General features: G+C 40.9%; 2 long non-coding RNA genes across 2 annotated transcripts; both read left to right on the top strand.

Annotated features, from left to right (window-relative positions):
* The first annotated feature begins 3,106 nt into the window (after positions 1-3,106).
* Positions 3,107-33,567, top strand: LOC119475906. The gene is made up of 3 exons (XR_005203908.1): positions 3,107-3,140; positions 20,294-20,298; positions 33,471-33,567. It is a non-coding gene; the product is annotated as an uncharacterized LOC119475906 (long non-coding RNA).
* Positions 33,568-47,251: 13,684 nt separating this feature from the next.
* On the top strand, positions 47,252-57,054 carry LOC119475955. Its single transcript, XR_005203929.1, has 3 exons — positions 47,252-47,263; positions 53,368-53,374; positions 56,715-57,054. It is a non-coding gene; the product is annotated as an uncharacterized LOC119475955 (long non-coding RNA).
* Positions 57,055-72,089: the final 15,035 nt, after the last annotated feature.

A 72,089-nucleotide genomic window follows, 5' to 3' on the forward strand; every position in this document is an offset into this window, starting at 1 on the left:
GTTTACAATATCATAACCTTCGTTTAAACCATACTGACCTCTAAACAGAACACATCGTAAACACTGTCAAAAGGGAACACTTTTCTGACAAGCTATCCCTTGCGTCAGGGTCTTAATAAGCCTTTCTAGATGCAGAAACAGACAAGTTGCACCCAACATCTGTCAGGTTGCACCATTAGCATCTGAATGTCTAGTTTGATTCCAGCATAATACTAACTACCGCTAGCAGACTTACGGTCCATTTTTTGGAAGAGGGAAATATTTCACCTGTTAAAGAAAAGGGTAAGAGAATTATCTCAATTAAAGATCAGCCTGCCTGGGAACTTTTACTCAGAATATAATAATAAATACACTGAAAAGGAACTGATTTAAAGCCCATATTAATGCACACCAATGTTCCATCTCGGTTTATGTCGCACAATACACTCTTTAATTATCTATCTGTTGCTCCACTGCAGCTTATCGCTTCCCGTAGTCATTTTAAGATTTGACAAATGAAATAGTGCAGGTCTGAGGTACTGACACTTCAGCTGCTGTAATTTTCGAGAAGTCCCATAGCTTAATCTCCTGCTTACAATTTGCATTCACAGCTGGGAAAACTACTTCAGTACAGATACAGCTCTCTGGTGGTTGTCAGCGTCAAAGAGCTTTTGATTTAATAGCGGAGAAGATTTCAACGACTCCTTTGCTTCCGAGAGCTCAGTGAGAAGCTCTTGAAGGGCTCTGGTGTTAACTGATCTGTAGCACTCTGATTTCCTCGCTTCTTTTATCAAGCTGTGACCTGGAATATTAAATAACCTGAAGTGTCCTGGGAGACAAAATAATGAATACGGCGCCAAACAGGAAGAGATGGGCAACGGTCCAACATTCGTTTGTTCCTTTCTCGCTGCAAATTCTCATTGGAAAGTTTTCTGTTTATAATTTGGTTTTGGAGAGATCACATTTTTCTGTCAGTTAAATATGAATGGCTCTAAATACTACAATACCCACGAGCCTCAGCCATCATTACTATAAAGAAGAAGCCTGTCCTCAGCAAGGAGTTGTAGCTGTAGCAAATTCAGAAAGCTTTGTCATTGCAAATGGGAACATTGTGCAATAGCTGCTGCATTGCTCTAACATCGACTTTGAAAATGAACTGAATGTTTGACCAGATTTCTACCAAGTGTGGCATGATGATTTAACATAACTGAGACATTTTGTCTTGTTAAGATCCTCCTGCTGATCCACTGGGCATATCTCCCGTTTCCAATGCAACATTTAGATGTTTAACTATAGGGGGGAAATGAATACAATTGTCATGTATTTTAATAAGAATTCTCCCTCCTCAGGCACCCGGCCTCTGGATAATCTTTAATTTGCCTCGCCTTCAGCTATCGTATCGCCTACGGCACAAATCTGTTGCAGCCTCGGTCCATATGTTACGTGAAGCCAGTAATAAAAGAAGTAGATGATGGAGAGGTTTCTACCCAGGCCACCTCAACACCTTTTAAGGGACATCAAATTGCTATTGATTGATATCTGTCAATCCAAAACAGCTTTATAAAAGATGCTTTCAAAGAAATATCTATGATAGCAAAGGACTGCAAGACAGACTTCATCTGAGGTCTGCAGTGATAATGGAAACTTGCCACTCCCTCTGTCACTCCCCTTCACCTGACCTCCCCCGCCTACCTCCACACCTGTTCCCACTTCCCCATCAGCCCTGTAATAGGTTATATATACCGGCACACCTCTCCATCCATCCATCCATTCATTCCCTGCCAGATTGTCTGTTCTGCCTTTGTGGTCCACCTTGAAATACTTCCCTGTCTAATATTGCCAAAATTAAAAAGTTCTATGAATTTTTCTTTCCTTGTTTGGTGCCGTGTTGTGAGGTAACAGCTTGTGGGAAGGACAAAAGAGGAAAAAAATGGGCATAATTTAAGGGAAAGAAGCATTAATTTAATTAGTAATATAAAATATGTCTGAAATACACAAACAAACAACAGCATGAGGGTGAAAGTCGGAGTAATCAGTGTTGATTGCGGTGCACGTGGGGAGTGTGCTGTGATTTGTGAACACAGAAGAGAATAAACATCATGTTGTTTTCCTGCAAATGTTATCGTGACTACATCATTGCTTTAATTAAAAAAAAAAACAGAATCATCTAATTGTGCTACCAATTTACCCGGGTCACTTCATATTTTCCCCCTCACCATCAACATAAGGAAAATAAGTAAATCCATATTTTGGATCGATTGGGTCTGGCTTCTGTGTTTGACGGATAGATGACGTTGCCATATTAGATTTTACATTAGATTTCTTTTGGCCAACATCATGGTCATTTGTTCGATATTGCCGTTCAGTTGATGCCAGTTCAGTTCATAAGGATTTAAGGTGATGGTGACAGTAATGTTCTTGCAAAAAAAAAAAATATGTGTATATATTTGTTTAAATATGGAAGCCAAAAAGAGACATAATTATTTGGATTTTAACAGCCACTGAAATCTTTATATTGGAATTTTAAACACCACAAAGCATTGAAATATTTTACTTTTAAAACCATGTATCTGAATTTATTCGTTCCCAATTCACCTCTTTGAATTAAAATTTCATTTCATTTGAATATATATATATATATATTTTCAATGTTCACAAAGTACTCAGGTTGCTCAAATTCGATTGGTCAAATTCAGTTCCAAAAATGCAAGTTGAAAAATGTCAAATAGCAACATCAGGGCTACTCAAGATAGGCAATCACGCCTGAGACTTCTGGCCTATCAGAGCACAGCCCGGTCGCACTAAATGACATATGTATGACACGGTAATTTGTAAGTCATTCTGCGTGCAATAAGAACGCCGTTCATGCTTTTGGTGTGTCATTTGTACGCCACGTAGTCTTTACGGACTGCACGGTAAATGCATCCGCGTAAATATGCTACGCTCAGAGCTAGTGATGTAAAATAAAAAGGGAGAAAGACAGCTTATGGGGTCCAACAAACACAGGTCTTTCAACCAGGAGACCGGTGTTAGTGTTGTTGAGTTATTTGTAAGCATTTTTCTGTGACTTTTGTGACGTGTCTTCTATTTATTTTACTTAGTTGACGTACTTATTTTTGGAAGTTTAAACCTAATTAAGTGGATTTGTTGCCTAGACCTAAGTGTGTGGCTTTGTTGCATGACAAGTTGCTAGTTTTATATAACAAGCAGATACAGGTTTTCTTTATTTGCAATAATCACCACATGTTAATCATGAAACTTTGTCAAAGGCCGATGCCGTGCTCCTTTTTCTCCCTTGTGTTTCCTTCTACTCTTGGTGTTTTCCGTGTCCCCGGTTTGTATCTCTGGCAGGACGGAAACGACACACACCTGGACCCTGCCTACCAGCACAACTGCCTGCAATCAGCTCATCAGCTCTCCCTGTTCACCACACACCTGGCTACGATCAGCTCATCACCTCTCCCTGTTCACCACACACCTGGCTACCATCAGCTCATCACCTCTCCTGCACATCAACCCGGCTCCTCTCCCACTCATCGTCTGATCTTTGTCTCAGCTACAGATACCTTTCAGGCCTCTTTGAAAAGTCTAGTTAACCTGTGATCTTCATTTATGTTTTCCAGCCTGGCTCACATAGTTTTTTCACCACAGTGAATGTTTTTTTTCTCAAAGAAACCATTTGACAAGCCGGCTAATGGACACGGGCATCTTTGTTGATTGGTAGTTGTAAGCGGCCCCTGCTAAACCTCAGTGTGTTGTGCTCTCTGTAGTGGCTGTGGCATTGACAGCATTGGCCAGGCTCGGTTGTAAGCGCCCCTGCTAAATGTCAGTGTGTTTGTGCTCTCTGAAGTGGCATTGATGGCATTGGCTGGGCTCTTTTTGGAAAAGTCTGAACAAAAGTTGAAAGCACTGAACCTCAGTAGCACTAAGTCAATAGAAAATTATTTCTATCAAATAAATGTTGTAAAATGTGAAACTAATCTAAAAGGGTCAACACAAAGTCTGTCTGCTTTCAGCCATTACCTTGAAACATTAAGCTGCCAGTAATCTCAATAAACGGCAGGCAGAATCTGAAGGCAACGGAAACGTTCTGGTCTCTGTTTGTAGTCCAAGTATTGATCACACTGGAGCAGGCTTTGGTTGAATGCAGGTAAACAGTCTGTATGGAGAACAAAAGAGGCTAAATGCATTGGCTTCTATTAAAAAAAAGGAGGAATGAAAGTTAGATTTTGAATCAATTGACATTTTTTCATGAGTAAATGCAAACTGTGGGCCGATGAATTTGTCCTAGCTGTGTAACGTGTTCATCTCCGCAGTTTGAAAGAATTATATAAGTTTGACATTGTTCTCATTTGAAATTCCATTTCTAAAACCACCAAAGTCCCTGCCTCCATTATTTAACAAGTCTGTGAATTGTGACCAATTATCTTTCTTCATTTATGAATATCAGACAGCAAATGAAAAGAATAAAAGCCTGAAATGAAACATGATCAGAAAACACATTGCCATTATTCTGCTATTGGCATTTATCGGAAAATAATCAGCCGACGTGAAATTGAAATGAAATACCAGAGTTCACTTATAAAAACCTTTTATAGAAGAAAAGGCAATGCACATGTTAACATGATATACAATTATAAAAGGCATGTGCTCTGTCGATGAAGGCAGGTCTGTATTGACTTCACCTTTTAAATCCATTTCATCCTTGAGAGGTTAACGAACCTGAGAGGGAAGAAAGAGCCTCAACAAGAGAAATCCGTAGACATGGATTATTAAAAAGAAGTGTATTGTAGTCCAATGTTGCCCACACTCCTCCTGGCTTGTGATTGGCTCAGTACTTCCCGCCTTCCTACGCGGTGTTTGCGTGTCATATCAAGAGCACCAATAACCTTGTTTCTGATGTCCTGACTTGCTTCCTTTCAGTACATTACACAACACGTTCCACTCATCCATGCCCTCCATACGGCACTGATGTAACTAACAAACTTTACCTTTATTTATTTTATATTTAATTTTTAATATTTATCTAAAACTCACATGTGGTTTTCTCCCATCTTATCAGAAAGTTGGATACCTCGCGGTTCTTTTTTAACTGTGTGAAATCCATCAAGAGGTAATTCACAGAGTTAATGTGCTGTTATGCTCTGGTTGTTATCTGTTGTACATAGTATCTTCTGATGTTCTCAAAGACAAATTTCACACCACAGTAGATAAGCTAACAAGATTCTGCCTTTGTTGTCGTTTCACTCGCGGCCACAGCTGTCTAATCCCCGCTCGGGGAGAGAGTGAGCTTGCAGCGTCGGTCTCCTCTCGCACGTTTCATGTTTTTATCTGTGAGGTGTGACACAGTTTTGTCCCAAAAATCTATCTTTGGAGTGTGAACATGCATCCTCCCTGTAGGCTTGAAAAGTGGCTGTAGAGTTTTGGTAGTTTTTGTCCTTTAATAGAGATTGGAGGCGGTGTTCCGAATCATGTTGTTGACAAGTTTTCACTGTAGGGAAAAAAAAACATCAAAACTTTGCAGAAAATACTCAAGAAGCATGATCCACTTCTCAGGTGTCTATCCATATGCTCGGTATGTGCAAAAAAAGCCCAAATCTCAATCCTCTTGCATTGTACTGTCAAGTTATTGGGAGACATGTCCATGACAACGAAGTCTGAAATAAAACTTCTGTTCTATGGGAAGCAGCAGTCTGCATATGTATCGCAGTGCTCTGGAAAAATACTGAAAAAAAAGAAACAAGTACCTTTTTTATTTTATTAAAAGAGTATCTCTGAACATTGTCCACCATTACTTGTATTTTAGAGCAGATTCACACTTAAAATTCCACTTCCATGTTTTCATTTATTGAAGTAAATGTAGGACTGTACAGCCTCCGGGTAAGAATGATTTGTAGTAACATTCTTTCTGACACATCCTCGCTAGCACTTTGTCCGATCAACACACAACAAATGAAACAATACCTCCAGACATAACGGTGGTACAAGTACTACTTCCTGTCACTGCACAACAACGGTAATGGAATAGTTGAGTAAATAGAAGAGGTGATCATGAGGTGGTTTCTTTATTGGTTTGTATATATCTCCTCTTATGCCACACACACTGGGCAGCTCCTTGGTGCATACGTGTAGATGAAAGGTTTTGTAAGAATGACATGAGGAATAAAGTGAGCACATGGGCTTTGTGTAAAATGCATAAAATAATAGCATTAAATCAGAGCACTGGTTTGGACACTTGATTGAACCAACTCTAATAGGATTATTTCATCCCCTTGAGCCATGAATCATTTGTGCGCGTCACACAGCATCAGCGTTGTTCGTCATCATGGGAAATAACAGAGGCTGGATTTGAAGATGAAAGCAAAGTGCACTTTCCTACATTTCCATCTTTCCTTTCCTCCTTCATTCTTTCCTTCCTTCCTGCCCTCCGTGCACCACAGCAACCCTGACCTCCAGAGGGGCATCAAAGCACATGCACGCTCCCCCTGAAGACCGGCAGAGATGGACACCAGAGCAGGTGAGCTGTTTTTTAGAGGCTAAAAGAAAGTCTCTCTTTGTTCTCTCTGCACCCAGAGATGGACACGCGTGTCTTCTAGTCCACATATAGTGTTCTCAAGTGTACCATCTGGGCAAAGTGTCCCTCTTAGTGAAGGATGAAGGAGGTTGCTGTGACGTCACTAAAATCATTCAGCAATAAGAGCTGAGATGAGAGCACCAATCCAGTATCTCCACAGTGTCCTCTTTGTTTTACTTTTGTCTTTAAAATTTAACCAGGAAGTCCCTTAAAATATCTGGGGGGAGTTGTGAAACTTGGCGAAATGAGCACATTATGTTCTGATTTTTGTCATCTGTGTTTAGGTACAAAAGAACAGTTTTTCAGATCTGAAGTCATTATTCAGTTCCATAAAAGGGTATCAGCATAACATCATTCCATTAACTGCATTCCTTTAGTTTCACAGCCTTTCAGGACACAATGAGCGGAAAATTCCAGAGACGTGAATGTTGCTTGAGATGTTTCATAAACACTAAACATTTAGACTGTAATTATTTTTCCATTGTGTAATTTCTATGGTGTCATGCTTCAGTTGAAAAAACTGAGCAACTTGAAAATTGTTGGTGCATTCAAGGACATTTAGAGCTTTCGTAAAAGTGGCTACTGAAGTGCTGCACTAAACAAGGTGCAGTATGTTTTTTGTGTGCATTCATTCTTGTTTTGTTTTTTTTGTGCATTCATTCTTGTGTTTTTTTTGCTGTACTTTTTCATATCACATCGAGGATAGAAACGAGTGACTGCTTTGAAAAGATAATGGATGTGTCTGAAATGACTCTTTAGTTCAGTAGGTTATGAATCACTACTTAATGAATCTCTACATAATGAACTGCATTTCAGGCAGTGATGAGATAACTCTTTAAAAAAAAAAAAAAAACACTGGGGCGCTGATGAGTCAGAGAGCTGTGACACAACTCCAAGGCAGCTCATGATAATTATGTGACATCAGCAACGTAACTCCCTGCAGGGGCCGTATGCTAATCGCTCATCGTAAAGGTAGAATATGCATTAACACTTTTTCAATCTTTCTGTTTTATACATCCCAGTTTGTACATGTGTGCAAGTCTGATTTCCATTCCAGCAATTCCTGAAGAAAATGCATGTGAATGTCGTGCACATCGATACTGATTTGAATTATTTTTTTACTGACTTTAAATCATATAAAAACACATTGACCTTACCTATTGAAGTGAGTCTTTAAAACGCCTTCACATTAGGTCTTTTCATGTCATCCTAATCACAGCTTTATTCTGCACTTAAGTCTATTTAAAAAACAACTCTCTACCTCAGTTCTTATCCCGCATTATATTCCATATTTGACATTTCTTAATCCCCCTGGTCTCTACTGTATATCTCTTATATGTTATTATCCAGCACTATATCTGGAACTAATAATCCTGTATCGCAGTTGTAACACTGCACTTCAGTTTTCTTCATCTCCTGGTATTTTTATATCTGTCTTTTTTTTTTATGTATATACTTTGTACTACTTACTTGTGTCTTTTTAATAATATGTTTGCACTATGTGATGCTGGAAACTTGAATTTCCCTCGGGATCAATACAGTTTCTATCTATCTATCTATCTATCTATCTATCTATGGGTTATAATAGTAATCCATAAACACAAACTGAGCTTGTGTTTAATACTGAGCATTATGAAATGTCAGTGTATCTTTATATTCTTCGTTGTATACACTGACTTTTACAAAAGTCATATTTTATTTAAATTTTAATAACTCAAAATATGAAACTGTTATGATGAGAATGAGAAAGGTCATACCAGCCGTCTGCCAAGAATTGAGCACAATTTGAGTTTCAGTTAAGTTGGCATCAAAACTGTAGCAGGAGATTCAAATTAAAAGTGATTAAAAAATCTCATTAAAATCTTATTTAAAGAAAAGTCCAGTCTTGCATCTTTGCCTTTTAAGGAAATGTCAATATAAGTTTGATTAAAAAAAGTAATGCATGATTTATCCCTTGCAAGTTGGATATTTCTGCAAGTAAAAGCAACTCTTGAAATAAAAGTTTTAAAACATACAGTACAAAACCAGCGGCATGATCTTTTCACCATTAGCTAATCTGTTCAGTTCGCTTCACTGTCAGAAAATGTTTCAGTTGGAGGCAAAAGATAACGTCAACAACAGATAATTTGCATTCCAGACTCAGTTCTCATTTCACAAAGTGCTCTGTGGTAAAATATGACAACAAGAGGCAGGTGTGGGAGGAAACATCACCCTGGGAAGTTCGAATGGAACTTGGCAAGGACACGCCGATCATTTCAACTGTCACAACCGCTTTGTTTAGTCATTTAGTTTGTGAGCTGAAAACAAACACTGTGCATCCAGTCACTCAGGTTATCCAAGGAAAAGCTCATGCAAAGCAATGAGTTTGAGAACGCACACACACATGCATTTCGTACTGTGGATCTGTGCACCCAAACCCAGTCATTGTGACATATACATGATATCATTTCATCCAGGTCTGGGTTGTATTTAGTCTAGCTTTAAAGAGACAGGTAGCAAAGAGGAGGTGTTTCTGTCCTCAGCTTCTATTCAGCTCTACGGCTTGATGTATTTAAGACGTATAAATGTATTCAAAGCTCCAGTGATGCTGAGAGCTCACCTCATTTTCCCAAGATCCTTCAGTGTCCCTCAAGGAGCTGCTGTGGATGGTTATACTTTTTCACGTTGATTAAGCAGCACCCATGGGTGTGTTGGTCTTAAAATGAGGTATGGTCAGGCACATTGTTGGTGCATTGCTGTATTGGGGCAGCAGAAAGTGATTGCACCATTGACCGAAAGAAAACTGGTCTAAAGTCAATGGTGCAGTATTTTCTTGCTATTTAAAGGGCACATTATTTTGATGGTAAGATGTACTTAAAGCTGAGGTAGGCGAGATTGTAGCAAATATGATTAAAAAAAGTTATTTGTATAAAACCGGCACACTGCATAATTTTCAGGGTCAAACATCCAAAGCTATGAAACAAAACTGTTTTTACAAACCTCTTTGTCATTTCAAACTGTTGAGAACAAAAAATACAGAAAAGACCAAACTGACACTTTGGTTAGTTTTGTTTTTCAGTGTTTCATATTCTCTAACTCTCTTCTCCTCCCACCTTTTTCTTTACTTGTTCTCTCGCTCCGAATTTCTTCCTTTGTTCCATCATCTTACATTTTTCTTCTCCTATTCTCTTACCTCATTCCCCCTCTCATCCTCTCCGCTGTCCTCCCTTTTCTTCTTCTCCCCTCCTTTTGTCTTTCACATCACTTCTTCTTTCCTCTCCTAAGCGACAACAGACGTCCCTCCACTGCACCACGGCTCCAGTCTCGGCTGAAAGATGAGGAACATCCTGCCGTATATCATCTCAGCGGGGTTCACTTGAGGTGTTTTGTAATCTTACGGTTTATGCATTTCAAAGCCGCTGCCCAGACACAGCAGGTTTAGTTCAAGTTTATAGTGACGCCCACTGTTAGAATTCTTAAGCACCATGAAACCTGAAATAAAAACGCATTACGTCAAACAACTGTAATTAGGATGTGTTAGCAGCTAAATCAAAGGGAAAAAACAAGCTAAAATAACAAATGTGCACGTCCCTTATAATTAGAAATTTTAATTGGTAAGACTTAACTAACCAGGTTCGAAAGTATGCATGATTGATGGTGCTAATTTGCTGATTGTTGAAATTGGCTGGAACAATTTTAATCAGACCAATTCAAATCAGGATTTTTAATTTGGTGCAAAGAGTATGTCATTGTACAGATACAAGCACAGACAGCAAGAAGTTAATACCATGTGACCAGAAGGGCTTAATTAGCATAGAGAAAGATGAACGTTGTGTTTGTCGGATAAAGCCGTTGCAGCTTATCGTACAATAATCTGTTTAAATGATGGGCTGGCATGATTCTCTATTTTCGTATTGACAATTTCACAGACCGGGGGAAAACAAGCAGTAAGAGCTGATCTGAGGTCTGCTGTCCAGCTGCTGTCTATAAAAGCCAGCTGTCAATCACTTGCAAACTCTGACCAAACGATCAAACTAGGCAGCGCTGATCAAATATGAATCAATTTACAGAGCTGGGTAAAGTATGACTTTTTTCTTCTCTCTTTTTTTTTATTAATTTATTTTTTTATCAAAGCCATTTGTGTAAAGGTCGAACACAGCCTGCCATTCTGCTTAAAACACCCACCTGTACTCCTGTTCACTCTGTGAATTATAAAATGGCAATCAACGATGAGTGTTTAATGCAGGTAGGTTCTTTAACATCTGCATTATAACAAGTGCATTAAGGCAAATGATGTATAATGAAATACTGTGAAAGCAATGAAAGCCCAGGGTTGGGAATTTTAGCAGAGCAGCGTTTATTGCCTTCACCTTGTGACATTAGAAATGAATACTAGTTTATCATGCATACCTTTACTTTAAGTCTTTAATGTCTGAAAACATAAAACAAATATATCCTCAAAAAAAGCTCACCAGGGTCTCCTCTCCTGCAGTAAAGTTGCCATGGAGATGATGAGTGCTGTTCAGTTTGCTTTGTGGATGAGGTTAGAAAATATATTTCAAGAGCTTTGCATTTAAAAGGTGTGTCAGAAGCGGCTTCGCAGAGTAGACGAAATGACAAAAACAATTCAGCTCGCAACATTCAGAAAACAACTGGCAGGAGGTGATTTACAGCTGACAAATAACACGTCCGATTAAATAATATTCCTAACAAAATGACATGGCCTGGTAATCATCATCTTACACAAAGCCAGAGTACTTACAAACTGCAACTTTACCTACGTCAGGTGACGTACTATAAAGAGCGACAAAGTCCGCATGCAGAGGAGGTCGGGGTGGATGGATGGGTCCAACAAACGCAGGACTTTTCCACCCAGGAGTGAATCCTGTATGAAACCAAAAGTCAACGTTAACTTGTTTTAAAGGTCCCATATCGTAAAAAGTGCGATTTTCAGGTCTTTTACATTATAAAGCAGGTTTAATTCCTATATAAATACTGTTAAACTGTCAAAACGCTCAATATATGGAGAAATACGCACAGCCCGTATTCAGAAATTGTGCATTTGAAACAAGCCGTTGGGATTTCAGTCCATTTGTGATGTCACAAATATACAATATATAGATCAGTACACGATTTTAAACGTAAACATTCTAAATGTGTCCCAGTTTATTTCCTGTTGCAGAGTATGTAAATAACATCAGCTGACAGGAAGTAAACATGGATCTAAGCTGTTGCCTAGCAACGCAATTCCGTTGCAATTCCATTGTAATGTATTAAAACAAAGCGTTTCAGACAGAGGGTAAATATAGGTATAGTCAGACAGACAGTATGAGGAAAATAATGTGTTTTTTGAACATTACAGCATGTAAACATGTTCTAGTAGAAACACAAAATATAAGTATGAACCTGAAAATGAGCACGATATGGGACCTTTAAGTTATGTAAGTATGTTACGTTAACTTAAGTCAAGTTAAGTACTTAACTAGCCTGTAATAAATACTTAATTTAACTCAATCCACAATCCTTTATTAGATCTAACCAAGTAGTTTTGTTGCCTAAACAGAAGTGAAGCCAAGGCGTACCTAGTGCATTAAAAGGTGACGCCAATGGGTCTTGACCAAGCGACCGTACAGTATGTGGCGAGTTGGGAATGAGAGCGGGTTGGTTATTAGTGACTTTTCAGGGGCTGTCTCTTGCATTTTTACCAACAAATAAATTGGTTTGAATTATCTGGACAAACCAATTAGTTTCAGGTTCATTGTGTGGCAAGACATCCACAAGGAAGGCACGTTTTCAAATGTGCATTGCTGTATTTTTTATAATGTAACATTACATATTTAATGGATTTTTTATGCCACACAAATGAGGGTGTGAGATGAGGGATGAGGGTGTTGTGTTTCCTCTTTAAAATTTAATCTGGATATCCTGTTGGTTTATTTACAACTTGATCGTATGACTGCTCGAGTTTCTTCACCCGTCTGACTTCGCTGTAGCGATGTTGGCGTGTTCTCAAATCGTCGGTGAGCACAGCATAACAAAATACTAATTGACTTGTGTTATTTTTACCTCTATGTTTCTTGGATCATATCATCTTATTTTCTTTAAGGAAGATGGAAAGTGTGATCTTTAAAGTGCAGGAATTCTTTCTGTAATAAACACATACTGTATGTTTGAGTAGAAAATCTCCTCTGCTCAGCCAATAAGTTCTCACTCCCAACTAGTCAAATACTGCCGCTTGGTCAGTGGCCCTATGCTTCAAACTATGACCCTGTTCAGACCTGGTATTAACATGCTTCCTCAGTGAATCGGATCACAAGTGGACAGCTTTAAGTACATCTGTTCACACCTGGCATTAGAATGTGTCTCCACATGCGTCTTCAGTGGCCACTTCTGATACGATCTCACTTCCCCGCCCCATATGCAAATAAACACGTAGTAAACACACGGCTAAGACAGCAGCCGTTGTGACGTAATATTACATAAATGTCAGTAGTAATATCCTACATATTTTTGAATTCTGGTAAGTTGTATTAACATAAAAATAAAAGGTTATTGTACCAGGGCACCTCCGCACCACCAACACCGCTGCTTTTGCCAGAAAACAGTGTGGTACAGAGCACCAGAGAGCCGGGGAGGACAGAGACCAGGCGGGCGGTCGGGTGTCAGTGTCGGTGATCCCACGGATCCCAGCTGGACATCAGATGAGTAGGCGTTCTTTAATGTGGCCAGGACGCGTTCACTACACACTGCTAAAAGAATGTGGTCATACATGGCCCAGACCTCCTCTGAATGTAGTCTGAAAGATCCGATCTCAATGCGTCCTCAATGCGTCTTGAGTGTGTTCACACCTGTGCTTAAAGCTGTCTACTTGTGATCGGATCACTGAGGATGCATGTTAATACCACGTCTGAACAGGGCCTGTGACACTCTAGGTATCCCTCTGGCGTCAGTTTTGGACGTGTCAAGGACGGCCTGTCAGTTTCAGGTCATTACATGCAAACAGTCTCTTCTCAAACTCATTTTCCAACATTAGGTTCCTTGGTTAGGTTTATGAAAAAGATTGTGGTTTGGGTTAAAATAAGTATGTTTGTATAAGACCTGTGTTCTTTATACTACATCAGTTGCTCTAAGCATCTAATAATGACGCGGATAGGTTTTTACATTGGAGTTATTTGAAAGCCTGGTGCATCTCATACAGACACTAAAGGGTGCCTTGCTAATTTCAATGGAAAACATTAAGGGGTTTGTCCCCAGCCGTCATGTTCAAGCTTCAGTCTGTTTGCTGTTTGCTAATTATTTGTCAGAACACTGGGAAATGACAGTACACCAGGACATATCTCGTGTTGATCTTCTATATAGACTGTGTACCAGATCATATCACAGACGGCGGATTATTGATTTAATTATTTCTAGCATTAACAGAGATAAAACCCCTCGTTGGCTGGGCTGTGAGGAGCGGCAGCTTTGCTCTGTTTGTTTAGAACAAACAAAATGTTATTTGATTTCGAGGGGAAAGGGCTGGAAAAAAAAATCTCAGTGCTCAGTTTCAGAGAACTGAGTCAATACAGCACAATGGGTGACGACTATATCTGAGGAGCTGCAGAAATACAGACAGACAGAATGACTGAATCTGATTTAGCTGGTACTTTTTGCCAAATTTCTGCAGACAAATGAGTGACTGGTGTGCATCCAGGGCTTCTGGTGGCTCTGTGTTCCTGACCTGCTGCTGTTCAATGACGCTCGATACATCATGTAGGACACAAAACGCCTCTGGACTTTGTAAAGAAAGTGTCTTGCTCTGACCCCTCCACGGGATGAATGCATAGACTCATCGGACACTGGACCTTTCTACACACAAAGCATCAATAAAGAAGAGATGAGATTCTTCAGCTGTATTGACTGGTCAACCAATGCACCAGCTACAACAAGTGGGCCAATGCCAACAGCGCTCCCAAAGTTAGAAACCTCTAAATTAGGAATTACATTTCCAAATGTTACCTGTGGATACTTACATTGCAATGATAAATAAAAATGTAAACAAAAACAGTTATTCATTTCCATTTTTAAAAATCCACAGGGATGGGATGGGCCAAAGAGCCGCAGGTTGCAGACCTCTGTAGAGGAACGTATTTGCTAAAAACTGTATATACAACAGTGACAAACAACAATGAAGCATGTTAAACACAGTGCATGTTTTCAGACAAAATATTCAGCCCGGCACTTCTGTGCCATTATGAGTAAATACACAGAAGCGTCTGATGCATAATCCCAAAATCAAATTAGGAGTAATTTCCGTCTCTTAAAATGAATGAGCTCTCATTTAAGAGAGATTTTATTTGATCATTTCAAGCACCATTAGGGGCCTGTGAAGAGGATCAAAAGTTACCCTGACTTCTTGCAAATCCACTTGCTGAGTGCACTCAAGATTCATGCAAATGTATTCAGAGTCAGCGTAAAGGGAATTATCCATTAATGTGATATTACTATGGGTGTTCTGTCTCACAGGTGGTGAAAATGGAGCCTGAACATTTGTCTCTAATCACTGCATCAGTTCAACGCAGAACCTAATGGAAGGCGTTGTCAAACTTAATGGCAGAAGGTGCATTCTGTGATAAAACAGGGTAATTCCACTTCACAATAATCACAGGGGTCCTATCAAGTCGATAACTGCATTTACAGCAAATGTCTCTCAGCACAGACGGCGCAATTTTCTCTCCTGCAATCGCCGGAAACCCATTTTACTCAGGGAGAGGAGGGAATTGGTGGGTGCTGAAAGTGAAATTTCCCAGGAGGGCCGGGACATATTGTGAAAATCGCCCGTGTATTGGAATGTATCCAACGGATTGTCACTCAGAGGAGGGTGAATCTGGGAACAATATTGTGTGCACCCTCAGGAACAAATGTGCCCCAAGGTTGAAAGGGGCAGACATGTCAACTCTGTGGTAGTTTTTGAAAGAATCTGTTTGACTGAGGTTAGAGATGGTATTAGTTTAAGCTGCCACATGGTTTCATGTTCAAACATGTGCGGTGATGAGAAGACTAAAGGTTTGAATGCTCCGATTTGGCAGCAAACTCTTCACTTCATGAGTGCTTTGAGCTCATGGTTTACACATACTGACATTAACTTTTTTCTGTTTAACAAACCAAATAAATAAATCCATTGACCTGACAGATTTGGTATCTTTACACACAGTTGATTACCACAGAGTGAGCAATCCTGTCAACAGGTAGGTTAGTCTTTATATGAAGAAATGAAGGACAAACAGGTGAAACTCTGAAACCTTAGAAACAAAAGTAACCACGGCAAAAGCCAAAGATCGGTGATCAATGATCTCTGCGGCTGTGGTTCCTCAGATAAACCTGATGGGTCACAAAATGATCAACAAGTTAGAGAGAAAGAAGCTGAATAAAACTAAATAAAAGGAAGATTTTTTTATCCTTACTTGTTAATACCAGGTAGTTTTACATCTTCAGGACTCTAAAAATATCACAATCATTTTAAGTAATTATTGTATTTATTACAATCTGAGAAGGTAAGAATAATGCTGCTTGAAATGTCGATAGTGCATAGAAATATGCACACTCCAATGAGCGGTCGTGGGTTGACTTTCATTGGTTTTAAAAGGTCACAAGCCAAAAGGTTTGGGAACCACTGCTCTACTGAATGGCTCTCTAAGAGAGTCAACAAAATACTGAGACAGGCTGACATTAAGGCCACGTTAAAGCCACCATTTTGCCATATTGCCTTAAATTCTTTATTGACTTTGGGAAGAATAGTTTGACTGAAAAAGTTAATGCAACCCTGTTTTCACATGACCGAAGTTCTATACTACAGTTCTTACAAGATGAAAAGTGAGTAAACATGACACCTGAGATTCATTCAAACTCTGTTTGCCGATGATGACATTGAGGTCTAGAAAAAGCTAGAAAGTGGTTCTTAAAATGATTCTGTTTGGGAAACCAGACCAAAGCTGTGGTCTCACCCAACCACCCAACCGTAGCGTGACATTGCATGTCATTATTCATGCAACCATAAGAGTTTGCTTGTGTTAACAACCAGCCAATGCTGTTATTTTTCTGGAGGGCACAGTCTTTTAAGAATAAAGTAGTTTGGATCAGACATAAACAGCGACCCTGAGGGCATCTTTATTAACAAAAACATGTCTGTGTAATCATTCACATCATTCAGCAGATAATTATTCATTATTTCATCCCTGGCTGGCCCCTTCCCACTGGAGACCCAAACCAAACATTTTACAGTTTAACTGGATATGCAGAATTTCTTTCTTGATATGACAAATCACGACATTGACAGGCAGGGTAATTTAAATGATAAGCATTCTCTCCAGTAAAATTAATTTTGATATGTATCTAGCAAGCGTAGCCATGCTATCGCAGCGTGGCAGCTGGCCTCGAGCCAAGGTACAGCACTCATTATTTTCCAATTAAACTCAATGGTATCTATCCAATTCAGTTAATGTAAATGGCAATGGCAAGCACACAGGTTCCAAGTTCTTTAGATAAGTTTAGGTGTGGAATTTTAGTGTGTGGAATTTTAGTGTTTATTTAATTTTTTAAAAAGCTCAGTATTTTCCCAAATGACAGTTTTTAACAGGAATACTAGTTGTCAATAAGAAAAATATAGAACATCATAAAAAAGGATAGCTTTTAATCTATAGTTGGTGTCAAAACTAGTGGAAGATGTGGCACACTGGTGGAAGAACAAGGAGAAAAGTGACTTCATGTTTTCAAGGTCTCAATGTTGGTGTTACTTTTCAATTTTTGCTTTTAAGTTTCACAACATTTTTCTGAGATATTTTACATTTGACACAAGAATTGTTATAATATTTGCAGCAGTAATATTGGTTCCCCATACAGTTTCATTCCCTGTACTCTCCCCATTCATTGTTGTCGGCCTGTTATCATGTTGGTCATGTTGGTTTACATGTTTTCCCTTGCTTCAATTAAACAAATGCGCGCACTAACATTAGCATGAATAAAATATAAGTAGATACATATTGTACATATTTATGTGGTCCCTGTGTAATGTATGGTACTCTCACTGCTACTGTTTGCATCGTGATTCACAGAAGCCACTAATGGAATCACTAATCAAATGTCACTTTCAATGAAAATGTCACCATCAGATGGTTTGTGAATGAACAAATGACAAATACAAAAAAGCATGCTGGATAAACATAGATGGATAGATAGTGGTTATTGTCCCATATGTGCATATCACACATAAAACAATATGCAAATACATGCCGTACACACAATATACACTTGGACACATATGCACATAAACAGGCATGCCTCTACTGGTATCCCAACATACACATGTACACACACAGATTTAGGCCATACATCTATACATACAGTGCTGAATTAGGCATTGACACTGTATCCCGAAGGATGTTTTCAGGCAAAATATGAAAAGCTGTCAGAGGATGGAATGAGTAATTTATAAGGAATGATACTTGAAATGTTAACCTTTGCTCCATTTCTTTTTTTCCCCTACTTATATGCAAGCTTAGAAACCCAAGCAATCTGGATCTAGTGATATAGAATCATGACCTTTTCAAAAAATATGAAGGGAGAAAAGGCTGAATTCTTTCAGCAGAAAGTAGAATAAAACTTGAATATCGCGTATCTACTATGAAATGCTACCGAAGACACAAATCCCACATGGTTATCAGTCAGCACAGCAGCTCATCTACTCAATGGCATAGATGGATGTCTGTCAAGAGAATACACAATTATGACATTTATCTGTCGATCTTCCTGTCATGTCAAACGGAGTCCGGCACAGTGCTCACTCACTCCACAAAAAAACTCAACGGGGCTACATTACATCGCTTACACCAAACTTCACAGAGAACAATGAGGGCAAAATTAATTTGTTAATGTGTCGTCCATCAATGTTATCTTCACTTCCCTTGTATAACTGACTTTAGCACTTTAGATAAAAGACACTCGACTGTCCTGCTGTTATTACAGACATGTGAACTAACCACATAGACTATAAGAAGCGGACGTAGTCACCCTGACGTCACCCATTGGTTTGTGGATGGCAGTTTTGAAGCCTTGAATTCGACATTTTGGCCGTTGCCATCTTGGATTTTTGCGTCCAGAAGTGACACAAGAGGGCTGAATAGGACATTTTCAGGCAACCAAAAAGTTTATAATCAACTTTCAGGAACTGAAAACTTACTGTGAAAGAGTTAACGTTCTACGAGGAAATCGCAGACAACTCCCAGCCCAGAAAACGCCATGGTACTGACCTGTCAAACACAAGGTAGCCACGCCCTAAAGCATCTCCTGCTTTATGGTCTATTTGACTCTAAATTGGACCATAATTTACTAAATGAACATCATGCTGTATTGAAGAAGACTTGAAACTAGCGATTGAGACCATAAAGTTAAAATAAAAAAATAAAGAATTCAATTGAAAAGTAGGCTCATTTTCTCATAGACTTCTATACAATCAAACTTCTTTTAGCAACCAGAGGAGTCGCCCCCTGCTGGCTATTAGAAATAATGCAAGTTGAAGGCACTTCAGCTTCACTTTAAAACAGGAGGTAGCCCGCTCACTAATCACAGACACTTGCCCCGTTCATGGACTCATGGTGGTGCGCCGCTGCAGAATGAATACAGGGGAAGTAAATGCTTGGCATTATGTTTGGCTTTATGGGGGTTCACGTATGATTATTGGTAGGGATGCACCGATACCACTTTTTCAGACCAAGTACAAGTACTTACATTTGGGGACTCGCCGATACCAAGTACTGATACGAGTACTTCTCTGTGCCAAAAGACCCTCGTTAACAGCCAGCTGGAGGGTGTGAGCGACACACGGCAGGCTGGGGAGTCCCGCATACGAGGCGGTGCGCCGCGACCGGCTCTAGGTCGGCTTGGAAAGGCTCGGGGCAAAGGTGGCTCGCGACTGCAGCTTTACAGCGCTCCCGTCCGCCCGTTGTGACTGTCGACCTGGGCACACTATCCTCAGTGTGCCCAAACAGCGTCATGCCGCCAAATCGGGGCTCGGCCCACGTAAAAGGCGGCATGTTTTATCAATTAATTCATGATTCAAATGCTATTTTGTACAGTCACTCGCTTTACCCTTTTTCATCGATGCTTTTAGCGACAGAAAGTGATTCTCAATTATCTCATCGAAGCAATCTCAGTAGAGGAAGCGTGTGTGTGTGTGTGTGTGTGTGTCCCTGTGTCAGGGCCAAAGCAGATTAGCTGTCAGTAACAGACACATTAGAAAGGCATCCTCATCCTTCTATCATTGATCTCCTGCTTTTAACAAATAGCTCTGACTCAGAGTGTGTTATGGTGAACAAATGAAACAAAAAGCCGAGGACACTAGTTTCCTCACCGCCTGCTTTAATGCTGCTGGTGTCGTCCTCTCACCAGTTTGTCTTTGTGGATGACCAACTGCTTTTTTTACTTCTGTTTAGCGCTGCTTCTTGGTGGAATACATTGTGATTTATCAGTGTCTGACGTGGTAAAAGCCCTGCTGCAATATTTAGGCTGGTATTGAGAGTATACATACACCCACATTCCATCGACTTTCATGTTATTTATGCAGAGATTTGATATTAAATCAGCCAAGGCCGAGAGGCTGCCATGCATCATTGTTCAGCTGCTGTCACATGATGTTGCTCTGTATTCTCTGGGCGATACTGTAATGACTGTAGTTGTGACGCTCTGGAGGTAATGATGTCATTTATTTGAATTATGATGAGAGACAAGATGAGGTGCTGCTCGCTGTCAGGTGACAGAGGCAGCCTGTCAAATGTATTTCATCCGTTGGTTTACACAGTTTGATTCGGCGGAAGGTGATTTATGAAGCTCGGCTCTACGCGCGTTCGCTCTGACGCGTCGGACAGAAAACACACACACAATTTACGACTGTTTTCCCGAGAGTGCAGGTGGAACTGTGATTGGTTTGTTGGGAAACGACAAGGGTGGAGATTTGGTGGAGTTAAGGTAGGGGAGGATCTGAGCGCCTGTCAACGCCCAGACTGAATTATTACTCTGAAGCTACAGATTCAAAAGCCTGCACTAACTGCCTCTTCTGCCGTAGCCTGAAGATTAGACACATATTCATCAGAGCGAAAACAATTGGTCTTTCATTAATTACATTGATGGTTTTATTCATTAACCTGGAGGCTCTGTTGTACGCTTTAGAAATAACTGCTGATGGATTTGAGGGTTCCTATCTGAAGGGGCTGAAGATTACAATAGCAGCATAATCAGAGTTCTTTTCCATACAACTTGAAAGAGTTGTGGGCCTTCAACTAAAACGTTAACACATATTTACAGTTGGCTACCTCCAGATCTGAAAAGTGAAGCCAATGCTGAAGTGCCTTAAACTTGCATTATTTCTAACAGCCAGCAGGGGGCGACTCCTCTGGTTGCTAAAAGAAGTCAGATTGTATAGAAGTCTATGAGAAAATGAGCCTACTTCTCACTTGATTTATTACCTCAGTAAACATTGTAAACATGAGTTTATGGTCTCAATCTCTAGTTTCAAGTCTTCTTCAATACAGCATGATGTTCATTTAGTAAATTATGTTCCCATTTAGAGTCAAATAGACCATAAAGCAGGGGATGCTTTAGGACTTGGCTACCTTGTGATTGACAGGTCGCTACCACGGCGTTATCCGGTCTGGGAGTTGTCCGTGTTTCCATCTTACAACTTTAACCCTTTCGAAGTGTGTTTTCATTTTATGAAAGTTCATTGTAACATTTTGATCACCTATTCAGCATTTGGTTGTACTTAACTACACCCTCTCTTGTCACTTCTGGTTGCAACCAACATGGTGACGGCCAAAGGCCAAATACAAAAATGTCAGTCCACAAACCAATGGGTTGGCATCACAGCGACTACATCCACTTTCCATATACAGTTTATTCATATTTATTGCATGATCTTGGATGCAAACATGTAGGAGACATGCTTAAAATTACCTTATGTTTTCCTGACAAAGGAATCTACCGCATAAATATCCATGGATCATATCTCCTAAAATGTACACCAGCAGAAATACAAATAAAATCGCAAATTTCTTAGCCTTAGTTGCTAAAACTCTTGTGCTTCTTGTCAGCAACTTAATTTAATCATGAAATGGGATTTTGGTTTTGAAAACTAAAAGGTCAAATGAAAGTTTCGTGTTTTTTTTTAAATTATTGAAGCCCCGGAGCGGCAGCGGCCATCTGGCTACCGAAACAGTCCACAGGCCGTTGTCTGGATGAGAACCATGACTCAGCAGGAAGGAGTTGAGCGGAGGTCAGTAGAGCTCCAGGCAAGGTCACCTGCAGGACCGGACGAGCTGGCACGACTCTTCAACCAGAGAACACTCACACACACACACACACAAACAGATGGCTAAAAGGTCCCCTGAAGCTTCTGTCGATCCATCTGCGGATTATTCTTATCATTTCCAAAAAGGTGATGATATTGATTTTCCTGGTTTTGGCTTGAGAGTGTTTGTGTGTTTGACTGATGCTTATCTCAGTATGCAGCACATCACCTGTCTGTCAATGTCGGACTGCAGAACCAGCCGGTGTCCTGCACCAGCTTATAAATAAAAGATTTCATATTTATGACTTCACTTAATGTACTTTTCGTGAGCTTTACTTTTGCAGAAAACAACAAGAATTTAACAGAAAACTTGAATAAAGGGTCTTGTTACTTTGCTTCTTTGATTTGTCAGCTGTAAAAGTGCAGTTTGACATCAAAGCAGCTAACAGAGCTGATCACCTGTGTCTGTGCTTCAGGTGCACTGGTCAAAAAAATATTACTGTGAAGGGAAACAGCCTGGAAAATCACCGCAACATCTGCCAAACAGATAAAAGCAAAAGAACGGAAAAGAGAACCAGCAGTTACAGTTTGGAAACTAACCCAGCTGGCAAATTCTGTTACCCGGCATGCAACCAAATATGACCAACCTCGGAATGATTGCAGTGATTTAGCTCAATTTCACACTGCCATTTTTTTTGGTGCAAATCTGGGAGTTTTCATGTGAAAGCTTTTTTCCTGAACCAAGAAACTACCATGCATGAAAGCACACGGCAGCCTGTACTACAAAGATTTGTTTAACTTCCTTTTCACTCCTGGAAACTGGCAGCTGGGACCACAGAAGAGTCTCTTTGTACCCAAACCTCTCCATATTCCACCTCCAACTGTTGAGTTTCAAATGGCTGTTTTTTTTGCGCTGATCTGCGTTTCCTTCTTCTGCTGCTGTCTGCACGGTGCCAACATTTCCTTCAGCTTCAGGCCGTGTGCTTAGTTTTTTTCTGATCAAAAGATGCTTTTTGAAACTGGTGTGCGATGGATAGAGTCACACTGGGAGTCAGAGGCTCCCATGAAGCACCTACAGTGTCCCACAGGGGTTTAGATGTTTCATTCAGCACTGCTAGTATTTGACAAAGCACTCCGAAAAAAATATATGAACAGGGTGAAATATAATGGAAGATCTTTGGAGGCTTTTGACATTTCTTCATTTTTTTTTTTTTTATTTCACAGGCATTTCATGAATGAAGACCTGCTGACCCATCATGAACAGATATTTGGTTTTCTGCTGAACGCGAGGAGCAAATAAAGCCAGAGTAAGCTACAAGATCATACCCTGATACGTAGCACCTACATGGTTTAAAGGCACCTGTTGTAAGTTGCTTTGGACAAAAGTGTTTGCCAAATTAATGTTCTGTAAAAGAAAAAGGACAGCTTTGAAAGTGACAAAAACCTCCACCTGCTCTAGGAATTATGATGCTTGTCTGTCTGATGCAAAGTGAGACGTAGCGTCACTAATTCCAGGAGGTTGGGTTGGGATGGATGGATGGCTCAACAAAATGTAAGAGTGTGATTCATGGCACTGCTGTTTGTTTTGTGTTTCCTACCAATCAAGAAATGCTGTATTTTTTAATTTTACAACCTTAATCAAGATCTTTTAACAATAAGCACAGTGGCACAGTGGTCCCCTATCCTTAATGAAGCACTAATTTTAACCCAAAACAGAAAACAATTTATTTTTTCAAGGGTAATTTTGAGGCATTAAGGTCATCCTGCTGGGGAGTCAGATAAGAAAACACTTTTACATGTTGTTCTGGAGGGCAATTATACAGGACACATTTTGCCTCATTAAAGGGTTTAGTTGCACTTTTTAATGCAGAGAATATATAACTAACATGTAGATCTTATTATATGACTCAGCAGTGTACATGTTATGTTATTGGTCCACCGATATAACCCCTGATCAATCAACACATTCTCGCCCCTTCTTGGCGTCACGCCCCTTTTTGGCGTCACTTAAGGATTAGGCAACACATTCACTGTAGTTAAGTTTTGGAAAGAACTACATGCTTGGGCTTAAAACTTCATCTCTAAAGTGAAAATGAAACTGAACATTGTGAGCACAGGATACAAATGAACAGCTGATTGTAATGTGACACACAGGATACGAAAAACTCCTGTATGAAAGCCTTGTGTTTGTTGGTTTGTTCGCTCTTTGAACTACGTAACCACACTCCTGGGACACTTTCTTGGAGTGTTTACTTTTGGTTTACATTGTAGTTAATGGAACACCCGGTGTGTTTCATACCGGCGGTACCGAACGCCAAAAGCCGTGACAAAGCCTCGGTATTTGACACCCTGGGAATGAGAACGGGCCGGATCATTGGTCAGCATTTAGAGCAAAAGTGGTCAAAAGTTGAGAAGTTTTCCACAATAATCTCTTTGCAAGCTTGTGTGTTTGTGGGAATGTCCTAGACGGAGTATCATGTGTTGGTTTAGTTGATGCATTTTCAGAAGCTTTTCTGATGGAGTTTTATAGAAAACAAGGCATCCACTGAACGACGCTGTTACTCCGCAACAAAAAGAACAGTAAAAGAGGTATTTCATAGCGGAGGTGCAAGCCTGGAAATGTGAGATACTGAGTTACGACTGACTTGTAATATTAAATATTCAGCAAGTCCCTTGTTCTGTCTCACACTTCCCTCTCTGTTCGCACACGTCTTTGTTAATCATTTGTATTTAATTAGCGCCCTAATTTTCTGTTTCATTTTAATGTCAAACGTATCTACGAGCGTTCCAGACCTTTCTTCTGTGTGTTTTCTGGGTTTGGCTCGGACTCTCGTCCTATAAACAGTCCTTGCCAGACAGCCAAGACTGTCTGGTTTAGTGGAGAGATGTATTTGGTGCAGCAGTAAAGTAGTGAACTGTGTGAAGTTGGTGTCACAGTGAGACGGGAGGCGCTATAGTTAACCTGCCATGATGCCATTTGTCCAGCAGCAGACTGTGAAGCTCGACTGGAGTTTAGCTCCTGGAAGGAGGGAGGGAGGGAGGGAAAAAATAAAAACTCCTCCAGACAGCACTAAACAGAGTAGAAGGTCAGATTTATTTCAAGCATACATCACTATTACTATCACCCAACAAAAAGAGAGGCGCTCAAACAGCCCTCAGCCTTTCGGTGGTGAAAGGATTTCCACAAATTACAGCACATAGTTCACCGTGTACCCAATAAATGAGTAATTTATGGAGAACAGAATTAGGATAATGCACTTGGTTGTTTTTTTTAATGCTGCAGTAGACCTTCTTGTTTAATAGATAGCAAAGAAGGGAAACAAAATGCTGCAGGACATAGTGGTAGTTTAGTGTATGTGTATTATGCAGATGGGGATTACTAGATAAGCTGAGTGAGCCGAGTGATTTTCTGAAGGTCTCAGTAATGTCCCCTTTTTTGGTAACATTTCTGCAGACCACTGTGAGCTTCAGGAGACAGAGGTCTGGCCATACATGTGTGATTGTTAAATCCAACTATCATTAATAATCCAAGTGACAAGATGATGCGTCTAAATAGGTAATGTATGAGTATGGTTTGTAAATTAGATTTTTATGGGTTCTTTTTTCTAATTTCTTGTCAAAATCTCATTTAGTCTGCACAACTATTTATTAAAGGTGTTAGTGTCCAGGTGCCGCGTTCTGCGGAAGGATAATATATCTCAAATGAGTCGGGAAGAAGCTGACATGGTTAGAGTATTACTTCATATCTTTACTTGGGTGCACTGATGCGAGGGAGATGGTGAAAAATAATGAGAAAAAAACATTCAGTTCAGTTCAGCATCTCTAAAGGCCGCTGTGGGGTAATGGATTCTCTCATTGGAAATGAATGTGCTCGTGTATGTGGAGAGCAGCATATGTATAACATATTAGCATGATCAAGGGGTCATCGTGTCACGCTGCTTCTATTTCTATAAAGTGAATACACAGCGGGGAGGTCGGGGAGGGAAATAGATCCCTTCTTGGACTTACTGCAGTTGAGTTAGAAGCTGGCCTGAGGACAAGCCAGTGTGCAGGTGCAGCTAATAAACCATGTTGAAACCAATCTCTTCACTCGCGGTACAAGTACAGCACAGCTTGTTTCATTTGACCTCCTTCATCAGCGTGATTGATTTGCCCCACAAAGCTTGTTACTTCGGGCAGAGAGGATAAATACTCAACTTCTCCTTAGCGGCGCGCCGTGTACGCTCCGAGCCCTGAAAGAACCCCAAAACATCTTTTATAGACTCATATTATTGCTCTAGTTCCCAAATGGTTTTATGACCCTGTGACCCCTTTAAAGTAAAGTGATGCCTACTTGCATACTTGTCTTTGATTGTAAGTAGTTCAATCAAAGGGTAATAATCCCATCTCAGACTGGACTGGTTCTGTTGAATGTGTTTTAGAGACTTGGAGAGGTAAAACTCTGCAGGATTTCACCAGAGAAAGACAAAGATTTGAGAAAAGTCTGACATATATATGTATCCAAAAATGTAGTACACACTCTAATAAAATATAGTATGTGCTAGATATGCAATCCCCCCAAAAAATTACCAAATAAAAAAAATAGCGGTATCAAAAATGGCATTTTTTCCAACTCTCCTGTAGATCTAGACCGGGGTGCCCAAACTTTTTCCATTGGAGGGCCATAACTGAAACTTAATGATGGACCACGAGCCAAAAGCAAAAACCTATTGTGATTTATTGTATTGTTAAGATGCAAAATATTACAAGTATCCCAAGTTTCCTTAATTGAAATGCAATTTTTCCGTGTGTTCCATTTTTTTCTTACCTCACTTGCATCACTCTTAAAATAAAAAAAATATTAATAATTAGGGATCCTACATGTTAGAGCACTTTTACCTCACAAAAAATAAAACTGCATAAATGAGTGATTTATATTTGAATTATTTTATTATTATTATGTTGCTAGAAACATTTGGCGGGCCAAATCGAACCTTATGGCGGGCCAACTTTGGCCCTGCGAGCCCTACTTTGGACAGCCCTGATTGAGACCAATGCTATGCTAAAGTGTCAAAGTTTAGCGAAGCCAACAGTGACTTAGAAAAAAAAAAACTTCATTGAAAAAGTTCCTGAGCATAATGGAGAGAAGCTTTGTGTACTTTGTAGTGAATTTCAGCACCATGGAGAGAGATGCCGTTTACCGGCTACCAGCAGAAGTGGTCACAATGTGAGATTCATGGAACTGAAATCATACCCTTTTCTTACATACAGTATGTGTTTCAAACTTGCTGTGAAAAGGCCTTTATTCTGGGCATTTCATGCAGCTCAGCCACACATTACTGATGTGCGTGATTGGTGTGATTTAAAGGGGGTTTCTTTTGTGCGACGTGTCTGTGTAACGAACGATTTATACATTATATGATGCTTTTCAAAGTGATGCTGGAACACATTTTTCTCCTGGAATTGGACAATAAATAGAGGCAATTGATTGGACGATAATGACTGGGTTTGTGTATCATTACTGCATGGTTTCACAGACTTTAATGGGGAACAATATAAAATAAAATACCCCATATGAGCCACACTTTTTTTTTTCTTTTTTCAGACACACTCATGAGAAGATTAGGTGAAATAGATCCATGAAGACAAACGACAAACAAATCTATGTGAGCATTTCCCCCCTTCCACGTCTGCATGCATAACACCCACAGCGAATAACCCAACGGTAACAAATTAGAAAAAAAAAATGTTTGGACACTCCAGGGACAAATACACATTTCCTGGGTGACAATTTGTCATTTAATTAGCGAGCGGTACAATACCAGCAGGACAGTCACCCGCCTTGGCTGCGCCATCCATCATGAAAATATGCCACCAGTATTGTATATCCATAATCATTCTCTGCAGACAGAGAATGGGAAAAACAATAAGCCACCTTGCCTTTCTCCCTCTCTCTCCCCGCACCCAAGGCGAGGTAAAGGTTGGCCTGCTGTTTCCGGTTGCCATTTAGAGGACATCTATTATGGAGATGTCACGGCGCTGAGGTGTTGGGCTCCCACCAAGAACCTCCAGCAGGCAGACACGACTGAACTTTGTTGCGACGCTTCTTTCCATCCTCCCCCTGTCACACTCCACCTTCTTAGCTAATAAAGTAGAGCTGACGTGAAAAACAACCTTTAATAACAGAAGTGACCTTTTTAGCACGGAAGGGTGTGTGTATGTGCGTGAGAGATGGTGGCTGTAAGTTGTCGGGATCACAAGCTCAAGTGGCACCTCCATTTGCCTGAAAATACAAGGCTCTATAGACAGACATGCTGGAGGTGAAGAGATAAATCTGAAAACACTACGTTTTTTTTCTCTGCAGTTTGGCGTTTTTTTCCACACTGAGCTGGCTGTACTCAGACAGACAGTCTTTGAAAAATGTTTTTTGAACATTTAAGCATGTAACCATGTTCTGGTAGAAACCCAAAATACAAGTATGAACCTGGAAATGAGCATGATATGTTCCCTTTAAATAGATTTTTGACCACAAAGGTGTGAGAGAAGACACACTGCCCTGATGTGTTAGCAAATAACTGTCTACTTGTAGATCCAGGAGACACGGAGCAACATTAGCATCCCACTGGAGTCACGTTTCTGTCCAGCCTACATATTCTCATCCCAACTCGTCACATACTGACGCTTTTTTCAGAATCCTCAGCGTCACTTTTCGGTCGCAGTAAACACATGCTTAACGTTGTGAATTGCACAAAAATACTTGTTTAGGTTTAGGCAACAAAACCACTTAGTAGTTTTAAGCCCAACCATGTTGTTTTTTTCCCAAAACCTGACTAAGATTTTACATTGCAAATGTGACTGGACATTGTGAGCACGGTACAGGAAGGATCAGCTGATTGCAAAGTGAAAGTGAAACGTAACGCACGAGACACAAACAGCGGTCTCCTGGATGGAAAGCCTTGGGTTTGTTGGGCCCATCCACCTCCCCTCCTAGCCGCCCTGTTTGTCTCTTTCTCTCTTTAAACTATAAGTCACCACAACCCTTTCACCGTGGGGTTTACTGCTGCCTTGGATGGGTTTACATTGTAGTTAATGGAAAGCCCGGTGCATCTAATCGAACGCAGACGGCAGTGACAAAGCATCAGTACTGTACTTGACGCCCTGGGAATGAGAACGGGCTGCAACACCTGATGAGTGGACGTCCAATATTCCCTCTCCTTTTTGCTCTGTTTTGGTCCACCAACTCCTTCAAAAAAAAAATATCTGTCTCATTAGCTGCTAGGCGTTCCACTTTCTTCACCTGGTCGACACTAATATTATCTGTCGTGATGGTTAAGTAATGTACCGCGTGGGTTTATCAGAGCTCGTTTCCTTGAAAACAGCTGCCTGCTGCTGCTGGAAACGAGGCTGATGAGAGTGCTGAGAATAAACCTCCCAGTAAATGTGCTAATAAAGGCCAGGCAAGTTTATTTCAACAACAACAAAGCAATTCAAAGAGCTTTACAGTACATAACACAGAAAGGCATTAAGACAAGATATTAAAGAAACACAAGACAACATTAAAAAGACTGAGGATTTTAAAACGTGTAGAAAGAAATAGAAGATAAAATACAAGACGACAATGAAAATCACACTGCAGCTAACAGTATATAATGAATAGTCCCACATTTAACTTAATAAAATGCAGTGGCAAAGAGAAAAAGTTTAAAGAACTCGAGCAGCTCTCATGTTTTCTGTTCCAGAGACGTGGTGCATGAAAAACAAATGCCGCTACTCCATGTGTAGTTTTTACTATGGGCAGACCTGTTCCAGACCTCTCAGACAGTCTGAACCATTCAGTGCTTTATAAATGCACCAAAACAATGAGCTATGAGAGGCTAAAAGGCTCCGTCGGGCTGCAGAGCTGCAGAGATATCTCTGAGTTCACCGCCTTTTAACACAGAGTCATTTGATTCAATGTATGAAAAATATTGATTACTGTTATTATTGCAGGCATTACATTACGGGGGCAGCACTTCATGGCAATTATGTGGTTTAAATTGGACAGGCGCAAAAAAAAAAAAGCAATTGCAAAAGGTCTAAACACAAAACACAGCGAGCGGGGAAAACAATCAAATCTACACTAATGGAAATAAAGGAGGGGAAATAAATTCCTTTGTCTCACTGCCTCCCACTTTAGCAGCATGCGTATTCACCACTTTTGTTTACGGAATTGGTCTGATTGTGTTATTGCCCTCACTTCGGGGTGCTGTTACATGCATCTCTGGCTTTGATGAAGTGATTAGCAACATGCTGTTACCTCCAATGACCGACCTCAAGGAGAGAAGGAATGAACATTACGGAGCGATACTGCAGGCTGGAGACAAGAGGAGGGAAAATAACATTCACTTCAGCTGCTGGAGGAAAAAACTGTATGAAAGAAATGTGGAAAGAAAAGTTAATGCGGGGGTTGTACTTTTATATTGGGATTCATCAGTTAATTAGAACATTTTTTGGAACACGTAATGAAATTGCATCGCCTTGTGTTCCTGTTTCACCAGCAGCCTTTCAGCGCCACCAATGACATGTTTTTGCCGCCCTCGCTTCAGGCGGCCGTTAAATGCTGCGAATGCTTTGATGGGAGTGATTAGCAGCATGCTGACTGAAAGACAAAGACAGCAAGGAGATGCAGACTGTGGTGAGGAGAGAAGGTCAAATGTTCAGATGTCTCAAATCAGCGTGTACTGTTTGCTGTCTGCTGGGCTCATTTTTTATATGAGTCAGCCTCTAACATTGTCCAGACTGCAGCAAACTGGTTAAAAGATGCCCTGTGGACTTTTCTTGTAAACACATTCAGTGTTTTGTGTCCTTAAGGTGTAACAAACATGTTGAATGCATTCCTCGCATCATTTGTAACGCCAATTTTTGGGAATATTTCAAAACTTGCATTGTTTACTTCCATGTTCGATAGCTTGCTTGCCTTTTGCTCATGCAACTATGTTTCTTGGTAATTTAACACCACTAATTATCCAGTGGAAGCTCAGAGTAGAGCCGCTGCTCCTTCGCATCGAAGGGGACCAGCTGATGTGGTTCAGGCATCTGATCAGGACGCCTCCCTTTGGAGGTTTTCCTTGCACGTCCAACTGGTAAGAGGCCTCGGGGTAGACCAAGAACGCGCTGGAGAGATTGGATATCTCGGCTGGCCTGGTAACGCCTTGGGATCCCCCAGGAAGAGCTGGAAAACGTTGCTGGGGAGAGGGATGTTTGGAATTCCCTGCTAAAGCTTCAGACGCACCAGAAACGTCAGGAGCGTGTGGCGGCTGCGTGGCGTGGTGGCTGCGTGATTCACGCGCTGGGCGTTCACACCAGCTGCTTTTCAGCTGCGTGTCGGCTGCGTTTCTGCTGCTGCAGCTGCTGTCATCCCTTTCTTTCTACATAGAGTTTGCCTTTTAATGGCCATTTCATTTCATTATAAATATCATTTATATTTATTTTAGACAGAGAAAGGTTAAGAAACGTGAGGTAATTTGTAAATAATAGTAATAATCCACAATTAAACCTCCGTACTAAATTCATTCATTCATTTAAAAATAAGTCTTTACTTTTTTTTTCATCTCCGTAACATATTCTACAGATAGACATCGAAACTGTAGTAATCTTGCTGGTATGATGTTAATATACAGTCAATACATCACGTTCACTGTCCGTGACATATTCTACAAATGTCTAGACATCAAAACTGTAGTAATCTTGCTGGTATAATGTCAATATACAGTCAATAGATCACTTTCACTGTCTGTTGTTGCTGTGAGATGCGCGCGGCACGCTTCAAAAATAGGCAAGACCTCTATTCTCTAGAAGAGACGCAGCTGAGACGTGCGTCTCACACTGGGCAGTGTGGCTGCTCTAACATGTTAACACGGACGCCGAAATAAAAAAACAACAGGTAACGCAGCCGGCCCTGGATAAGCGGAACTTAATGGAGGGATAGATGGATGGATGGATTTGTCAAGAATAGACTTTTTACTTTCAAAATTTAGTTTCAAGCACCTTTATCTTGAATTTCTGAAGTTTCATAACCTATATTACGTCTTTTCTTTGTTTATGATTTTAAGGTCATGGGGAGGTTTGCATTGCATTTCTCTGATTTTCCTGCAAGTTTCAAAGAACAATGTTTGTTTTTTTATTTGCAAATTTCTCTAGATTACAGAAAGTTTGCTTGTATGCACAAGTAGATACTCATTAATGTTAAAAAGGACAGACAGAGGATGAATACAGGTATATACCAGACAGAAAGTATGAGAAAAATGAACATTGAAGCATCAAGCAATGAGCACGATATGTCCCCTTTAATATATGGACACGGACAGGTTTTGACTTTTCATAAAGATTGATGAAAGAAACTCTCCATGAGAAAGCACACTGAGTTACAGGAGCTAGTGGAACAGAGGCTACAGCTAGGGGAGGGGGCGGGACTGTAAGGGTCCATAACTTAAGAGTGATGGGCGACTGTGTTTGCCTGTAAAAAGGTTGATTTGTTGAAGACAGTGTGTGTGTCATTAGAGAGAGTTGGCCTGAGAAATGCCTGCGGAGAGAGGGACTTTAAATCTACAGTAAATCTTCCTCTCTGGCAGCAGCTACCTCTGATGGAGTAAATATGAGACAGTAAATGAATCACTGCGGAAGGAGAAACTGTGGGGAAAGTCTTGTTGAATCAGAGAGCCCGAGCAGCCTGCGATCGTCTAGAACAATATGTAAATCACATGCAGAAGTAAACATATGACAGGACAGATAACAGTGAGGAAGCGAGGGGGAGGAGGGCTGCTTGGAAATGTCATTCTGGTGAAGGCGATGGTTCAGCTCCCCTGCTTGGTTAAGTGCCATATCTGGAATAGAAAGTGACAGCAGAGGCTGGAGGAAAGGCGACTGCTTCACTCTGCTAGAATCTGCAAGCATAACGCAAACATAATGGCTCGGCTGGTTTGTGCTGTTCCCTGCAGCCTAATGGCTCAGCGTAATGACTCTGATGTAAAGAAACTGCCGACCACCCACCAAAAGTAATGAGTCAAATGTGCTGCCGTCCCATCAAAGTTCATTCTCTTCAAATAAGGGGATCCATTACTGCTGCAATCTTAGCATGCAAATGATTTACTCTGCAAGGATTTCTTTAGGCTCCTACAAGCTGAGTTGGTTTGCATCAGGATTGAATCCATTGACTTGGTAAAAAAACAGGTTGTTCTCATACTGCGTTCATAGCTATACCTATAAAGCTACGCACTTTAATTTTCGCATAAATACCCTGCCCAGTCTCAAGGCAAAGCTTGTAATTGACCTGCCTGTTCACCGGAAGAAAGCGTGTCAGTGTCACGTTTTTCGCCGCCGAGGCGTGAATATTACGTGCCGGCATGAAGGTGCAGTGTTTTGACGAAAGTCTACTTTAAGAGCTAGTTATGTAGCATATAAAGGGAGAAACAAACAAGCACAGGAGTTTCAAGTTTTGCAAGTTACATTAGTGACGTTTGTCACGTGTTTTCCATACTGACGTTACGTTGTTTCTGTACATGTTTTACTTCGTTGACGTACTTATTTTAAGCCCAACCATGATGTTTTCCCTTAACCAAACTAAATGGCTTTCTTGCCTGATCCTAAGTCAGTGACCATTGTCAGTGTCTTTGTTGCCCCCTTCTGGTACTGCATGTTAATACAAGCGTGTAATATTCATGTCTCTGTGAGGCAAAACGTGACACTGACACGCTGTCCTCTGTGTGAAACTAGATGTCAACATTGATTTATTTGTCACGTAACTTCCGTACTTAGGTAACGACACTTCCACAGTCATTTTAACTCAAACCATGATCTTTTCCTAAACCTAAATAAGTAGTTTTGTTGCCTAAACCTAACCAAGTTATTTCCTGTGACGACAGAAGTTCACTTTTGAAAAGTCTGTGTGAATGTAACAAGCAGAAATTGACTCTGTTTCCATTATCCTCCAGGAGTGTGATATGTTTAGCATCACAGGTGAAGCTGGTGACTTCATTCTGCGGTGAAAAATGAGTCCAGCTGGATGAACTCTTTATCTTGACAAGATGAAGCGCCTACAAGCGTAAACAAAGCTATTAATTAAAGCAATTAAAACCACCATTTGCTGTTGTTTTGCAGGTTGCTGTGGAAACAACATACCTCCACCAGGAGGTGAATTCCTATAAATAAACCTGACCTTACCGCAAAGCCATGCTTCTGCGTCAAACATAAATGTGGATGATTCATTTAGCTCTTGATCTGTCTGAGGGAGGTCTTTGTCGAGTCAAACTATGGAAAGTTGGTTAACAAAATGTAAAAAAAACTGAGCTAAATGAGTGATTGCTTTTTTATCTGATGTGTTTTATATTTTTAATGAAACATTTAAAATCCTCTGAACTCTCTTGGAACCCCAAACGTCAGTGTTTGCAAACTTACCGGCTGGCATGAAGGCAACATAATATGATGGTTCAAACACAACATGCTTGTATATCTTATTACTATTACTCTAAAAATATTTTGGATCATGTTTGCTATCAGTCACGATTGTTTTATTTTAACCACAAGGGTGATGTTTCTTTAACCTTATACCCATCTTTAGATCTAATATACGACGGAGGGAAAATCACCCCAAAATAATGTGGGGTTAGCTCATTGTCCTTTAGATATGAGGAGTTGTTGGAGGTTAAAGCTGAAGTAGGCGAGATTGGAGCAAATATGATTAAATGGTAAATGATATGGTCGCTATATCCTGACAGTAGTACATCAAACAGGTAACCTGAAAAAAAAATCATGTGTCTCTGTGTCCTCCGGTGCTCCTAACGGCATCTGCAAGATTTCACAGACCGGAGGAAAACAAGCAGTAAGAGCTGATCTGAGGTCTGCTGTCCAGATGCCGTCTATGAGAGCCAGCTGTCAATCACTCGCTGACTCCGACCAAACGGTCAAACTAGGCAGCGCTGATCAAATATGAATCAGTATTATGTTACGTTAACGCCAAGTTCTGCTCACCGGAGCATAGCCAATAGGAACGCTCTCTCTCTGAAATGACCTGTGATTGGTCAAAGTCTCCCGTCATGGGCTAGATTTTCTAAAGCCTGAAAACAGAGCCACTTGATTTAAAATATGCTGAAAGGTTATTATGGAATTGTTGCTCAATGATGCCAAAAATATACTGACTACTGCCACTTTAAGGCTATTGTGAAGTTTAAATAGATTAATATAATCCTGCATACAGGATTTGTATGTTTTTTTAAAAAGAATTAAGAAAGTTTTTAGATAGACCATCATGTACCGTTGAATTTACGTGATTGAGACATCAACTTGAAAGTAATCCTTGCAGGATTTTTCTCAAGCTTCACTTGGAACATTTCATTCTTCGACGTTTAACTGTTTAATAGCAGCCACAAAAGAATACAATCACCCCAGCAGTCAATCCACATCTCCGCTCTGTGAGAAGAATAAAAAGAGAAACAGCCGGCCGGAGGGTGATCCAAAAGAGTATTAAGTGCTCATGAATAACTGTCTGTGCCAACGGGCAGAGATTACCAGATAATGTTTTCATGTAGCGGCAGGGAGACGCTCGCTTTCACTGAGCGCAGGGCTCTGCCTCGACAAAGTGCCTCCGCTTTAGCTGTGAGGCGAAATTTCACCCAGCTCTGCTGGAAAACTCTGTTTTTAGCTGTTCAACAGAGATTAGCAGACAAGTAACCCTCCACTTTCTGCTTCTGTTGCTGAGAAACAGAAACAAACGAAGGAGAGAGAAGGGGACAAAACAAGATGCATACTGACAGCAGAAAACAGTCTCCTACACAAAGGTTTAATAATAGAAACTTCAATAAAAGGAAGAAAAAACGTTTCCCAGTGTAACAAGCTCTTACTGAAGCAGAGACAGAACATACTGCATAGTTAGATATCAGATCAGTACGTTCTTCTTTGAGAGTTCTTCAATTTTGAGACTCTCCATTTAAGAAAATGGCAGATATCCCATGCCTGAATATTGAAACATGAAAGAAACCAAGAAATAGAAAATCCAAAAAAGGAGACAGACGGACAAGGTGGAACTGCGAAATACTGACTGACCTACCAGTTGCTCCTGTGAGTGTTTTGCAAAAGCTGCCAATTTCAACGTGATTTCTACTAGTCATATTTCGCCACTTGGGGCAGAAGCACCTTGATGTAGAGAGTTTCATTCAATTCAATCTCAATTCAATTTATTGTTATATAGCGTCAAATCATAACAGAAGTTACCTCGAGACGCTTTTTATATAGAGCAGGTCTTAGACCGTACTCTATAAAGAAATCAAGTTAGTAACAATGATTGAATGGGACATGAATATATACAGAAGGAGAAAGGAGCTCAGTGTGTCATAGGAAGTCCCCCGGCAGTCTATAGGCCTATAGCAGCATAACTACATGTGGTTAACGCTGTGGAACGGTGGGGGTTAGGTTTAGTCAACAAAACTACTTGGTTAGGGTCAGAAAAAACATCATGATCTGGCTTAAAATGAGTATGCTTGTTACGTAACTTACACTATGGACGTGACATGACGTTCGTGACGTGGGACACGAACGCCAGTCCCCTGGGTGAATGCCCTGTGTTTGTTTGACCCATCCACCACCCCTCCTTACTGCCCTTATCAGACTTTCTCTGAATGTCTTATAATGTTTACATAGGAGTTGGTTGCGTCTCATAGAGATGCTAAAGGGCGACTTGTGCGTCGGTATCAAGATGCCGAGGGCTATTGCCTCTGCGTCGGTATTTGAACCCCTGGGAGTGAGAAAAATAATGTGTTTGTTTGAACATTAAAGCGTGTAAATATGTTCTAGTAGACACCCAAAATGCACGTATGAACCTGGAAATGAGCATGATATGTTCCCTTTATAGATCTATCATTTGAAAAATCCATAAGCGACTGCAGAGCATTATTAATTCATTATGAAGCTTTGGTGTACTGTGAATAAAAGAGCACCCTACTAATGTTGGAAGGTCATATGTTCACATCTCAATGGGTGAATAGACTGAAAAACCCTCGTTAGGCCGTCACCTCTCCTTGAGCTTCACCAACCCTTCATCACTGAAGTGTCTTCATCAATATCCAGCTTTTCTTTTCCTTTCCTTTTATCCACCAAACTCCAAACCATACATGTTTATTCACTGGTATTTTGCACAAATGTAAATGCACTCAGTCTGAATTTATTATATTCATTATTTATTTATACATTTTGACAGTAAAGAAACCAAGAATATGAGCAAAATGTTAATGTAACCTTAGCCAAAATAACTGACATTTACATTAAAATAATCATTCATTAGAGTTGTAATTAATCTTCATCCACTGAAATGTGAAATAACGCTGTCAGAAACTCTGTATTATGGCAGTCAGTTGCACTAAAATGTATGCAAACTGGATTCAGCTGTAGTCCCATGAGGCCGTGCGCATGATGAGCACGGCCACAAACTCCTAGAAATGTAACGAAAAATGGGGCCACCGTTTTTTATTTATTTATTATTGTTTAAAGAAATACAAAATATATCATGACGATACAAAGAGAGTCACCAGATGTGTGTTATGGACATTTAGGTTATCATATATGCAAATAGGAAACTTCTGAAAATGGTCATTTTGAATATGATTATTATGGGAAGTCTTTCTACACACAGGCTAAAGACATTATTTCAAATGAACCAAACCATATGAGAGTGATAATCATCACCATTCTGCTCATATTCAATATCCCAGTCATCATCGGCTTTTTTTTTGACACCTAAACTGCACTGTAGTCGGCCAGTTTGGCTGCTCAGTAATCACACTCTCAAATCTGCTCCCTCAGACTCTCTTCGGTCTCCGGGGATTAACGCTGACAGCTCAACAGGGAGTGGAGTAGATAAAGCAGCGTGGTCCGGCTCATACAGTGACTGCTGTTACATGCAGGGGGCTGCAGTGCTGCAATTAATCATCACTCGGGGCTGTGGGAATTTTGTCAAAGTCTTTTTTTATCCATCATTCATTCTCAGCTTTGTTGATATGGAGTATAGATCTACACTACCTATTAAAGCCTGGTCAAAACCAATTCATGCTGTGATTGGTGGGTTTGCTCCTTGGGGGGTGAAATAAATCCACACACATGTTTGAACTATGATCCACAATTTCGTGCCGATAGCCACCTGTCTTGGTGGCGCTGACCTTTGAGGGAGCCAGAAAGTTCAAAAAGGATGCAGCTGTCGTAGCTTTTTAGCTGTTTTGCACCAGCATTCACTTTTATTTACTGGAACGTCTGTCGGAGTATAAACTGATCCACGAAAGTGGAATGGTTTGCAGACTGTTGAGTCTACGGTACTGTACAAATACACACTTCATATGTAAAGCTAAATGCTGTTGAAAGCTCTTGAAAAAGCTATAAGTGGATCTTCAGTTAAAGATAGGGTCGACGATGTTGGAAAAGTAGCATAATGTGAAAGTAACATCTCCTCAGGAGCTCCGTCTACACACATGCACGAGCACCGCCGCATCGTAACTACTTCACAGACACAGAGCAGAGAGAGGACCTCAACTCAACAACGCTACCTCATGACAAGTAACCGCGGCAGTGCTACTGCAGGGCTGAGTTTTCTCTTCCATTCTCATGGAAACGTGCGACGGCGACCCGCTTTGAGTTCAGGCTGGTGCACGCCAAGGTTAGAGTATAATAAGAATAAACATCTCATGTGATATTAAAGCGGACATATCATGAAAAACTCACTTTTCAATGCTTGTGCACATACATGTGGGTATCTGGAGATCCTACTAACCCTACAAACTGTGAAATAAGACAACCCAGTCAGTTTTTTTGTGATTCAACGAGCCATTCAGATTTGGCTCCCCTTCCTATGTATGTCACATACAGGCTCATTGGAATATACCAAAGTGTAAAGGTGGAGTCAGTGTGCAGGTGTATATATTTTTTTGTAATTTGGGTGAACAAAGACTTCAGTGGTGGAACTATAATCTGAAAAATCCCATAAATCCATCACGTCATCTACTGTGCGTCGGTTACCCTGGTAAAGGCTCGTCTGGTAAATCACACACAGAGAAAAGAGGCCCATCCTTGTCTGAACTCTCGACTTAATTCAAGTTAACTTAATTATTCTTGAGGAGAGGTCCCAATTTTCTGACAGACTTACTTTGTGCGGGAAATAAATGCAGTAGAGTGTGTGTGGCTTAAAATCCCTGAGCAGCGGATGAATACTACCCACCTAGAATCACTTAACCTTGTGGATGCTAATGTGTCGGCGTGAAGCTGTGACACAAAAGACCAATTATACAGTAGAGCCAAACCGCATGTGCTTATAAGGCAAACTCTCTAAGCACAATTGACTGATGAACAAATTGGACGTATCACACTGTAGAAGTTAACAGCTAATGTGTTATCTCTCTTCCTCGACATCAATGACTCGGCTCTTTTATCGATAATCAGATCTTTTATCTTCATCGGAGCCAAAAAATACCCCCAAAAACTCATCTCTTTTTCGATATGGCGTCTTTTACTTTCTGTGTGTTTTTGGCTGATAACGCCGCTGTGCTGTGTTCACCATGACTTGTGCTTTTAATCAGACGCACCTTCCAGCGAATGCAGCTCCCTCATTAGCATTCCCTGCATTCACCTCGGTGCACTGCTGGCCGCTCTCGTTCCCACTCGCAGCGCTGTCTTCTTCACTGTAGGATATGATACATAATGCATGTGCTCCAATGACTCCCCTCTCGCTCCCTCTGTTTCCTTTTTCTATCTCCCCATCCATGTGGTCCGATGAGAATAATGGGCTAAAGGATGCAATATGAACAGAAAGAGAGCGATTCATTCCCCTGCAAATCCAGCCTACTGAACCAAACAAGCCCTTCTATGAGCAGCAAGCATATTAGGAAATATATTCATTACCTTTACCTTTCAGCAAATGTTGTTTATGTCAACATAAGACTCTCTGTGACCTGCAGAGGATGAAGTGATAAAACATAATAATTGGTAAAAAAAAACATCAGGTTAGTTGAAGATGGATAAAATCATGTTTTTTACTACAGAACGAGCAAACAATGCCGAGACGAACACAAAGAGATCACAGGAAGAAGCACTGAGGGAAATAAAAGAGCAAGTTGGTGTAAAAGATACTTTAAAGGACCAAGAAATAGCAGAAATAGAATAATAAGTATGTATTATTTAGTGTATAATCACCTGATAATAAGAATCATTGTGTTTTTGTTACCTAAGAATGAGCCGTGTATGGGAGCGGGTCCTCTTCATGGAGCTGGCCACCATGTTTCTACGGTAGCCTAGAACGGACAAACCAAACATAACTTTTCTTTCTTGGGCCGGAGTTGATAACGTTACTCGCTCCCGTCGCCGCTGCTCTCTCTCTCTTGCTTCACCACTCACTTCCCATGTACACACACACTCTACGCACTGGCTTTTCTCCAAATGATCTACACTACTCTGACAACAACTGGCTCTACTGTAGAGAGGGCCATTCACAATCTGCTCACCTCACCTCACCGCTAGATAAATCTCACTTTCAGGTATTTTGCTCACGTTTGCAGGATTAACCAGTTTCTTTATTAAACAACTTATGCTTCACTTTCTTAGATTTGGCCATCATTTCATGAGGCAAACTTATCTGGAAGAAGAATCAGGGATTATTGTGGACATTTTTGTACACAGTTTTGGTTTTAATATGCCTGCCTTGACCTTTCTTGTTTGTCTGTTTGTCTGATGTCTGATGTCTGATGTTTGCTTCCCCATCTTAGTCGTAGTGATGTCCTTGTGTTCTCAGATCTCAGTAATTAACTTGGCGAGTATGTTATCAGCTGTTAGCAGTGGTCAAAAAAATAAAACAGGACCCAATTGCTCCGGATTTATTCTCTGTTATTATGGGAAATAGTAAATATCAATGTTATAATGGTTTAATCATAATGGGAAAATGAGACTGTGAGGTCCTCAAGTTGGTGTATCAAATGGCAGAGAAAGTTAACAATTCGACTCCAACACCCAGATATCCTACAGTAAGCAGTGTGCCGTCAACTAAACACTTCCGTTTATCTTCATGGTGAATGTCCTCCGGCATTGAAATAGCTTGCAAAAACTTTCCTCCTCTCCGTTTATTCGAACGAGCACAGATGTGGAAATGTTATCAGCTTCATCCAAACGGGAGTCCGATAGCTGACAGCTGCTTGGTGTGCATTTTGATTGACAAACAAAACATCCCAGATCCAGATTGAGCCGGTTCCTCCTCAGCAAAAAAGAGAGAAACTGATGTTCACCATCTGCAGGTCCCCAATTATCTATGATGCAGTTTTTTGTTTGAGCAGAAGGAAGAAAGTCTCCAGAAATGTGGGGGGTGGAGGTGGACTGGAGGAAGAGGAGTCAGGCTGGATCACACATTTTTAGCAAAGTGAAGATCCTCAGTCGGCTCTATCTAGAAATACTAAGTCGATTTGTCTCGCATCTGACCTTGACGATCTTCAATGTGTGAACCAACCAACATGTATTACAATGTCAGGGACTCCTCCCAGTCGAGAGGCCTAAACAAAGCCTCTTGGATGAGTGTTTTTAAACTACATATCCAGTCTAAGTATGCCTTTCTTTATTAATTTAATAATTTTGAGGATTTTTTTTGCGCCAAACAGATGCATCATATTTATTTATCCATCATTCCTCACAGTTTTTCGATCAACACAGTGCGTATGTCTGAGCAGAAAATGGGCAGACGGTAGCTTCTTTTGTGTTAGGAAGAGAAACTAGTAAACATTTGCCCAGCTTGTTTCACCAAAACAGAATAGCAATACGAATGTGGCTTTGAGTGTTTCGTCTGAAACAGTTGCTGACTGTTTGCTTTTAGCTCGTGATTGACAATAGCTAATGTCATTATATTAGTTGCTTAGCAACAGTGAAAAGGACGCTGCCAGTGCAGATTTCTCAGAATAAAGGCAGAGCGATGCTTATCTGCATGTCTTTCCTCTCGCGTTCCTTCTTCTTCAGGAGTCAACTAATTCCCTTCAGATTAGAAAATCCATTACCACCCTTTACTTCTTCTCCCTCTTTGTCTGTCTCTGTGTTTCTCTCTCTGTGTTTCCCAGCAGCCTCCACGGTGCTTCTCTCTAAATAAACCTCATCAATCTACTGCAACAACAAAGTCTCCACAGTCTTCAGAGACGGTCCACATCATGCTCCGCTGCGCCTCAGACACACCGCTCGGCTCGGGCCCGGAGGTGAGGATCCAGACGCCGTTCGGCCCGGCAAAATGTTTCTCTGACAGATGACGGAGAGCATGTTTCAGGCCAAGAACCCTCAAGTCAAGGCCCTAACCTGCACAGAATAAACGCTCATCTTGTGCCAGATGCTGCTGCCGAGGGTTGCATTACAGTTCTCACATTGGACAAGACCAGAAAAACAAAAGTATTGGGCGTTTGGGTAAAGACTCATGTTGATGTTGTCCTGACAACTGACCTCTTCATCCCGTTGGTTTCTTTTAACCATGAACACAATCTTCCCTCCAATTTCAACCGTGTAGTTTAACTCTCCAGGTGGAGCGAAGAGAGGCAAAGAAAAATTCCAATTAAATTTCAAATTTGCACTCCTCCTCAAGTTTTATGACTCCATTTCATGAACATACAGAGACAAAAGGGAAAAAGGGAGGAACTGGAGGGAAATACAAAGTCTTAGCTGTCAGAAACTGTTGTTCGTTAAGAGAAATAGCTCCAAAGCCGCCTACAGCATATAACACAACCACATACAGGAACACAAACACTGTGTTTGAAGATGTTGCTGTGTCATTGGGACATGGCATAACATGACAGGCTATAACTTTTACAAATAGGTCTTGTCTCAAAGTTACCAAACTGCCAACTGCAAAGGATTTTATTACCAAAACTATGACTCAACGCACACTTTTTATTTCTTTGGCTGTCTGAAAATCTGATGTTTTCACGTCACAGATGATGGAAAAAGGAACAAAGGAAGTATAACGTTAATCTTAAGGATTAAGGGCCCCATTCAAACAATTTCTAGCACGTGGTCTAAAATGCATGGTACAAGTGCATTTAGGGCGTGCCCAACTACACTTTTGCAAGTTAAAAGTACATAATCTGGGCGCAAAGTAAGGCGCAAGAGACAAAGGGGTTGTATTTAGTCTCTTAATTAATCATAGGAGTGTTTTGGGCATAAAATGAATTCAACTAATCAGAGTGTCATCAGCCATTTCCTTTAAAACCCAGATGCCACATTGCTATTTAAATGGCGGGTTTGGCAAATTGCAGAAACCAGTGATTTTCTGCAAATGTTGTTTTTGAAAGGCTAAACAGCAACAAATTTGGATTGAAGCAGTGTATTTTGTTAGATAAATACATGTTGTGAATTTTGGCAATGATTAGATTTATCTTTTTCACAATATATTTTGACTTTTGGACTACTGATTAGGGGGGCACTCCGTTTACTATTCCCCACTGTCCATCGACAGTGGGTGCTGAATTCATGTTGCCGTGGCATATTGTGAAGGGAGGGAAGGGACAGGTATGAGGTCCTTGGCCGTTGGACCCTCAGCCTGGACCCCAATCCTCTGTCCCATCAACAACTCCATTTGGCTGCATGTGAGCCAATGCACTGATAACGTGTTTAACTGAGCAGGAAATCACTGCTGCGCATCCCTGTGTGTACCAATCAAAGTGTACACGTGTTGTCATCCCACCCGTGAATCTTACTATCTGAATAAGGTGCCATTTATAGACTTGCGTCACTGACTTTGGACCAGGTTTTTGTTGGTCAATGGTGCAATCGATTTCTGCTGCCTCAAGATAGCAAAGCACCAACAAAGTGCCTTACCACACCTCATTTTAAGACCAACGCGCCCATGGGCGCACAGATGTGGACGTGAAAATGTCAACTGCGTCAGTCTGAAACTAGCGATGACCATTGCGCTGCGCTGTACGTCACTTTGCATCGAGTGTAAGATATATAGGGTCCAAAATGTAAGCCTTGACATGTGGACTGTTTCATGTGGAGTTATATATGATTTTATGAGTTTATTTACAGTTGAAACTACAGCTCCTCTGAAAACCAAACATCCAATTCCTCTGATAACTGAGAAGCAATTATTCTGTGAAATAAAACAGTCATTTTCTAGTCTGTTTCCTCATTCTTATGCAAGAGTCACTGTGAATGCCACTAATGGAAGCCTCACTTCCCACTCATGGACCCTTTACTATTTGAAAATGGCTTCTGTAATACTCATTAGCATTTGTTTCACGCGGGGAAAGAAAGAGAGATAAAGAGAGAGAGGGGGAGGAAGAGAACATAAACAAAGACTGAGTAAATGGGCAGATTGGAGGCAGAATAGTTTAGCAAATGAGCTGACAATGAGAGTTTCACCCATCAGCTGAACCAGGCCCCGAGCCTCCCAGGGATCCTGCCGTCTGCGCGAAGCCGCTCAGAAGAAAAGTGCATGTCATAGTAATAATGAGCAGCACTGAAATAAAGTAAGAGGATGCTAAACTTATTAAATGTCTCTTGTCTGTTGTTTCCTCACGAACCGAAACAGCTTTCATTCAGTTACAGATAACGAAAGGCCTTATCTGACTAATGTCTTTTTATTCAGTGAGGTTTTTAAGCATTGTGTTATGAGGTTGACATGTTTATTGGGGATTTGTGTTTTAACAATATTTCCTGGGTGGGCTAGTTACATCTAGCGGGCTTTCAAGCGGAGCTTCCAGCTATCTCAGTCCACCACACATCTGGCTAGTTCGCCAGCACTCTCCAGCATCTCTCCTCAGTACGTCCATGTAGTATGTTGGTGTGGGACGTCCCCGTGATCAATGCCCGTGCGTTGGTTCCCACATCACCAGCATGCTTGCTGGGAGTTCTAGATGTCTTTGGCAGTGACCGACAAGTGTCCTTCTCCAGGCTGCCACTTTGTCGCTTAGCCTTGGTAGTCCCTAAATCCAGACTTTGTTGCTACAGAACTGAGCGTGCAGTCTATTTGAATCTGTGCTAAAAATGTGTGCCACGTTTCAAAATGCTAGCATTATTCTACTTTATTGCACAGCTGTGTTGAATACTCGATTCTGATTGGTCAATCACGGCGTTCTGCAGTCTGTAATTTCCCAAACTTTAACCAAGTATTTTCACTGTCTAACTTTAACAACACATTTAAAATACTGTGGTAGCTACATGTGCAGATATGAGAGGAATAATTAGAGGAAAAAACACTAAAACACAATCTGTCTAACACAAAACGTGGGAATTAACCGTCCCTCCAGTTAATATCCTATAGAGACCGGTACTAACAGATGAAGCTTTACATGCCTCCATACAGTTTATGTGCATGCACAGTATACACACAGACAGCCCACACAGTCGTGTCTGTATTAGATAAGGCTCTACAGTGGAGGGCTGGTCATAATTTCACTGCAGCAGACAGAGCATCTTCTGAGGTTAAAATGTCGACTGCTCAGGGCGACTTCAATCTGCCCCTGTGCTTCTGGAGCGCAGGAAGCCTCGCCTCTGCCCAATCTAATCTTCAGTGTAATCCACGGCCCGACTGCTTTCCCAGCACCACCATCTGCACCCGCCGCCTGAGCCGTTTGGCAGCAGAAAAAAAAAAAAAAAAAAAGCAGAGAAGTGGTCAAAGAGGCTAGATTTTGTCACTTAGTGCCCAGTGGAGCAATGCTTTTAAAGTCAGGCTGCCTGAAACTTTAATGGATTTGTCTCGCTTAATACCAAATCTCACTGGAGTGGGAGGCCACACACTCGTGTTTGAGGGGGAGGAGGTTAGCAAACTACTTTTTTTGGGCTCTGGTAAACACACCATAAGTTGTCATCATCTGAAATAAAAACTAAGACTTTAAAGGGGACATATCATGTATGTGCTTGTGGCTTGTCAATCGATTGAAATATTTATTTAGATTAATCGCTTGTCTATAGTTAATTGAGATTAAACACAAATTAATCACACATTTTTATCTGTTCAAACTCTGCCTTAAAGGGAGATTTGTCAAGTATTTAATACTCTTATCAACATGGGAGTTGGCAAATATGTTTGCTTTATGCAAATGTACCCTCACAGGTACTGCATTTAGCATAACAAATATGCTCAGATCATAACATGGCAAACGGCAGCCCAACAGTCAACAACAGCTGTCAGTGTGTCAGTGTGCTGACTTGACTATGACTTGCCCCAAACTGCATGTGATTATCATAAAGTGGGCATGTCTGTAAAGGGGAGACTCGTGGGTACCCATAGAACCCATTTTCATTCACGTATACTGAGGTCAGCGGTCAAGGGACCCCTTAATGCGTTATTATTGCATCAACTTTGACAGTCCTAGTTTTTTGTTAAACATTAAAGCATGTAAATATGTTCTAGAAGAAACCCAAAATACAAATATTAACCAGAAAATAAGCATGATATGTCCCCTTAAAAACCTCCAAAGAAAATTTTAAAACTTACATAAAAAAAACCTTTTATAACAAGCTGTGAAAATCAACTAGCAGAACCAGAAAGTTGAACCATCACAGTTAGTTAATTGGCTAAAGTATGTAAAATCGCCAGTATAGTTCATGCTGGACCTTCAGGCGACTCAAATCAGACACAGAATATTAATTTGATCTGTGGGAATAGTTTTATTTAACCAGAAATGTAACCTTAACTTCACTTTTAAATGAAGCATCAGATCGCTGAGGGAAGTTGAATTTGCATTCAGTGTGAAAAAGAAACAAACTGAATCTGATGCTATAACACCACACAGTCATACAAACAGTAAGGTCATCTATTATCAGCAAATTCAAGCATATAAAGGCTCAAATTCCAGGCAACAAATTATATATCTAGTACAGAGATTATAACTCATGCTGTACATTTGAGAAGTGTTGAAGAGACCTTACAGGAGCGGAGATTTAATTTGCAAATAAAACAGCTCAAGGTTTATCAGTGTGTACAGTGGTTTTAAAATGATACGCCTTGAAACTTTAATGGATTAGTCTCACTTATTATGCTGTCTACCTGCTCTACTTACCAAGATACATGTTTATCTTTGAAAAGGGGAGAAGGTTAGCAAGCTCAGGGTAAATTAGTTTTACGTTTGGCTCCGGAGCTTTATGGTGATATTCAAGGTGAGGGAAAATTGAAATTTTAATGAATTAGTTCTACATGCTGCATTATGGCGGTTTATGCACATAGATGGGTCATGCGGGGGTTATCGAGATGATGATAAATCCCGCCGTGTGAAGACATTCAAGGTGAGGGCAGAGCTGTTGTCCTCTAGGAAGAAGTAAGAGGCCCAAACTTTGCTCCTCTGATGCGCCAACACTCAGCTGTGAACACACTCCTGATGAAACATGCAACACCTGCGAGAGTGACTCAGACGCACAACGTGATTGGATATATGGACGTAAGAACGAGGCACTCTTTAGATGTGTGTTTGGTGTCGAGGTCGCAGCTCTTTGCTCGTAAGCAGAAAGCACTACAAAGTGAGGACAGGGCAACAAATGTAATCTGGGGAGAAGATGAGACTGCTTTTAAAACCCAATAATGGAGCACAACAGCACAGCGAGGCAGCTCCAGCTCCTCGGAGAGTTATGGACAGGAAGTAAACAGCAATGAGTTGTATAGCTGTCAGGGAAACTGAAGGTCAGCCGCACTTTGCTTTTATGTGTCCATCACCTAAATGCACATTTTAAAACATCAGTTAACGTCAGTCAGAAAATAGTGTGCAGTCAATTCTCTGATCCAGTGACTTGAAGGTTCATTCCATTACGGCTGCGATCCATTTTACGGTGGAATCCTTTAAAGCGATGTCTTAAGAGCGTCGGGGGTTGCAGTGAACAGTTTTACAGACTCGATCTGCTAAATGTTGAATGATGAGCTTGAAGCTGCTTTTAATCAATGATTGGCTACTAAAGTGCAAAACATCCAAACGGGACGCACAGCCACCACAAATCACTGGCTGAGAGCGTAGTTTTGGTGTTAGGAAACATTTTCTTACTTACAGTACAAATCTGGACCACGGAGCAATATTAACATTAATTTGGGGTCCTGTTTTTGTCCACCATAAGTGCAACATTCACTCTTTTTGCTCCGGTTTGGTTCCCCACCAACTCCTTATTAACAATTCGTTAATTATCAGGTCATTCCTGATTCGTTCCTCACTCGTCCCTCAGTAACTACTCACAATGTTGTGTACCGTATTGTAAACAAACATTAAACATGTCATTAGAACACATTTTAACCTTTCTGTGTTCTCTTTTCGCGTGTCACTTGTATGCCACGCAACAAAAGTAGGGTAATGAACGCAATTAGGTTGAGGCAACAAAATAGTTAGGTTTCGGAAATATGTAATAGTTCGGCTTAAAATAAGTACGAAAACTAAGTAAAATATGTTGTTCTGGTCTGAGAAAAAATAAACTTTCAGTTATTTTTTGCAGCCACTTGGTGGTGCTGATTCTTTTTGGTACAGGCTCTGTAGGTTGTCCTTTGAACCCTGTAGGCGGTCATCTTTGGGGTTTTTTTTTGCACTCCTGAGTAGGAAGCACATTGTGCGACTGTTTAGTCAGAGCATCTAAATCCACCTTCTTTTGGAATCTTTTGTAGAAGCATTGTCTGTAAGTACTTATTTTAATCAATGTTTATATTTTGTGTGGATGGTTATAGGTCAGGCCATGTTTTTATGTGTTATGCACTTTTCATTGTTCACCATGTAACCTCTCAGCTAGCTATATCAGCAGCCAGATATGTCAGATAGACTTCATGAGGCATATAATAGGCATGATGGAAAAGTATATGAATGAGGCCTATCTTACTCATTGTTTCCTTTATTCTCTTTCCTCATTTGTTTTACTCCACTCTCATACTGTCCGACTACAGTGTCTTGAAGGAGTTACCTATCTGTCTAGTTAATGAAGGGGACTCTTTCATGAGGGCAGATCATACGTATGGAAACAACGTAACAGAAGTATGGAAAAACGCGTAATAAACGTCCGTAAATTAACCTCAAATAACTCAACAACACTTTGGGACACGAACACCAGTCTTGAACACCGGTCTCCTGGTTGAAGGTCCTGTGTTTGTTGGATCCATCCCACCTCCCATCCCACCAACCATAAGCAGTCTTTCTCACTTTTTTTTATTTTACACAGATGCAAATGACATGCCAAAAGCAAGAACGGCATTCTTATTGCACTCGAAAAATACCTGCAAATTACAGTGTCATTCATGCGCCTTTTAGTGCTGCAATAAATAGTAGCTGTCTGTTCTGCTCCAAGTGAATTTCCCTTACTTAAACTGCCCTCTGTCAATGAAATGAATCACATTCTGTTCAGCTGCATATTCTGTGGTAATCGTTTTGTCCATTTTCAGGGACACTGTGAAGTGGGAAACCTGTTAAGATTCTTTGTGATACCAAGAAAAGGTGTCCTATGGGGAAGAATAAATTCATGACAGGGGAATTTCAACAGTGGATATCATTGTACGCAGCGCTTCAGCAGGTTAGGCGAACAATGAAAGCATGGAGGCATTAAACTGTGATGCCGACAATAGCTGCTGCTACTGAATACACCTAAAAATGTGGGATAGTTTTGCATGTCAGGAAAAATAACATAAAAAAACAAAGTTTTGAGAACCGAAGATCTGCATGTGCATCATCGCAAACTGATAAAATTGTAAATATGGATGTGAATCAGGTAATATCATAAAAGTGTAAGATGTAGATGAAGGTAACTGTGATTTACATACTTGCATCTTCTCCAAAATGAGCTTAATAAAGACCACTAGATGGTGTTTTATGGGATGTGTTTAACAATAAGAAAAGTACAGAATATCACCAGACTTATTAAAAGCTAAAGGTACTGATTTCAAAAGTTATGGTTTCATTAAGGCTTTAAAAGATTTAGTACACACCTCCCAGAAACATCTCTGAACCTTAAAGGTAGTGAGTATTTCATATTCAAAAGATATATTTTCAGTTAAGTATCCTTCTAAACCAGTTCTTGAATTTGGTTGGTACTCGCCAGCTCTGATTTTTGACTACATGAGTACCCTGCATATAACACCACTTACCGGAGAACGCCAGTATGCACAGGTCTTTGACAAAAAAAAAATCACTCTGAGGCTACATGTGGTACCTCTGGTGGTAACAGCAAGCCATACAGCTGCTGCTTCCAAATACTGTCATCTTTTTTGTTCCTATTCAACTCCTTTAAAGAGCAGATTATGCTTATTTTCAGGTGCATACTTGTACTTTGGGTTTCTACTAGAGCTTATTTACATGATTGGTCAGCTGGCCCTCTGTTGTGATTGGTCAACCAAAACAAACTCTTTGGACTTCGCACCAGCTCCGCTCTAACTTAATTTGAGGACGTGCCAAACTAGCCGTTATGCAAACATGTTACTTGGTGACATCGCCGCGTTACAGAAGAAAAAGCAGGAATTCAAGCGAGGCGTTTCAGGCCGTTCAGGAGCAGTGTTTCTGTGTTGGAGACTTGTAACTTTGCAGAGCTTTGTACTACATAACACTCTTAAGGAAAGAGAAAAGGCAACAAAAGGCATAATAGGTACTCTTTAAACTAAACTCAACAAGTCTCAAAAAACATTTTTTAATCAGAGGGAGTTGAGTATTCACTTGTTTTTTTAATTTGTTCAATCTATTTTTTATCAAATAGTCTTGCTATTGATTTTTTTTTTTTTTTTCAAAGAAAGTAAGTGTTTTTTAAAAACACTTACTTTTCTTCTAACTTCAAATCAGGCAGCGCAGAACAATCTTCTCCACAACAACACTTAGAGCTCATAGAGGAAATACAGCAGCACAATTAAGCCCTTGTTTTCTTAAACAATTACAGTTACATGGTTTTATATCAGTGCAGGACTGAAGTGTGTTTCCAATACCCTACCAAGAAGAACAACAACAACAAACACATTTCTTCAGAGCACTCTGAGACTGATCTGTGCCGCCTCACTCCTCTCTTCCCTCTTTTCCCCTCTTTTCATTCCTTCTCTCTCTCTGCAGTTACAGCGGGTTGTGATGTGTCTCTCTGTGCTCTCGGAGCCTCTCTGGCTCGCGGTTATCAGTCATTTATTCTCTAATCTCTCCATCCAGCAGCAGCCTTGGTCTGGCTCCATATGGCAGAGAGCTGAGGTGGCAGCTGGCCTTTTATCACAGCACAGAACCCGGCCAGGTTACACACCAACACACACCCAAAACACACACAGTGAAAATACCATCATGCTGGAGGTTGAACAAACAGTGAGACACATTGATAGACACAAACACACACGTAAAGCATGTAACACAATTTGACAGTTCACACTCCGACCAAAAAGAATCAACAAGGCTCATGGTACCAATACACATAAAGTCAGCAGGCAGGATGGTCGAGTCGAGGACATTATGTGAACCCAGGGAGGGCTGCTTGGTCGGTTAATAGTGCTCCAAAGTCCAACCTACCACCTTGTAAATTCTGTTTCAATCTAAAGGGCTTTTACTCACCAAACCCTCACCGAAGAGACCCACATAGGCCTGTTTTCTCCTTTACAGGGAGTCTTTAGGGGGAGATAGCAGGTCAACAGTAGATGTCACATAGAGATAGTGTACATCATCTGAAAGCTGGGAACCTGAAGATTAATTTGAGATGCAGCTCAGGACTATCAAGTTGTTTTAGTCCTAAATTAACATTAATGAATTATTAAAATAAAATTCTGAAAGTGTATGAAAGCTTAGAACATTATGATGGAAGTATATGATGGTCATACCCATGCTGTATTATGTCTAATAAGTTGTTACAGCAAGTTTTGGGGTTGATACCATTTGTTACACAGATTTGGTGCTATATTTAACCATTTATTTACCACTCGAGAATTATAAAAATGATCAATAATCCCTCCAAAATACAACATTAAGACACCAAGACCTTGAGGAACACCATAGGAAAAGCCATGCTGTGATTTGGTATCAAACAATGTGGACATTTTTTGCTTATTGTCTCTATGTTTGTTGTAAAGTTCCAAGAGGCTGTGAGAGGTCATTTTATACAGTGATGTCAAGTTTCCAAAACATGTTCTCTCTACATGAAATGGCTCCTATGGGGACTAACACATGTTAATACAGTTGAGCTCATTGAATCCACAAGAGTCTCAGCTTTCCAGTGATATCCAATGTATGCATTTCCAAGACTGTTTAGGGACCCCAGTGTGCAGGTATCAATGGATTCCTTAGGTTTTCTAGTTTTTACAACCTCTCAAAGACAGCAATGTTGGTCATGGTTGACGGGTTAAACCTTGTAATCACTTAATGGCACCAATTAATTATAAATTACAAAGCAGTAATATTTTGGAAAAATCGATGACAAATCAGAAAATCTGTGATTTTCTTTTGCTCTGTATTTTGAATGAAAAGAAAGTGAAAATCTAAAAAATGTTTACCTTGAGTTCAGTTTCAAAAGACGTTATGTTGCTTTTGGCCTTAGATTTTTTTTTCTTCTATGTGAGGATGTAAAAATGTGTTTCAAACAAAGTTGATTCTGATGACAATGTGTGAATATCTGTAAAAAAAAATAATTAATAATTGTGATAATTTTGGTGATCCTCTGACTTTTCATCCATTACCAAGTCAAAAAAGTTATATATTGTCTTTTTCCATTTTCCACATTTTCTGATTCCAATGAAGCTTGAATATCATAACAAGATCTGTAGTTGAATGATTAAAATGCTTTGTCTGATGTCAAAGCCTGGAAGCCAACTTACACATTACTCACGTAAACCAGCGAATCTTTCTCAACTCTCAACAGACTTCCTGCGGTAATGAGTTTTGGCTTAAATTCAACAAGTGAAAAAAATATGCACTTTTTCCTACATGAAAAGACAAAAACTCCCTATGTGAATACACACCGTAGGCAGGACGCCCACACAACCACACTAATTCATTTCATCACTGAAATAACTTTATTTTGCGAAGCTCACAGAGAACACATCAGTAGTATATCAGTGAGGATAAACACTGCTGGATACTATTACTTTAGATTATGATCTAATTTCAGGTTTGATACAGACAACACTTGTCTGACTCATTTAATTTGCTCTTTTCTAATAGCTCTGATTCACACATAAACACACATACACACACTTTCTCTCTGGACTACCCACCATGCTCCACTGTGTAGCCAAATCCCTTCTAGTCAAGCATCAGCAGCCATTGTGTTTGAGTCCCATCGTCTGAGTGGAAGAGTGATTAAATGAGTATTACAGCAGAGAAAGGGAGAGGACCCCGGTGACAATCACCACTGTTTGTTGGTGTATGATAATAATGAGGGATAATGGACAGTCCGTCTCATCCAGCCTGCTGTTTTCAGGCCTGACTAGCAGCTGTAAGACCAAAAAACCCCCGATGGAAAACACAGAATAAATGAATGCTTGTCCCTGTTCTGGACTGCAGCTAAACCAGCTGACAGCCTGACCTGAGCCAAGGCCACTCATAAATAACAGGGGGAATGGACTGACAATACCAGCTCCCTCATCTCCACACAGTCGCATAACCAGCAGTGCATCTGTGATTAAGACATTAACAGCCCAATCTCATTACCAACTCATCACATACAGACGCTTCGTGAGGACCGTCACTTTTTAGTGTACTGGGTACCCCTCGGCGTCACTTAGGTTTAGGCAACAAAACTACTTGGTGAGGTTTAGTAAAAGGTTAGGGTTGGGGATAGGGTTAGGGTTGAATACTTATTTTAAATACTTAAAATAAGTATTTATTATGTAGGATAGTTACGCAGGCTACGTAACTTGACATGAGTAATTTAAAATAACTCAACGGTGACTTTTGGTTTCACACCAGATTCACTCCTGGGTGCAAGTCATATGTTTCTTCGACCCATTCATCCACCCCGACCTCCCTATATACGCAGATTGTGTTGCACTTTATACCACGTCACCTGACTTCCAGAGCAGTTGCTCTGTAGTTACTTGAAAGCCTGGTGCGTCTCATACAGACGCTAAAAGGTGCTTTGTGCGTCGGTATCAGACGCAGAGGGGCCGTGACAGAACGTCGGTATTTGACACCCTGAGAATGAGACATGCAGGCTGGATACAAACACACTGTGCAAGAACATGTTTGTACCCTCAAAGAAGCCAATGCAGAAGTGCCTTAACTTGCATTCTCTCTAACAGCCAGCAGGGGGCGACTCCTCTGGTTGCTAAGAGAAGTCTGATTGTATAGAAGTCTCTGAGAAAATGAGCCCACTTCTCACTTGATTTATTACCTCAGTAAACATTGTAAACATGAGTTTATGGTCTCAATCACTAGTTTCAAGTCTTCTTCAATACAGCATGATGTTGACTTAGTAAATTATGGTCCCGTTTAGAGTCAAATAGACCATAAAGCAGGGGATGCTTTAGGGCGTGGCTACCTTGTGATTGACAAGTCGCTACCACGGCGTTGTCTGGTCTGGGAGTTGTCCGTGTTTTCGTCTTACAACTTTAACCCTTTCACAGTGTTGTCAGTTCATGAAAGCTAATTAGGACCTTTTTTGGTCGCCTAAAAATGTCTTATTCAGCGTTTGGTTGATCTTAGCTCCACCCTGTCGTGTCACTTCTGGTTGCAATATCTTCTTCTGGTTCCAAGCTGGGCCAAATTGCCGAACTCGAGGCTTCAAAACAGCAGTCCACAAACCAACGGGTGACGTCACGGTGACTCCGTCCACTTCTTATATACGGTCTATGGTTGAAAACCCAAGATTGAGATATCCAGCGGAGGCACATCTAGCCAGCGTTCTGAATAAGTGAGGGATTTCACCACCGAATGCTGCACTTCAGTTTAGGTGGAAATGAGCTCCTCAAGACTCGACAGCACAGCAGTGGATTGCATCTTTGAAAATGTTACTACTTTGTGACTAAAGCGTCCCACTTTGCAAATCACTTCAATACCTCTGCCACAGAGAGTTCCATTTTCATGCCAACAATCATTTTGTTGGAACAGGCATCCCATTTTCAAACGGCGAATAGCTCACTGTGAAATGAAGCTTTTCAGAGGAAAAATTCACTTTTTGCTATGATTACACTTGAATGTCAAACAGTTACCGCAGCTATCTGATTACTGCTTCCCCCCCCCGTTCGCAGGCTGGATAGAAGCTCGTTCCCCCTCCGCTTTTTACACCTGGGTACCAAAATAAAAAGCAAAAAAAAAAAAAATAAGACATGCACATGAAAAATGTCTTATTCATGAACAGGTTTTATTTATATCGCACACACCCTGATGTTTAATACATGTTTTCATGCAAATGAGTATCATAGGTGTGAAGACAAAGCAGTAAACACAGAATGACATGGTGAGAAATTTGATTAGACTAGAATTCAAAGTTAGAATTGAGGCTTCTTCGTCTGGGTTTGAAGACTTTAACCAGGATTCATGTACTTCAACGCTCTGTTGGTTTGTACTTTCTACAAGATAGCTATTTTTTCTTAAATGTTTCCTCTGTTTATTGCTTACTTCTTTTAAGTTCAAGGTCCTATATGCTTTATTTGCTTGAACGGATTGGTGCAGAATAAAGAAAATGATAACATATTAAAAACCAAGACCACATTTGTCACAACTCCAGCCAGCAGTATTCATCTGGTCGTCTGCTCTTACTAAATCTCTTGTCATCGCAGATCCAGCCACTCCCTCCTGCCCTGTAGTAGTAGTTGTGTTGAAGTCTGAGTCTGAACAGCGTAGCCAAGCGTGAGCGCGCATGGGACACCAGTTTAGTTGTATGGGAACATTATTGTGAAGGGTTGACATCTGTATCTGAACCTGGACCTGCTTGTAATCTTTTATATCTTCACATTGTTAGCAGTATAAATCACTGAACTGTGCCTGGACTGTCTGCGTTTGGGTCCTTCCCCTGCTGCTGGATGATGTTGCACCAGCTGATCACATCTATTTAGATGCAGGTTGTTCGGTTGGTTCCTGTTAAATTTAGTATCTTAAATCCCAACTTGCTTGTGTTATTTTCCTTTGATGAATCAAAGAGAGCCTCAATTTCAAACACTTCCTCTTTGACTTTGAAAACTATATTTCACTTGTTGAAAAGACAAGCAGGTGCAGCTGAGAGGATAAAGACGTGTTCGAGTGTAACCTTCTCCTCACTCTTCTTCGTCATCTGCTCCCAAACGCGTTCACACTTGTCTTTGTATTTAACCCAGCGCACTCTTCTCTCCATCTTTGCACCTTTCTCTCATTGCCTCTTTCTCTCTCTGTGTCTCTGCACCAGGCATGATTAATCGCCCACAGACGGCTGTTTACACAGTCTGATGGTTTGAACAGAAGGAAGTGTCTCTGAGGCAAAAACTCAAAGTCCCTGCCTCAGCAGAAACACAAAGGACTCCGATAAGAAGAGATGAGAGGGAAGAGTTTAACTGTCCTGAAGGGGGAAAGTTTAATTTCACATTTTGGAATTGTCAATTGAATTTAAATTCCTCACAAATGACAAACTAAGTTGTTGTTTTTTTCAGTGAGCGTTGTGGGCCAAATTCAAGTTTCCACATCTGCCACTGCTATGAATACGGTTTGGTTAATAAGTTTAGCAACTGAAACTATTCTGCCACCAGCAGGTGGTTTCTGTTGCTAGTAGCAACCACTACAGGCTCAGCTCCATTGCAGTTTAAAGGTCTTTGCACACCAAGTCTGTATTTTTCATCCGAAATAGCCTCAAATTGTGTCAATCACGTTTACAAACCGGCTCCGAAACTTTAGTCAGTCATTAAAGTTTTCAGAACGGGTTTGATATCTGCTTTTTTTTTGCATTCGTCAAAAGGCAAAAAGGGATGTTTGACCTCTCAGAGCCACCGTCTGTGCAAATGTCATCATTCAAAATGGCATGATAAACATCATCCACTTTGTCTCCCAGCACAAAACACAAGAAATAAAAGAATATAGAGATGCAGAAATTAAAGCTAGATTGTGGCAGGTGATTGCAGAACAGCTTGGAATCGGGGATGGTTGCAAAACAATGGATCGATGTAGGAAAGATTAAACAGAAGAGATTGTGCTCTAGACAGCTAAACGATAGCTTCTTGCTAATGTCATTCATTTATTAGCCCCATTTATTGTCTAGTGTATCCACTGCACACACCTAATTAATTCAGGTTTGTCTCGTTTTGCACATTTTCCCAAGAATAGAATAATAAAACGCATCAAACTTAGCGTGCAAGGTTTCTGTGCGTATGTTTTTATCGGATGACGGATTAAAAAAAATGCATATGAACAATATAGACTTGGTGTGCAAACACCTTGACAGCTTGCAGGTCCATGTCTACTTCCTGTCAGTTTGTGTCATTCATATACACTACAACAGGAAGTAAACTGGGACACATCTGGAATGTTTATCTGATGTGATCTATAGTGTTTTGTCTGATTTTTGACCAGGCAAATATCGATATGCATATTTTATGGCAGATGTGACTGCAGTCCAATGCACCCACTGAACAGATATTGGCTGTAAGCTAGCGAGAAACAGAAGCAGTCACCGTGTCTGTGGGAGTTTGTTCAGCTCAGCCTCTGACTGAACTCCAGTTCTGGTTATTTCCCACAGGGCCGGCCGGCTCTGGCCCTTTCGGTGTCCTATAGGTGTAATTCAGATTCGGCCTATACGCCTTAAGCCGGCCCTGATTTCCCAGTCTCTTCCTATTTCCTTCTAGATTCATAAAGCCCCAGGATAGGTGAGAGATTTCCTCTTATATTGAAATCTTTTCAAAATGCAAGGACGTGTCTTTGCATCAATGTGCTTAATTTACTGCTGGGCTCGCTGTTGATGTGCATTTTACTGTTTTTACTTTTCCTCTTGTGGACTTGTGTTTCTTAGATTAGTGTTGTTCTTCCTACTGTATGACGTTCTTTAATTGGTCATACTTTGTTTCTTCCCGGCATGAAGCACAATGTAAATCATTTCAAAACGAGTTGTGAATCCATTTTTACAATACTTTTGGTCCAACTCTTGTTTATATACAATCTCATATATTTGTTTTCCTGATTTATAATCACTCATCATTGAATTTGTTGTCCAATACTGTTTTCACATTTTCATATTTTGCAAATCTTCCGACTTCAAAAGCCCCATTTGACCAAATAAAGTCTGTAAAATGGTGTTCAATTATGTTGTCTGAAAGTGTTCCTCACAGAGCCATGAAAATAATTCTGCTGGCAAAATTAATCTTTTTATTTCCATTTTGCTAAAATAAAATGAAAAAAGATTGGAATCATTTATATTTTGAGATGTTTAGCGCAAATCAAATCAAATCAGAGTTTTCCAAAACACCATGTGGAACTCAAATGTCCTCTCAAATGTGTGATTAAAAACGACCAAGGACATGTGTCTGTGTTCTCAGCTAGTCTTCTGAGCAGTGAAAACATTTTACAGCTTTTTATAAATCTTGTCAATGAGGACAAGATACCACATTTTAAATAAGTAGCAGTAAATATCTATCTATTTGGCACTTTGTCCTGGTTACAAACATTTGTTGTCCAGAGCTGTCGTCACTTCACGATATGAAATAAACCTCTAAGAAGGGCTTTTTAAAGATTCAAGACATCTAAACAATAATTTAAACCCTACCTTTTAATCTCTGTTTGTGGTTTCTCTCTGCAATGCAGCGATTATTAATGTATGATTTCTTTTCCGCGGCTCCCCCTTTTGCTCAATCCCAACCCCGGCATTAATATGCTAAGTGTTGATATGTTTGTGCTCTCTCGCTGACTTGGTCTCGAAAATTGCGCGGCATGAGAAAGAATTATTAATCAGACAGCAGTTTCTCTGACTGCTTCCTACTGTTATACATTAACTGTTGCATCACAAGCTGTTTGTGCAGCTTATTAGAGGAGGATGCCGTCTCCTCGGTGTATTGCTCCTACAAAACATCTTGCAGGAGGAGGAGACGGGAAGAAAAACACGCCATATATACCCCAAAAGGAATAACCTTTACTCCTCTTTTTAGTATTTTGCAAACTACACAGAAGTTAGATTTATTTCGCCCATGAATAAGTGATGACAATAATAACCCCAAGTCCATTTTTAGGTTGGTGTTTATTTTACTCGAGTGAAACAAGTGTAGTTTGAATCGAAAAGAAGGAGCTTCTATCCAAGAATGAGCATTTTGCATCAAGATAAAAACAAAGTAGATCTTTCACATAGATACAACACAGTGCAAAAAGCAAAACAAAAGTAGACAGGCATATGAAATATGAACAATTTAAATAGAAGGAATATTAAAAATTGGAACAATATATACAGTATTGACAATAAACAGGCTATTAACACAATTGCACAGGTGGAAATATGACATTGCACAGTGAGAATGAAATTGCACCTTAAAGTATTGCACAGTATGATTGAAGTTGCACCTGAGTAGTATTGACAGTCGGTGTACAGTATGGTGCAGTTATTGTCAGTGTTTGGTGTGTAAGTGGTCTACTGGGAGCAGCGCTGGTTGTGGAGTCTGACAGCTGCAGAAAGGAAGGACCTGCGATAGCGCTCACACACTTCACACACTTCACACACTTTGGGTGGAGCAGCCTGTCGCTGAAGCAGCTCTCCAGTGCTGAGATGGTGTCCTGCATGGGGTGGGAGTCGTTCCCATCATGGATGACAGTTTAGCCATCATCCTTCCTCTCTCCCACCACCTCCACTGGGTCCAGGGGACATCCCAGGACAGAGCTGGCCTTGCTGATCACTCTATCGATTCTCTTCCTGTCCGCAGCCAAGATGCTGCTACCCCAGCAGACCACTCCGTAAAAAATGTCTGATGCCACCAGAGTGTCATAAAAAGGTCTTCAGGAGAGCCGCCTGCACTCTCCTGAGCAGATAGAGTCTGCTCTGGCCTTTCTTTTAAAGTGCCTTTGAATTGACAGTTCGAAAGTGAAAAGGTAACACATGGGACACGAACAGCGGTCTCCTGGATAAAAGCCCTGTGTTTGTTGGACCCATCCACCTCCCCTCCCACCCTCCAGGTGTGTGTCTTTTCACTCTTTAAACTACTTTCTTGGAGCGGATGGGTTTACATTGTAGATAATGGAACGCCCGGTGTGTTTGGTGCCAAAGGGTGCCTTGGTGGTACCGAACGCTGACAGCCATGACAAAGCCTCAGTATTTGACACCCTGGGAATGAGAACAGGCTGGTGTTAGAGGAGGATTTTAAGAAAAGAGAAACTTCCTTTTCATTTTGTCTTATCACACATAATTGACCGACTTTTACATATCACTGTTGTAGACGAGCACTTTTCCTTCAGATTATTATCCTCAACCAGCTTCGAATACGTGGATCACGTTCAGATCTGTCCAGCCATGAGGATGAAAATGAAAAATATCTCATCGTCATCATCATCTGCGATCGCTCGAAGTCGAGTCGCTGTGGGTCCTTATTGTGGGTCTTCAAAGAGGCCAATTGTGGAACCATAAACTTCCCTGCAGTGTGGGCATTGATGTGAGGTGCTGAAAGGGGAATGTGGGAGAGCCCTTTTTGGTGGAGACTCTCTCCTTTCCGTGTTGCCGCTTGACTCTGGCAGCCTGTTGGAGATCGTCTTCGTGGAGTGTGACTGTTTCTCCATGCGGTTCTGTTTTGATCATGATGGTTTTAACTTGCCCGAGGCTTATCTGAATCCTAAATTCACCAGTTAGTGATGGGAGACGAAGCCAGTTGTTGAAGATCTGAGGCTTTGGGCCACTACCTCTGTAAATTATCATTTAAAAATGATGAGCTAAATCTTAAATAAAGTCCTTGTAAGGACATGTTGATTATTGATATCCAATCAGTTGTCAGTTGTTTTTTTTTTCTGCCTCAGCAGCTTTGTGGCGTCTGACAAAGCCCGGATTTAAAATCTTGAGTCAAGCATTGCTTCCATCGACATAAAACTCATCGATTCCACGTCGGACGGCCTCGCTGGTGTTGATCTGCTCAACTCACCCCCGGGTGGGTCGCCAAGTTTCAAAGTTTGTATAGCTTTCTCCTTCATGGAGGATGGCTGCTGCGGTCAACTCAGATTCAGGTCCTGTTTCATACTGATAAATCAATGCTCATAGGAAGTTCTGGCAGCATAATCCACTTTTCCAGGTTGTCTACATGGACATATTGGATATAGATCTATATGGATCTATGTTCTAAACATGTCCGAGCACCCTTCACCACAAACACACACACAGTGCTCTTCCACTGCCACCTTGTATTGTGGTCCTTCCCCCCTCGGTACGACCAGCGGGATGATGAATGCTGTTGTCATTTCTCCACAGTGCTGCAGTTCTGGCAGGAGGGGAATCAATGTGAAGCCCCCCAGAGACCCGTCCTGCTCTTTATGTCCCTGCCACAGCACACACACACACACACACACACAATGACCACAGCACGAGAATCCCAACGACACCTCATTCATCATTCAGTCTCTCTCTCTCTCTCTCTCTCTCTCTCTCTCTCTCTCTCTCTCTCTCTCTCTGTGTAAAGACTTTGAAAGAGGCAATGTACTTTTTTCACCTTGATTTACGTGGAGGGAGTGAGTCAGGGACATGTCGTGTCTTCTGTCCTGTGAGTTTGAAATAGCCGTGTAGCATTGACTGTACTGTGGAAGAAAGTCTTGTTTTTCAGAAACTAGGAAGATTATGTTTGCCTGCTGAACTGAATTCCCCTCTGATGCCACATTACATGATATCTGGATAGGTTGAAATACTATCATACTATACATTACTATCTTTTCTTAATGGTATAGCGCCTCCCCAACTTTGCGGAGGACAGATTATTAAAGGGGACCTTGCTGTCCCAGTGAAGCTGTTTGGGCAGGCAGCTTCCCAGAGCTGAATGCTCACTAGTATAGGACACAGCAACTTAAGTTATTGTTTTTCTTTATTTTTTTTAATCAAATCTTCAAAACTTAAAACAACCGTCATCAGTCCAAGTCTCTGCATGTTTGTCTTGTCATTTGCTTTGCTTGTCTTGATGGTAGCAGTACTCACTAGCCACGACCACACCATCAAAAACTTGCATTTAACGATTTATCACAGAAAAGCGTGATTAATATGCGAGGCTTGAACTGCTTGTAGCTCGTCCGCGCTTTGCCGAAAGCGCCGTGGGGAAGCTTCGACACGGAATCCGGCGTATGAAGAACCCCCTCAGGACCCTACGTAAGAGGAGAGGAAGCGAGAGAGAGAGAGAGAGAGAGAGGGGAAGAAAGAGAAGAGCTGGTGGGAGGGAGGGGCGCTGAATACGAGAGATTTATGGAAATGCGGGAAGTGGCACAGTTGAGGCGTTGACCTGCTCCTAGAAAATCTGCTAGTTAGCTTCAATTGACCTTCTCATTTAGTTAAGTCTCTGCAAGTGTATTTCCCAAAAAGTCAAACTATTCCTTTAAAGTCCCTACAAAACCATACATACAGTTATTCTGCTTATTTAGACGTCTCTTCCAGTTAAAGGTGGACAGAGCTGTGACCTATTACATGAGGTCGCTCCATGAACTAATAAGAACATTAAAGGTGAAATCATCCTGTCTAAACAGGTGCAACAAGACAAACAGGAGGGGGCAGAAGATGTCAGTGGATCACTGTCTGTACACGCCCACATTCTCCTGAGCAGCGGTTTAATCAGGGATTATGAGTGGAAACATCTGTGTATGTGGACTGTGGGTGCGTAAGGGCTTTCAACATCTGCAGACCCAAGTCAGAGTTACCGAAAAGAAGATTATTCAAGTGTGCTATTATAGTATATACACAGTATATACAAAAGTATACATACGTATACTTGGCTCATACTGACAAGTATACATACAAGTCTAAGTATACTTGGCTTACACTGACAAGTATACAGAAAAGTCTAAGTATACTTGGCTTATAGGCCTACTTGTACTTAATCTTTTGATTGAGATACACTTAAGAAAAGTATAATTAAGTATTCTTGCCTTACAGGCCTACAGAAAGGTATACTTGGTTTGTAGTTGTGCTTACTTCTTGATAGCTTAGCCTATTGAAGTGTGGCCTGGAAGTCACAAGTATGTGACTAAATGTGTGATTTAACTTCTTTTTTTTCATTCAAAAGTTTTCTGTCTTTCAGCGAAGGATCTCCTCTTTCCTTCTCTGGCTTCTGTTCAGACTTCCTGCCGTTTAATAAAAGAACAAAACCCCTGACGGGGCGCAGACTGCTGACTCCTGTGATGAATAAAAGAAAAACAACTTTCCTCGGCACACAGTACCCCAAGCTTATTGTGGCTGACAGAAACCAGCGTGACATCAGGGAACACTACAGGTGATTTCTCTTGTATCTTAACAGTTATATACTATAATATAAAACCTGTAGTTTACTTCTCACCTCTGCTCTCATTAAAAGATGATTCTCCTCTGATGATGTTTTTATTTTTTGCACATCGAGATCGAGGTGTGGTCTGGACTTTGTTTATATGACATCTGGCCACGTAGCCTGTTCGGGCTTCGTAGTGAGGCCTAGTGGGCAGTCTATTCTGTCTCTGACGGAGCTTGTATCGTCCCTTACTGACCGAAGACTAAGATAACAAGACTCCGGAGTCAGATGAGTCACCTGGCGGCCGGCCCGCACACGCACACACACACATACACATTCCCAGAAACTGGAGAAAACAGCAGAACTACTCAGCACACTCCAGCTGGAGACTCCTCTTTAAAGTTGTGTCAGATGTTGGCAGTTCCAACTGCACTGGGACATTTTTGCTAGAAAATCTTGAACTATAATTCCCAGAAATCCTGCAGTGTCTCATCAGTAAACTGCACACAGCATGCTCGGGTTTACGAACCCGGCTACTCTGCGCTACTTTATACCGAAGAGATGAGGAAGAGAAAAGATCTGACGTTGTCAATGCAGCTTTCTCTTAGCAGGGCGCTCACTATGATTTTGAGGCGGGTTAGATTTTGCTGCTTTCAAATGTAACACACATGTTTTGTGAAGGGAATGTCAGCATGGTATTTAAGTTATTAAATAGCCTGCTATATCGTAATCAGAGGTCAGTTTTGCCTGATTGAATAATTTGTTTATTGTGACTGGAAATAAATCAACAGAAAATTCATAAACAATTTTAATAATCAACATTTATCTGGGAAAAAAAAGGTAATATTCTCTGGTTCCAGCTTCTCAAGTGTGAGGATTCTCTCAGTTTTATCTATTTTTTATATTATCTTTTGGGTTTTGGACTGCGGGTCGGACAAAAGAAGCTTTTTAAAGACCACCTTGGGCTCTGGAAAGTTCTGACTGGCTTTTTTTATTTCAGCATTTTCTGACATTTTATAGACTAATTGACTAATTAAAAAAAAAAAAATTGTGAAGAGACTGATTAATGTAATCATTAGTTGCAGCCTACACTCATTGTGCTTCCAGACAAAAAATGTCTCATTGCGCTCTGTGAACCTTTTTCTAATGCCTCCAAGACTAAAAAAGCTCAGCTAGCGGCTCCATGTTGCTGCAGAGTTAATTACATTACACCCTGAAATAGAAAAGTTATTTAAAAAAGGTAATATTAATACAGTTTTGAACACAATAGTGATGGCTTGGAATATCTTAGGGCCACCCCTTCCTTAGAGTTTTGACAATGTGGACCCATAAAAGAGTCAGTCAGCTAATGCTAGACAGCTTCCTTTCTACAGAGTGAACACGGCACTGCACACAAAGCATTGCACAGCTTGTGTGGCTGCTAAACCTGTGCAAATAACACAAATAGATAAATACATGATAATATAAAAAGATAATAGATAAATGTCTCGGTGCTCATGCGTGCTATTTACACGCATTTAAAATGGGTAATATGCAGACGTCTGGACCACAGTTGGCCTCTTTCTATGCCAGGGGTCAGCAACCTTTACTATCAAAAGAGCCATTTTAGGCAAAAAAGAAAGAAAAAAAATCTGTCTGGAGCCGCAAAACATTTCATCATTGTGATGAATGTAACACAGTTTATAGTCTAAGTATATAGTATATAAGTCTAATGCAGTGAGGGCCAAAATGCAAATGTACTAAGGAGTATTAGGGCCACATTGAGGGAAAAAAAATTGGAGTTATCCAGAATAAAGTCATAATATTAAGAAAAAAAAGTTGTAATATTATGAGAATAAAGTCATAACTTTACGAGAAAAAAGGAAATTACACGCAAAATTACTACTTTATAATATTATTACTTTATTCTCTTAATACTACGACTTTTTTCTCTTAAACTTTTAAATTTATTCTCATACTATTATGACTTTTTCTCGTAAACCTATGACTTTATTCTCGAAATCTCCGATACGATTGCAAAAAACAGTCCAATTCACCGAGACCAGTGCTAAGAGCCGCGTGCAGTTACAGTGAAATTATTTGCATCTTCAGAAAGTTGGTGGTAACTGAAGCACATTTATATGGTTTCTCTCCATCACGTTTAAATTCCTTGCCTGACGTTTTGAAGAATGCCTCTCTCTGCACCCCGTCGGCCAGGATCTGTAGCTCGCTGTTTTTTTCTCTCTGCCGTTACTCTGCCTACTGTGTTCTGGGTGCAAAGGCAACATTTAGAACTTGCTGTCTTCTTGGCACAAACATTTATAAGTTGTCACATGGAACATTGCAATCAGATAAAAAAAAAGGAGCAAATTGCACACTGCAAAACGTTATGGGCGTGTTTGCACTGTAACATCATTAGCGGAATATCTTTTGTGAATTGGACCTTGAGGCGAGGCCGATAGCGGTTACAAGTGATGTGCAATTCATGGTGCTATCAGCAGCCCCACTCCATTCTTTGTGAATTAGCAGGAGCTTGCCAATGGCACTCAGCAGGTATTACAATAACACGCATGAAAAGGAACATCTTTGCTGCTGCACAAGGTGTGAAAAAGGCATGTACTCACCACCAGCAGTATGCAGCTGGCAGCATATGTTGGATTATCAGACTGGGTGCAATTACTCTTTAACAATGTTTCTCTGGAGACCATGAATGTCCACAGCAAAGTTCATGGAGAGCCATCCATTAGTTTACGGTAATTTGCCGTCAACTAAAGTGACGTGTCTGGGGGAATTCTGACCTGTTGTTGTGAGCACTAGAGAAAAGGTCAGGGGTTCACCTTAATGATTCAACCGCTGGTGACTATTATCCATTCCATGTCATGCTGACTCGTAGTTGTCTTGATATCTTGTGGAATAAAGTTTTGGACTGAAGGAGCAACATTGCCACCATCAGCACAAAGTTCTTATCAGGCTGTATAGACATTATATTTCACTTGCAAATTAGATCTTCCAACAGCGGAGGAGATAAATTAGTCTTTGGTTATCTTACTGTCGAGCTTGAAAGGGGAAAAAAAGCGAAATCCCTTTTGCACTTCAGAGTTTATATATCCTCTAGGACACGTCCAGGCTCCGGAATCGTCTTGAATATAATGCGGTCCCTTAATATACCCACGGTCCTTCTCTCCCGCTCTCGGAGCTGGTGTGACAAGTTGAGCATTATATGACATCCCACGGGACTCGGGGAAATGGGCCACGCCGCGAAAGCAATATCGCACCAGCTATGAACACATCACTGATAGCTGCGGACTATCAGAGCTCGTAGGATGCCGAGGGAAATGATTATGGGATCAACATTTAGAGGAAGTGTGTTTTAGCGACGTCAGTGAGGGAGACGATTAAAGTAATATAAAAACCTACAACAAGGAAAGTGACAAGGGAAGGAAATTAGAAAGCTGTGGGCAGCAAACATTCCCAGAGAACTTATTTAAAGACGACAAACGTGTCTGGAATGATGGAAGGGAACGGGCCTGTGACACAGAGGCAACATATTAAACTATTATTTTAAAGGAAATGAGATGGAACATCAGCTTGACTGATTATGCTATTCCCATCCAGAGTCATGCACTTTATAACACAAGCGACATTTATATTACAGATGTTTGCATTGTGATCTGTTGATCTCATGGGGCATACATTTATTTGTATTGAAGCACCACGTATCAAAATGAAAAAAATGTTGTCATTATATTTACATAAATTACCAATCTTTTATTATTTATTCTTTTATTATTCTTTTGAGAAACAAAGGCTCTGCACATACTGTAAGTCTAATGCTGGTATTTAATGGAAAAGCCAAGCTTTCATTCTAAAGACCTCGGGGCTGTTTCAACAAATTTGCAACATTAAAGCTACAATTTAATTATTACATAATTTTCTGCTGCATTAGTTTTGACACGCAGTAATCAAAACAAATTGCACATATGCGACCCGTTCATGGTCATGGTAACGTCATGGTTGGGCATAAAATAAGTACGTAAACTGAGTAAAATACATATGGAAACAACACAACACATCTACAGAAAACACGTCACAAAGTCAATAAAAAAAATGTGACAACAAAAACGTCACTAACGTAACTTACAAAACAAAATACTGGTCAACAACGGTCTACAACACGGGTCTCCAGGTTAAAAATCAAGTGTTCGTTGTCCCCATCCACCCATCATAAGCGGTCTTTCTCATTTTTATACGTCACTAACTCTTAGCGTAGCATTTATATGCGGATGCGTTTACATTGCAGTCAGTACAGGATACACGGCATACAAATGAAACACAGAAATCAAGAAAAGCGTACTTATCGCACGCTGAACGCCTTGCGCATTATCGTGGCATTCATACGCCTTTTCATGCGAACGGGCTGCACCGGTAGGTTCCTCTCTGATCTGACTGTCACTCATCACCTTTTAACCATTATTAAATAATCATTTTTCTAATTGCTCTCTCACTCTCTTGAGCTGTCAGACAGGAGCGAGATAAAAATACATCACCTGTGAATTCTGCAGTTTGATCTTTAGTGAAAGAGAGAGAGAGAGCAGCGCTAATTGGCTCTCGGAGGTCGCGACCCTGGCAGGATTGTATCGATCAACATGACAACTTGGCTGACGGGAAGATAAGGACCCGCCACTCCAGCGTTTCAGCCCCACCTGTCCACTTGCTGCCAGCAAGCCCTGCGTCCTTGACATGTTTGTTTGTGCCGTCTGACTGTACTCAAAGCAAACACATACACAATATACACCTTCAGTAATAATCAACCATATACACATGGATCAACGTTGGGTAATTAGCATTTTTTCTGGAAAAAGAATACAAAGAATGAAGCGAGAAAAGCAGCTCAAATACTCAAATACATGTTGTGTCTTTGGTTTCACGCTGGAGGGTGCGGCCTTGACATAAGTGACGCAGTTGATGATGGCTGTTAGTCGGCCAAAACGCAGAACTCGGGGCTTCAAAACGGCAGTCCACAAACCAATGTGTGACGTCACGATGACTGCTTCCTCTTCTTATATACTCCCCATAGACCCCAATGTTAAAATGCCCTGGTCTCTATGGCTACTTACTCCGTTCATGACATACAACTCACCCATTTAAATCATATCAATGCTTACATTTATGCATAATGAGTGTGTTGCTGCTTTGAGTGACAGTTGGGTGTCGTACCAGGTCGCTAGCTGCTAGCTGTCTCCTCTGCTGCGTCGCCCAGCTCCACCGACGACCCGCCTCTTTGCCCACTATGAGCTCCACAACGGCTCTTCAGAAACCTACGGATGACATCACGGAGGATATGTCCATATTTTATACAGTCTTGGGTCTAAATACGCGGGCCTGCAGCTTGAGTTGTAGTGATTCAACAGGAAGCAATCATGCTCTCACCGCCGGCTCCACAGGATTTTATCACTCAAGGAGAAACATTGGCTCTATATTGATTTATATATAAAATACAAAACAGCAAAGCATCGATATTAAGTCTGGAAACTGCCCGAGCGCCGCCGAGCATTCGCAGCTCGAAATGCGGTGCATTAAAAATCACCAGGGAGCCAAAGTGCACCGAGGACGCCGGCTGTTAAATCAAACAGATCAGCCACTGACAGGAAACAGCAAATGACTGTGTTTGCATTTCATTTAAGATCAATTTGTATTCCAGTATTTGTTTTTAAGTGCTGGCTCATCCTATTTACATACAGTCACTGATATAATAATATTTCTCAGTGTGACTCAAGGACAATAATGTTTTCTGTTTTGAAGCATTACTCTGGTTTCTCTTTGCATTAGGAGGGCAGCTCAGGAGGCGGAAAACCAATACTGTTGATAATGTGTGCTCATAATGATGAACAGTGTAGCAAAACATGTTTTCTTCCTCTCCATTTAATCCATTTAGATTCTGCTTTTTTCACGGAAACTGTTTATTTAAATCTCTGCTAATCAAACACGTTTTATATCAATGAATCAAACGACTGTGTAACGTGTGAGAGGGGTAACTCACGTCTAGTAATGAACCGACAGAATGATCATGATTATCCTCTTTTAGCTCATTTGTTTTACGGCACAATTCTGTCTGACATAATGACAATAAAACATCCAGGTTATTGTTAATCGCTCCTTTACAAGAGAGTTATCTTCAGGTATTTAAGTGAGACAAAAATATTAGATAAAAATGATACAACTGATAATGCTAGAAGTCAACGGATACTTGCATGTAGAGCATTTTACAAATTATATCTAACACATTTTATTTATCGTTGATCAATTGTCCTGTTTGTTTTTTAAGATCAGGAACACAATAAATGGAGAAAATTCAAATGTCTAAGTTCATAGAGAGAAAACACAAGATTAAATAAATAAATGAATACAAAGTAAGGTAAACAAATTTACATGGCGCTGCAACTTGTTCTCATAAAGTGTTCATCCAATCCATCTGTCCATCAATTTTCCACTTGTTATCCAGGTCTGGGTGGTGGTGGTGGTGTCAGCAGGCTTAGCGGAGTCCCTCAGACGTCCTTCTCAACAGCCACGTCAGCCAGCTCCTCCTGAAGGATCCTGAGCTGTGTATACTGTAAGTATGCGGTTGCATAATTCAAAACACATTAAGTATACAGTTAAAGGTAGGGTCGACTATGTTGGAAAGCTAGCATAATTTGAAAGTAGCAGCGCCTCAGGAGCTCCGTCTCGGGACTCCTTCCAAGGTAACGCCTCCCCACACACACATGTACGAGCACCGCCACATCGTAACTACTTCACAGACACAGAGCGGAGAGAGGACCTCAACTCAACAACGCTACCTCATGACAAGTAACCGCAGTGCTACTGCAGGGCTGAGTTTTCTCTTCCATTCTCCAGGAAATGTGTGGCGGCGATGCGCTTTGAGTTCAAGCTGGTGCACGCCATGGATAGAGTACGAGCAGGGAGGCATCTGATTGGTTCTTTCCAAGCAGACCGCGAGGCAGTGATTGGTAGACGTTTTTACAGGATTACAGCAGCTAAAGATGACGGCTCTTGTTTTCGGTCCTTTTTCAGAGTTCATCAGTAATGGATCTCTGTCGGGGTGTAAAGACCATTTCAACCAATAGAACAAATAGTGGATACTGGAGAACATCGGCAACCCTGCCTTTAAGATTTTGCTGAAAAACATTTGCTTAAAGGTGCTCAATGTGAAAACCAGGGCATATCTATTGCCTCCACATGGCTTTCAACGTGGCGGCACGGTTAACGGTGCTAAAAGCACTAAAGGTGAAAACAACGGCAACAGTGCTGACAGAGCTAACAGTGTTAACCTGGGGGGGATCGGAGGGTGGACACTATGCTTCCACAACAGCGCTGTCGGGTGGGACGTTGTTCTCAGCTGTAACCACCATATGAGCGCGGTGCAGAGCGGCGGCCGTGAGCTGGCCAGTGGGGCACGTGCAATTGACCCAATGGGGAGGGTGACTTCACTCTCTGCTCAGGTAGACATGACTCCTCTGTATCTTTACATAGACAGTAGGTGTTTGATGCTACATCAATGCTCTGGATATCATATAGAGAAGCTTTAAAATTAAAGATTTTAACAGCACACAACGTCTTGGCAGATGAAACCAGGTTGTCAGGTTTCTGTAAACACACAATCTGCTAACCCTCACACCTTCATTTCTAACTGCCCTGTTTAAAAAAACACCTTTTTTTAACAAAAAATATACATACAGAGGAGAAGTACATTTAGTTCACTGATAGCCGACATGTTTAACCAACAACTCCTAAACCGTGTCTGTACTTTGACATGCAGACTTTGATATCAATCTTCCCATTCGATTCTGGGAAAGGTGAACCAGTCCCAAAATGTCGTGCAGTTTTTTAAATGTCAGAATTTATGTTTGAGTAAACTGCTGCCTCTTGTCAATAAATCAATTCAACATAATATGATGAAAAATTGGATGGATTTATTTCTGTCGCTGCGTCGATAAATTCACCGTAATCACTGCAGAGTTCTCCAGCTCATAAACCCCCGACACAGATTACACTGAATCAAGCCAGCAAAATAACAGGTAGCCCAGATGCCACCAGTAAATCTGAGCTGCCACCTTCACTGGCGACTGCTGTGTTACATTGTGACTACGAAGGCTCGGGACAGTGTACACGCTAAACCGGCCATATGGAGCAGATGTTCCAATCTAATCAGGCACTTCTACTGTGGCCTTTTTATTGCATCAATATCTAGCAGATTATATGGGCTTAATGGACAGGTGGCCACATGGCAGCACATGTGGGAGGTTTAAAATGCCCAACTGAAGTTCCTGAACGGAGAACTATCTTTTAACATGCAGTCAAAGTCTGCTATGACTTCATATTTTCACTATTCTTCAACTGACGCCTCTTTAGAGGACGCTCCAACATCTGTGACTTTGACCTTTGAAAGCAAGAAATGACTAAATGACCCATGATCCTATGTACGATATTCATATTTGCTTAGTGTTTATCTTAAAGGTTTTATTTCACTCGCTCTTCACTCCACTCTCACGTGCATGCGCTCACACCTCACACTGCAGAAGAGTTTAGATCTGAGAATATCTAGTGAATGTACAGTGGACATTTGTGCAGAAATAACTGCTGCAGCTCCTCCAGACCAACAGAGGTTTCCCGTGTCTTGTGAAGTGACGGGGGAAACAGCGAGAAACGTTATCGTCTCCGACCACGGCTCCGGTGTCTCCCCTGTTCCCTCCGACCGCGGTCGGGAGGCTGAGGCAGGAAAAGCCAACACTAGGATCAGCATTGATTCATGGAGAGACCTTCATCTGGTCAGCTAACATTACTGCCAAGCAGCTGTGGTTTTAGCTGACGTGTGTCGCCTCACTGTTTTCAGCAATGCTCGTTCATGTCTATGTAGAGCGAGCGCGAGCAACAGGACGCTGACTTTCGCTGACTTAACGGCCACAGGTGTCGCTGTTAACAAGCAATTTCTGATTCCTACAAACAGTCCCTTTAATTTTAGAAAGGATAACGATATAGTT

This window comes from Sebastes umbrosus, chromosome 17 (assembly GCF_015220745.1).
Source record: "Sebastes umbrosus isolate fSebUmb1 chromosome 17, fSebUmb1.pri, whole genome shotgun sequence".
Taxonomy (NCBI): Eukaryota; Metazoa; Chordata; class Actinopteri; order Perciformes; family Sebastidae; genus Sebastes; species Sebastes umbrosus.